Raw genomic sequence first — 72,089 nt, forward strand, 5'->3', positions numbered from 1 at the left:
TAGTGTAGAAATATTTGTTTCCAAAAAAAAAAAAAAAAACAGCGAAAGTTGTAATTTTGAATATAGTAGGAAAAATTATATAGTAAATTCCTTAAGATAAAAGAGAAAACTAGTTTAACCTATAGCTGGGTATCATTTGAAGATTTCAATAAGTTTTATCAAATTTTGAATTTATTATTGGAAATACACATTATTTTTCTGACTTGCTAAATTTAAAGATGGCTTGTTAAATTTAATTCCATATGAATATACAAGTACGGTATAATTACTATTAATTGGCTCAAAACCTCTGTCACCGTCACTATTACTACTACTGCTACAGGTGCTAATACTACTATTACTACTGCTAGTGCTAATGCAGCGATAGTCCGTCGTCACATCTGGTTGAGATATTTGATGTAAGGACAAACCTATGTAACCTACTTAAATATGTTTTTCCTATCATTTATAACTGTGCTTACCATATTTGTCAATAGGAAATAATAATCTGTTGTCGCCAAAGACATATAGGAAGTGTCTACCAAAAGATTCATTATCACCTCATTTGATCAAGATCTCTCTCTCTCTCTCTCTCTCTCTCTCTCTCTCTCTCTCTCTCTCCGATCACATCATTACAAATCACTTACAAACCCTTGCAAACACTCGATTAATAGACTTGGATCATCTTCGCAAGCGACAGGTGAATGTCGGTGACAAAAAGTGTAACGGATGCCCATGCCATGTGATGATGTCTCTGGATGTATGATAGTACAACTGGCAGTCAACCAGACCAGCTCTATCCACTAGTGCCTAGATCGATCACCTGTGCACTAATCAGTTGAAATAGACATCTATCTATAATTTTGTAAACAGTCGATAAATAAATCCATTTTATTAAAATGTATTGTTTCTGTACATGCTTAACAGTAATTTGTTTGAGGTGGAATTACTGGGCCTAATGTGGAAATCACAGACATTGCATAATTTGGTGCTTGATCGACTTCTGTGAATGATAGAGTTTAAATGCCAGGAAAGCAACCAAATGGCATTAAATTGCAAGATAATCAAAGCTTAGCCTCGGGACAAGCTGTGGGAGCTCAAAGCGATCCCCTAACCCCTAGCTGGTAGGTGGGGGCGCTAGACCGCTCTAAAGAACCTTCTCCAGTTTTAGGAATTTCGGTTTCGTATTTTTTTTTCTTTTGCCATATCGAAGCCCTCGGCATCATTGACGCCACTGGCCCATGGCGCCATATACCCTTAGTACGCCAGAGAGAGAGAGAGAGAGAGAGAGAGAGAGAGAGATTTTATAGTAAATTATGTTTCTCAGAAAATATTTACATCACCAAACTAATGTCCTGAATCCAGCCCTCCCATAGTTTTGAAAACAGTCTAGCAGACTATACTTTGTATAGATAAATGGAAGTACCTCCTTTACCCCGCTAGGTGGCAGTTAGTATAACTTTAGCAATGTCTGAGGTGGAATATTGCCGTGAGGGTTTGTAACGGTTTTGTATTGGTGTAATTGGATAATTATTTTCGGAGAAACATAATTTACTATAAAATGTCCTTTGTCCATCAAATACATTATCCAATCGCATTGACAATTGGAGAATATGTAAGAGGAGGAGGAAGTACTAAGCATCCAACGTCTGCCTAAAAGAACCTTGCAGGTTCAATAGAGCTCTCTTGTTTTAAGAATAAAACATAAATAACGATACCGTAAATACATGTAAAAGGAACTATCCTGCGGACTAAGCACTCGCTAAATAACCCCAAAAGATTTTTCTACAGCGAAAGTATTCAGGCCCTACTGAAGATGTGGTTATGTCCGGAGTGGCGTGGTCTGGTGATTGCTTTGGCAGCAACCACAGGACCAACTAGATTCAACTCCGAGTTTTCCGATGCCCTGTTAAGCAAATAGAAAGGGGAAAAAGTGGACTGGGCATGCCAATGCACTAAATTCCATTACATCTTGAACTGAGAAGTTGCATTGAAAGGAAAAGGTCGTATGAATAGCTTGTCGTTCATGACCAGAAATCAGCATCTGAAGTATACATATCTGCGAGAGATCAGCGTATGCTGACGGGATGCCCTGTTTCCCTGGTTTTAGTGGGAGGAAAGACCGGATGGACTTCCTGCGCTTCGGATAAATTCGGAGAGCACATACCTGGTCCTGTGGTCTTACCTTTCTCGAAGTATCGATCAACGACAGGAGCCGTAAAGTTATTTTTTGGTTGCTAATAGACGTGCTAGTTAACGGAAGCCTTTTCCTAACGATGAAACCTGGTAGTGTCATTGAACCTTTGAAACGAAAATGTAGGCAGTTTGGATCCGCGGAAAGAGCACGGACCTAGCGTACTTTTGATGACAAACTGTATAAATATGGCTGGACAGGCATTCGTATGTCATCTGCTGTTTCTATGTTTGATGAAGTTTTCTTTATATTAGATGCTTTCGTCATTATTACTATGGTCTCTGTATTGTATGGAGTAGTTTCGATTTTTGATGTCGATATTTTGTCAATATATACTGCAGTTTTATTGTGATATGCGATTTTCGTACAAGATATATATTTAGCAGTTAAATATTTAAATGAATATGTGGTGGCTGGATCTTATTTTGGTACTTAAATCATTAAAGTTAGTACTTAAAGCGCGCACCTTTACAGTCGAAAGTTGAAGAAATTTTTCTAGTCAGAGTTTTGAAAAATTAAACTTTTAAATGCTTTGGTCAAGAATAAGAGGTTTGAGTCGAGTGGCCCGTAATGAACTTTATGATGGAAAGTGATGTGTACATGACGTTACTTGGTAGCCATGTTACATGTATATGCAGCTGTGGCTACAATAGTATATTTCTGTTGTGTTTTTCTTACCATTGGTGAAAATGCTCGAGCGTGTTGAAAAACCTTCATTCACTAAGACGTTGAATTGATTTCGTTCTTCCTCAATTAGTCAAATCTAACTTTTAAGATGAAAGAATATGTTTTCTCGTACGGAAGGGGTCCTTGCGACGTTCATGGAATCTAGGGATTTTACTCCTATTGAACAGATGAAAGGTCGGTACTCAGAACCTGTCTCTAGACAGCTGAACACGTCAGTACAGAGGAGTCGGAAACAAGCGCAAAAGAGCTGAATATCAAGCCAGCGTTGAGAGTCAATGGATATAAAGAAATTACTTCAAAGATAAAATGTGGAAGTTCAAAACTGCAGCAAAATGCATACTAATGCAGATGTTTTAAAATACATGCCCCAAAGTGAAGATTGTAATATTAGAAAGGCAAACAAACCTCACCCACAAAAAACCAATAGAGCAAAGGGGAACAAATTAATCTATGTACCCATACTTATACCAGACGATTGACAAAATACGTTTAAAAGGAACCATAATAGAATCGAGTCCAAATGTATCAGATCCGTAACATCATCTGACCAGAGTATGCCATGAACTCAAGTGAAAACAACAATAATGCTTTGGGCGTCAGAGTGAAAGGGGATCTAAGCACCATGGAGTACTACTAGTACGTCACTTTTAGCAGAACCAAATTATTAAAATATAGAACATTTATTCTAGTTGGGTGACACTTTGGGGGAGGGGGTACATTTTAGACAGTTAGAATTAAAAGATTCATGTTCGTTTGCGTATGTTACGTAATCTATTTCTAATCTGTGTTGTATTATTTTAGTACAGGCAGTATGTTCGATGCAAGGGAACCCTAGCAGACCAATGACCAGTATACGTGGAGTGGTGCTATTTACACAGAGAATAGTAAGTTTTTGTTGTTGTTATCATCATGGACAAATTGATTTGATACATGTCATATCCCTCTTTTGTGCCGGATTTTTCAGTAATTCTGATACACTTCCCTCATTCCTGCTGTGTAGAAAATGTATGCCTCATTTTGTTCAAATTGTAGAAAAAAATGATTTATTGAAAATCTAATTTTATACATTAATAAAGTTGTTATATCTAAGAAACGAAAGATTTGGTTGATCATTTGTACACTTCAGAAACATCAAATCTATATCTGGTGTAACAACGTTATAAACAATACCAGTTCGCTTCCCTCAATGGATCAGCTCAGTTTAAGGCATTCAAACAATGCCTGTGGCAAGCTACAGGTTTCTCTGCTGCAGCTATCTTCAACCTACATAACTTTCATTTATTCCTTTTTAGTTAAGTTGCTTCTCTCCGTAAAATATATGAAAGAGCTAAAGAAATATAATAGACTTTCTTGACGTCGCCAATGCTACTACTACTACTACTGCTACTGATACTTCTATCAAATTGCTGCTTTGGACAAATAAAATCGCACGTCAACTTCCGCTTTCATTCTCCGGTGAAGAAATTTTAAATTGGAGTTATTACAATTTTAAAAAATACTATTCTACTTCTTAATGCAGCCATCCATTCGTTTGGTCTTTTCTTGTCTCGCTACATTTGAATTATATTAGTGTTAGATACAAAATCCTATTCCATTCTTCCATCATTAATTGAGTCTGTAAATGATACTCTCAGCGAAAAACAAAATCAATCTACCATTCATTCTATCATTACCCAACTATCTCACGTCTGAACAAAGTCATCTTTGAAAAGGAAAATTAAATCTGACGCTTTGAGGAGCACACGTCGCAATTACAAAGCGAAATGCAACAATTTCGGACATTACTCTCAAAACAGAACTCTACGATAAGCATGTCGGATGAAACACATTTACAATGCACCTCTCATGGATCCAAGATAAATAGAAGATGTCAATTTAAACACTGTAAACACAACATTCGGTTTGGGCTTGACTCTAAATTACATCTGTAGATCCAATGGACTTGGCAATATACCCTACATTGAACAGGACCATTGCGATAGGCACAGGGTTAGTGTTAAATTCCCATCTTATCAGACTAGCACCAAAGTGATGGAAGAAGTAAAAGCTAAAGAGAAACCAAATGTTTGTAGATGAAGACCTAATCTGACTAAACCATGAACTAATAAAGGAGCTCAGAGTCAAACGGAGCAGCAAGAACATTTCTCGGTTCAGGACAATGGATGGTCGTGTGATTGCGAAGAAGCAATGTGACATCAAAAAACTATAAATCAGGCCTAAATTTGACATCAATAAACTCTGCGTTGCCACCCCTCCCTGACTATTAGCATACATAAATTAAATCATCAATGGCAAAGGTCATTTTTATAACATCATCAGGGTTGCTATATCTTCTATTCAATGGCTGTTTATGGTTTAATCTATATACATTACAAAACATTATTACATATTCAGATTATTGTAAAATAATGTTTAACTTTGGAAAATAATACTGTTTGCTGCATTTCCTCACACTGTGTATGCATACATTCGTCTGTTTACTTCAAGTATATGTAAGACTCTAAATATATCAGAACCTCATTCATCATAATATGGTACATGTGTGCATTCATATGTGTGCATGTGTGTGTTCATGTATGTTTATATGCATATATGTGTGTATCTGTTTATATCGTGTATATGTGTCTTTTTATACATATTTAATTCGCATTGTTTGTAAGTTTTTTCATATATGGTATCAATAATTACATTTTGGACTTTGTCTTTTCGAAATTCAAGTTCATTTTCATTCTGACCTGAATCACTGATTTTGGTTTGGAAAACAACATGTATCACAATCTGTGTCCAGAACTTTGGAACTTCCTCATGAAATATCGTATCTACCCGTTTTTTTTTTAACCACATTCCTTATTATAATTTAGTAACATAATTCTAATAATATCTAAGACTTTATCTTGTAAATATTTGAAACCTTCCACAATGAAAGTTTCCATTAGGTAATTTGATTTTTAGAAAATGCTAATTGTGACCTGAGTTCAAGCAGAACTATATAATTTTGTTTATCAAGAAATTGTTAATTTGTACTGTAAAATCTGAGCAGAATCAATATTATTATTAATGTTTTCCAGTATTTCATCTGGGCTATAATTTATTTATTCAAATAATTCAAGTTAGTCTTGTCTGGAAATATAAAGTGTTCAAAAATATTCTTGGAAATAAAGACTTGGATTTATAGTGAAATTCAAATAAAGATATATTCTTGGAATGTAATATTATGATTAAACAAAAAGACTATTGACAAATAACTATGACACAATCCATCACAGGCACAATAACACTTATAGCGATAGATTTAGTTTGGAATGCCACTAAACGTTTAAGAAACTATAGGATTATTTGGGATTAAACACCCAATATTGCAAGTTCTTTTTTATTTTTCACGTTTGCATTCAGAAGAAATAAAGCATTTGTTGAATTCAACACAACGTGTTGGATTTCGCGAAATATGTGTGTGCATATGGTATATTTGTGTGTGTATAAGAATGTATATTTATGCCTCTCTCTCTCTCTCTCTCTCTCTCTCTCTCTCTCTCTATATATATATATATATATATATATATATATATATATATATATATATATATATATATATATATATATATATATATATATATATATGCTGCAACTAATTACCAACGGAGGCTATGTGAGAAATATTATTATTATTATTATTATTATTATTATTATTTCTCCCTATTTAAAATTACTTTTCTACATGAAGCGAATTACCAACTTACTCATGCCGATTAATTTAGTTCCTTTTGCGCTTTACGCATATATTTATATTTCATTTCTTTTTCCCTCCATTTGATTATTCGACTTGTCTTCTATCTCTTGTTTGGTCGGCCAGTCCTAATCTGTTTACAATGTTGTGTTCTTGGACAAGGCATTTCACTCTATGTTCCCTGCACCAAAGAACCTACTTACTTTGCTGAGCCGTAAAGCACCAAACAAAACAAATCAGACACTAATTAAATATATCTACTGAAGCCTTCTATTTGTGATAATATTAGAGTTTGAGGGTTTTACGAACATTTCGGAAAGATTGAACCAATTTGTGGCGGTTCGGAAATTTTAGACAATGAAGTATGCATCGTAAAAGAAGACAATATACTGAGTTTATTGGCTATGCGATGATTTAGTTGCATCTATTTCTTGGAACCAACTATTTACCCTATACATGCCGCGAAATCCAACAGCTGATTTGTAAGATACCATTTCGTCCAGTATTGATGCTGCGAGCAAATCATCTCCGTGATAATTATGATGGGCAATCTAAATGTCGTCCTTGTAAGACAAATGAACGATAAATTGCACGATATTTTAGAGCAATGCCATTTGAATAATGCAATAAATGAACCAACGCACTTATACACGCACCATGCTTGATGAAATTGTCATAACAGCAGGCTACCATACTGCTGAATCTGATACATGGCAGCGACATCAACACCGTATTTGTCATCATAAAACAAGACTACCCCAAATATAACTCACTCAAAGGAAATGTCAAGCTCATCCAAAAGGCATTAATAAACGATTCAAACGTTAATTGCTGATTACACATGGGATGAACCTTTTATTTGATGTAAAGTGTTAAAGAGATTAGCGAATTATAATAAAATGTTATAAATCTGTTTTCTCTACAGGGCACTAGTTATAATTAAATCCGGGGATAAAATATGGTTTATCTCACATTAAAGACGATACATCATATTAAACGACACACTGAAAAAAGAATTAAAGTGTAAATTATTATCAAAAGCAATGAAACAGAGAGAACCACTTGAAAAAGTAATCAAGAACATTATTGTCGAACCCTGGACATTAATCTGTCCGGAAACAATAGAGTCAATCAAACATACTACTTGAATATAATATATTTTATTGTTGGATGGTTACAATTTTCACCGCTCCTTTTTAATGATTCAGAACTAGTCTATTACTAATTTTTAAAAGCAAACGTACTTAATATTTATTTTTACAAGACCGTCTCTTCTAATGATCACAAAAGAGAGTTGCCTTTCTTGGAGACGAAAACCCTACAGACATTGAACCAAATCAACCAAACTGAAAGAAATATGAGCATAATTACCACACTACAAAACAACAAATTTATAATACCGATGGCATCGGCAGCGTTTGCATAAAAAATCGATACAAAACAACAGAGTTTCCGATACCGATCGCATCGACAGCGTTTGCATAAAACCAGTATAACTTCAATGAGACCAGTTCTGAAATATGTATCTAAAATATACCATTCCGGTATTAACACGGTTTCATAAAAACACGAACTACTACATATGGAAGCTCACATTTCTGTTTCTTGACAGCAAACATTGGATGGCAGAAAAGCGCTTTGTTTTGAAACTGGATGGCATATTCGTGAAGAAAGCGCAACAAAAAATATCCTCATCTTTATAAAATTGTCAAGAACCATTATCTGGATCATGGAATTGATGTACTCTTATCATGTTCATGAAGCATAGTGCCTTGTAATTTAAGATTCATTATCAGTCTAACCATTTTCAAACATTGTGTAGACCAAAATGTATCGACTCGTGGAAATACCTACCGCTATCCACACAAAAATGTTAACAGATAATACTGGGCGGAACGAGCAAGTTTGATATGGTATATAAACGGCCAAAATAATCGGAACAAAATACTTACGTGGTTTTGTATTTATAACATGTATTTCCTTTTTATTCATACATTCTTTTAACGATTTTTAATGTTTACTTGAAAAAATGAAATAGGCATTTGGCTTTTTATGGGTCATTTTGTCCAAACCTTATGCACGTAATCGGGGCTTGCCACGTGCAGTGGCGTCATTTGTCTATCTGCATTGCATTTTTGGATTTACTATTCTCTTTGAATTTTGCTTAATGTTGTATGGTACGTATTATTGGACCTAATCTGCAGTCACAGGTAAGTATATTTTTCCTTGCTTTTCAAATGGACAATATGTTTTGAACCAGTGTTTAGCCCTTTCTCTTATATTATGTTTACTGAACAGACACTACTTCCAAGGAAATTTCGGGGCAAATTTGTAATTACCTGCATTCGATGTTATACGTAAAGCTCATTACAGTTCATTTAAAATCAAATTTTTATGTTTTCATTTAAAGTAATGATGCACTTAACTTAAAATGATAATTTTGTAACTTCTTTTAAGAAATCGAAGATTCTGTCTGTTTCTAACAGGCATGACTACATTTGTAATATTCATTTGGATATATTATAACAAAAATTCTAAACAATATTGCAATGTTATTCTGTTTGTTTTTTACTGTTGTTTTCTTTAGTTTCGCTTATACTTGAACAGTTGCATGAATTTAAATGAAGAAATTTTGTTCCCGTCACGTGCGCCATTTGTGAAAATGCATCAACAATTGTAAGAAAATGGCGCACGTAATTAATATTAATATTGATTCTGATACACTTTATTTCAGCGTACTTTACACTGCAGAAAATAACGTTATGATACTACAAGAAATGCAGAAATTTATTATAAACACAAGCATATAACTACGTTCCGTTTCATTATGGCTGCATTACATATTTTACGTACCGGAACACAACAACACCATCGCTACGCTCCTATCCTTCATCATCACACTCATTTCATTATACCTATTTATGTCATCTATCTTGACTTTTCCCAGAACTCTTGCCTGCATGCTGGTCGTTTGATTATATATGTTTACAATAAAGAGGAACTTGCTGAAACTTTTTCCAGTTCGTTTACCCTGTATACATACTTGTGAGCTATCAGGGAATAAAATGTTTACACAAAGGCCAGTCATTTTGTACCAAAATTAAGAATTTATGACAATCATTAAAAGCTAATTAAAATGTTATTAATGTCGTGCATTATGACATAGCCACAAGGTGTAGATATCATAAATAACAAAACGTGAAGGGAAATATAACTCTGCAGTTACGTGCCTATTCTCTATTTATAATGTTGTTTTTTAAATGCCATCGAAAGGTATAATCAATCAGACGTAATAAATCGGCCATGTATACATTCACCTTTCACGTTTAGAGGTAAACTCGTCCAACTATATATATATATATATATATATATATATATATATATATATATATATATATATATATATATATATATATATATATATATATATATATATATATATATATATATATATATATATATATATATAAGTAGTTAAGTGGGGCACATTAGGGACAATGGGACTTAGCATTAAAAAGACCCCTGGGTCAGATTAGGGACAATGGAAATTTAACATGGAGAGAAATCGTGGGTCACTTTAGGGACAATGGGAATTTAACATAGAGTTTGGGTCTGTCTAGGGACAAGGGAAATTAACATGGGGAATAGAGTTTGGGCTTTTGGGATTTTTTTTTTTTTTTAAATTTTTTTAAATTTAAATTTAAATTTAAAATTAAATTTTAAAAAAGGGGTAGGCAATGGAAAGGCTATCTCTTTTCGAGAAATATGGCTGGCCCTGAAAAGGGCCTTTGGGTTTATGTTAATGTATTCATTAACATAAATGGCACCGCATTGGTCTTCTTCTTGTCCTTAGGCTACGTCTCACTGTTGGTCCGTAAATCAGCACTCTTTTCAGGCATCCTTGTCTTTCTACGTAGATCCTACGTATCCACAGGCTGGTGTTTGTCCTGTGGACAACGGTCCACTTGGATCGGACATACATGGGTATGTCCGTCCGGAACATCATGGAAGACACAAGCGTAGAAGATTGCACATCGGTCCACATCTTGAAGCAACGAGAACAAGTGAATCAATGCACTGAACTGCGCTTATTTATAGGTAGAGGCAGGATTGAAACGGATTGAGTTCATTCACCAATCCAAACACGCGTTACAAAATTCAGTCAGCCCGCATCCAATCCGAAGAGAGTAGTCTGTGACGTCAGTTGGTCTATATAGATTCGCTAGCGCTTGTGTGCAGTCAATCTATGCGACAGTGATTCAACATGACGGAAACTCAGAAAACGATCCATTGGGGTGCACCAGCAGGGGAGACTGCCCAAGGGAAACCGGACTTACTTTCAGAAGAGGTACATTGGGATTTTGTGGATTTTCTTACCTCGCAAGAATTTGTTCCGGAACCTTCGTTACCTTCTTCATTACCGCAAGTGGAGAATTTTAGACAGAGACAGAAAGAAGAATTGGAGAAATTTATGCAACGACAAAAGGAAGCGGAACAAGCTTTTCTCCTACAGCAACAGCAACAGCAACAAGAAGAGGTAAGAAAAAAACAACAGCAACAACAGCAAGAAGAAGTAGCAGCAAAGAAACAAGAGGGTGAAAATCAAACGGCTACGGTACTGTTGGACATTTTAGCGGAGTTAAGAAGTCTGAAACAAATGTATCAGACTTCTTTATCACGACCGAAGAGAATACGACCTTCCCGAGCTAAACACGCCAACCCTGTGACTAAGCCTGTCGTACCACCCTTGGTGATTTCAACCCAATCATCAGAAGTAGGCCTTGGCCGTGGCAAAGGTTTAAGGCAGTTAAAGTTGATTGGTTAAACTCACCCCTACACCAAAATAAAAAGGTCCTTTTCAGGGCCACCCACATTTCTCGAAAAGAAATACAATTTCAATTTGCCAATAACTCAAAAATAAACCCCACCCATTTTACCCTTATAGTACGTGTCTGTGTATGAGTGCGTGAGTGTAGCTTCTTATTTTAAAATCAAAACTCAAAGACACTTACCTTATATCATTCATGTATTCTTTTATCCATTTTTTACAATCCAATTCACAATTCACCACAGAACACTTTAATTAAAAGTTCATTGACTTCTTCTTTCTCCTTGTTTAGTCTCTCTGTTTTTTGAATTTCTTCACCGTTGTTTCCTCATTTTCTTCCCTTCTTCTTTTCTTCTCCTGTTTCTTTGCTTCTTTTAAATAGAATTGTCTTCTTTCTTCCTCTTCTTCCTCTGAAGAATCCCTCTCTTCTTTCGAAGAATCCCTCTCTTCTTCCGAAGAATCCCTCTCTTCTTCTGAAGAATCCTTCTTTTCTTCTGACTCCTCTTGTTTCTTTTTTGGGCAATCTGGAGACCAATGTCCTTTTTCTTTACAATAATAACAGGTATCTTGACTTTTGTCTTTTTAGCCCCTGTTTTTTTTCTTTTTTGACGGTCTGGACACTCTGAAGACCAATGCCCTTTCTTCTGACAGATATAGCAAGTATCCTGACTCTTATCTCGAAAGGAAGGAGAGTAGTCCGTCGGCTGGTCTGAAGAGAATTTTCTAATGACCCCTCGCAAAGCTCTGACGAAACGTTCCATCTGGGTAGTCTCTTCCATCGTTCTCCTCGGTTTGAGAGTGAAATGAATAGTGAAAGGACAAGACACAAACTTTTTATATACGCTGGTTTGCCATGACTATAAATTAGTCTATGGTGTTTGAACTTGAGTCATTTGACGTTTTGCACTCAAGATGAAACGATCCCATTCATTCGAGAAGAAAGAAAGAAAGTAAGAGGCAGAAACGTGATCTATCGCCTCGTACCAGGGCCGAAATCTTGGCACAAATTCATGCCAGTGATTTTGAAGAGGACATGAGTGAACCAGAATCCTAACCCTCTAAACCAAGTTCACCACCCTTAGTCAACCCTGAAAAGTACTATTCCATTCGAGAGACGGAAAAGCGCTCCTCTAGAAAATTTAGAACCACGGCTTACACCTACACGGTGAAGTTTAAAGATTTCAAGGTCGACGTACCCTTGGAGAAAGCAGAAGTGTTTATCACCGAGATGTGGGATTCTTTGCTCACCGCACTCAAGCGACAATGTCAACCCAAAGAAGACGATCACTTGACACTATCCATAGATCACGACGGTTTGAAATCCCCTGTTTGGATCGAGTTTAGCAGACCCGCAGAACTAACCCCTTCCAAAGTCATGGACAAGATTCAACACGTACAACAATCTAATGACCAGTTTGACATCACCGATGGTAAAGCCACACTGAAAATGGCTCACGTCTCTCTTCCTCAAGGGACAGGACGCAAAAAGGTCCTACTGGTGAACGACCTTCGCAACACCAAAAAGAGTCTCGTCCGAATTAACAACCCTCAAGACCAGATGTGCTTAGCCCGTGCCATCGTGGTGGGACGAACCTATGCCAACAAGAACGGCACGGTAGAATGGAAAAGAACCTGGGAGAACATTCGAAAATCGAACCGAACCAAACAACGAAACGAAGCAGAACTCCTGCTGCAACAAGCTGGCCTGTCCAAAGACACACCCTGTGGCATTCCTGAGATGCAAAAATTGCAAGATGCCCTAGCTCCACGCTACACCTTGAAAGTGCACCCTCAAGAAATGCGCGGGTCACTGTTGTTTCGAGGCCAGGATTTTAAGGACGGAAAATACATTCACCTTTGTTATCACGATGACCATTTCGATACCATTACCAGTATCACCGGATTCCTGGGATACAGTTATTATTGTGAGAAATGTGATTATGGTTATAACAATCGAGAGCAACACAAGAATTGTGGATTGAAATGCCCAGGACGTTTGGCCTCTCCACCCTGTCTGAGCGAAGAACCAGTGCCTTGTTCGACTTGTCTGCGCACGTTTGTCAGCCCTGCCTGTTACCAGCAACATTTGAAAACACAAGGTTCACAGAAGAAATGTGCTTGTCAACTCCTGAGATTGTGCCCTACGTGTGGACAAGGCATACTTACCAACAATGCCAAGGCACACGTATGTCGAGGAAAGAAAAAATGTCACATTTGTCACCACATCGTGGACTTGGAACACGAATGTTACGTGCAAAAATACCAACCCCCACCAGAGAAAGAGGACGGTCACAAGAAGAAAGGCAATTTCATCTTTTTCGATTTCGAATGCATGCAAGAGACTGGCATTCACATCCCTAATTTCTGCGTGGCTCATCGAGCGTGCGAGAAGTGCATTCAAGAACATATCTTCAGTCATTGCCCTCACTGCAGCAAGATTCCTGGAGGGCGTGAAAAAATCTTTCGGGGACCGAACACGTTAGCCGATTTTGCCCAATGGGTCTTAAACCCCATCGACAAGACGTGGAGCCAAGAGGACATCGAACGTTACGGAGATTGTCATCGTCATGCCACGGTGATGGCTCACAATTTCTCCGGATACGATGGACAGTTTCTTTTGAGGTACTATACGGAACATGGCACCGAACGTCCTAAAGTGATTTTGAACGGAGCCAAAATCATTTTCATGCAAGTGGGACAAGTGCAGTTTAAAGATTCAATGAGTTACTTGACCATGCCTTTGAGTCGAATGCCTAAAACGTTTGGAATGACAGAAATGGCTAAAGGGTACTTTCCACACTTTTTCAATACGGAAGCCAATCAACACGCCGTTCTACCCCATTTGCCTGAGGCTCACTATTACGACCCCGACAACATGCGTACCGAACAACGAGAAGCTTTCTACGCTTGGTACCAGGCTCATGCCTCTGACCCCTTCGACTTTCAGGAAGAAATGTTAAAGTATTGTCGTTCCGACGTGGACATTTTACGACGTTGCTGTGGAAAATTTCGAGAACTGTTCATGGAACACGGAGGGGTCGATCCTTTGAAAGAAGCTTGCACCATTGCCAAAGCGTGTTCCTTAGTGTATCGACAACGATTCATGCCTGAAAACACCGTGGCTGTCATCAGTCCTCAAACGACCCACTATGTCAAGCGTCAATACTCGGTCAAAGCCCTACGTTGGTTACATTACTTGTGCGACAAGGAAGACAAATGGATTCAGCATGCCCGCAACGGAGGAGGCGAAAAGACCATCGGAACGTATTCGGTAGATGGCTGGGACTTAGAAAACCCCAAGATCGTGTACGAGTTTAACGGTTGCTTATTTCACGGATGTCCCGTCTGTTACCCTGACCGTGACACTAAAAATCAGTTTTTGCAACGAACCATGGAAGACTTGTACCAGGACACTTGTCAGCGACGCCTAAAGTTAGAACAGCAAGGATACCAAGTGGTGGAAATGTGGGAACACGAGTACGATCACCGTTTGAAAACCGATCCCGAGTTTAAACGCCTCGTGGAAAGTTACCAGTTCATGGACCCGCTGAACCCGAGGGATAGTTTGTACGGAGGAAGGACCAATGCCACCTGTTTGCTGTACCAAGCCGACGAAGAGAAAGGAGAAGAAATCAAATACTTGGACGTGTGTTCGCTGTATCCCTACGTGTGCAAATATTGTCGCTTTCCTGTAGGGCACCCGCAATTGTTCACGGAACACATCGACCTGAAAACATTCGACAATACGAAGGCTTGATCAAGTGTAAAGTTTTGCCTCCCACGAACCTATACCATCCCGTCTTACCTCACCATTGTCAAGGCAAACTGATGTTTCCCTTGTGCCGTACTTGTGCCGAAACGTGCAACCAGAACCAACCTTGCCATCACAGCAAGGAAGAACGTGCCTTGACGGGAACCTGGGTCAGCGTGGAATTGTTCAAAGCTCTGGACATGGGATACCAACTGTTAGAAGTGTACGAAATTTGCCACTTTCCCAAGACACAACAGTACCACAAGGGTGACCCTACTCAGAAAGGCATTTTCGCCGACTACGTGGATGCCTTTTTGAAACTGAAACAAGAAGCCAGCGGCTATCCTTCCTGGTGTCACACTCCCGAAGACCAAATACAATTCAAGGAGAAATACTACGCACAAGAAGGCATCTCTTTAGACCACATCGAAAAAAACGAAGGCAGGCGATCGTTTGCCAAAGTGATGTTAAATTGCTTGTGGGGTAAAATGGCACAACGACCGTGTTTACCCAAGACGGAATATTTGACAGAACCTTCCCGCTACTTCCAGATGATTCACGACAAAACCAAATACATGAAACACGTGGACGTCGTTCGAGAGGATTTGATCTTGGTCAATTACGAAGAAGATCTGGACTTTGTACAAGACGACCCTTTTGGAAATGTCATCATTGCGGCTTACGTGACAGCTCATGCTCGCTTAAAATTGTACGAAGCTTTAGAACTGTTAGAAGAACGCGTCCTGTACTTTGACACGGACAGTTGCATTTACATCCATCACCCGATTCAACAGCACCCTGACATCGAAGGAGACCGTTTAGGAGCCTGGACAGACGAGCATCCCGACGACAAGATTCTAAGTTTCGTCAGTGGTGGTCCCAAAAATTACGGCTACGAATACCGGGACAAACAAGGAGAAGTGCACACGACGTGCAAAGTGAAAGGACTGACTCTGAATCATCGTACCAGTCGAGTGGTCAACTTTGGGGTATTGAAAGAAGCCTTGCAATCGGGAGAGGATGGAAACTTTAAAGTGACCACCTATCAACCGAACAAGATTGTACGTTTACCCACTCACCACATCGTCAGTCGACCCTTGGAAAAAGTCTATCAAATTGTATACCAGAAGCGAGTGCGACTTCCCAATCACTTCACCTTACCGTACGGTCACGTCGGTATTGGTCTGTATATGAAAATTAACCCTAGGCAAGATCGATAGTTCATTGTTCATTGAAGTAACTTACCATGTCGTTGACGAAGAAGAAACCAGATTGGTTAGGAGTCAAATGTTGGACATCACCGAGACCAGGGTTTTGAGGCTTGGACACAAGAGGTGGCCCAGTATGCACGAGAGTTATTCAAGGAAAAAAGTTACTTTTCAACCTGTGTTAGTGACGGTGCCAGAAGAACCCGTCACCCAGGACAGGACTGTCGTGGACAGGCCTGAAAGACCCTTTCGGGAGGACACTTGTGTGACCTTACCCCTACTATAGAACTGGTTAGAACTTTACCCAAAACATGTTGTACAGACACTTGTGTTTATTCCACGTTCATGGTTATCATGTGCCTTTTATTCTTGTACTTAAGCCTTTGGCTTTTATGCATTTTTGTCTTTCGTATTCATGTTTGAAACATTCAATAAACGTGTTCTGAAAAAGTATATAAACTCTTGTCTTGTTTGTTTTTCGTGTCACAAGTGACATTTCTCACACCATGGCTACCTCTGCTGTCTCTGCTCCCTCTTCCTCTACTGTCAAAGTCATCGACGAACACTTAGATCGTGCCAGTTGGGAGGCTTTGTATCTTCGCCATCCCTTTAACATGCTCATTGCTGGACCTAGCGGTTCAGGCAAAACCGAATTCGTCAAACGTTTGATCGAACATAAACATCATTTGATCGATCGACCCCCTCAACGAATCGTGTGGTGTTACAAAGAGTGGCAATCGGCGTACAGCCTCTTGCGAGAAAGTCAAGGCGATTCCATCGTGTTTGTGGAAGGCATTCCTAAAGAAGACGACGGCATCGTCTCTGACTCCCGTCTAACCCATTTGGTCATTTTGGACGACATGTTAGGAGAAGACGAAGAAGAAATTAAACTGTGGTTCACGCGCAAAGGGCATCACCGTAATGCCAGGGTCGTTTACATCACCCAAAATTTGTTTCAACAAAGTAAAGCCCATCGCACCATCAGTCTCAATGCGCATTACGTGGTCTTGTTTAAAAGCCCTCGAGATAAATCGCAAGTGCAAGTCTTAGCCAAACAGTTAGGAACGCCTTGGCTGACTCAGGCGTACGACGATGCCACTCAAACTCCACACGCCTATTTACTCGTCGATTTGAAACCTACGACTCCCGAGGATTTGCGATTTCGTACCCACTTGTTTCACCACTGGTGCCAAGACGGAGGGCCTGTCCTGTACACGTCTCCGTCCTCGACTTCATTTCACTCCCCATAAAAAAATCTATAAAAACCTCAGACCCTTTTTCGTCTGTCTCACTCTCAGTGCGAAAATGACGTCCCTTCAGTCGCATCTTCCCGTCAAATTGATTCGTGCCTTGTATGGCATCAGTCGAGAAAAAGATCCACAAACACGAGCTCGTGTCTTAGAAGCTAGTCTCAAAGAAGTCTTACGATGGTTCACGGTGACGGCACGTCAATTACTCCAAGGAATCATTCAGATTCCTCATCAAACCAAACGCTTTTTCGATCGAAACAAAGTCGCTTTGGTCCAACTGGCCGATCCCCGCATCGACACTCAAACCAAAAAACAAATCATTTTGAAACCTGGAGGGAGCGGGACTCTAGGAGGGGTCATCATTCGCTCACTCTTAAGATGGGATCCTAATGCCCCCAAAGTTATACCCAAAGACAAAAGTCCAACGAATCCCCAAGAAGAAAAAGACCAGGTCCCCAAGGAGAACTTCTCCAGTGGCAGGACCCTCCTCTGACCAGACACCACCACCACCCCGGAAAAAGAAAAGAAGCCCCCAGAAAAAGAAAAGTCCACAGAAAACTAGCCGCAAGAGAGGCACTTCGGCCAGGACGCAACCTTACACTCGCAAACCACGACCTGCCACGGCAGTGACTGCGTCTCCGGCAGCTTCACGTTTGTCCACTTCTCCGTTAATGACACCCAGAACTGAAGAGTACTTGGAGACGTTGATCACACCAAGAACTTCTCCGTTGATGACCCCCAAAAGAACTTCCCCAGTGGCAGGACCTTCCAATTTAGTGGCAGTGGCTGCTGCTCACAAAGTACCTTCTCCCAAAATCAAAGTTCAAGAAAGATCGGGCATGTTACAAAGTTTACTGGATTTGTCCAAGCAAGAACTGGCTCGATTTAGTCCGTTACGTACCCCTGCACGACGTGTCATGCCTGTCCTCAAACTAATACGACGTCAAGACAATCAGTGGCGACGCGTTCCAGTATAAAAAAGGCCTGTGACCAAGTCGGGTATCAGTGTTTTTTGGTGCTCCTGAAGACTCAAAGATGTCACCCTCCAGAAAACCCCAAGGAAAGAAAAGGAAAGGACTGCCACCACGTTTAGCCAAACATGGGGACATGTTATCTGTCCTGTCCAAAGCTTCTCCACCCCTACGAAAAAAACTCATTCAAACAGCCTCCAAAGAGGTCATCGATACCGTGTGCGAATGTTGTTTGAACGTTTTGAAAGACACGATCCCTTTGTCCAAACACCAGAAACAATGCTTAGGCAAACATCGTCACGTTCTTCGCCAAATGGTTCAAAAGAAAATTCCCATTCGTCAAAAAAAGAAGATGTTAGTGCAACGTGGAGGTATTTTACCTCTCTTGTTAGGCCCCATACTGAAAGGAGTCTTGGGAACCATGTTGGGAGGACTGGTGGGAGCAAGATAAAAAGGCCTCGGAAGTTCCAACATCTCAGAATCGACCCCTGACAACCCCATGGAAGGACGAAAACTAGCTTTAGTGCCTTACAAACGATGGATGGAATACCATCGGTGGCAAGAACAACACACCCCGCATTTACCTCCCAATCCCCATTTGAGCGAGATGTCCCAGTTACAACACGAATTGCAGTCCTTGATGGATCGCCAAGATTTGTCCGAAACAGAAAAATCACAAAAGTACGGTCAACTCTTGCAACGACTGCAACTCTTTCACCAGAAAGCTTTAGACGAAACAGCTCTACCCACTCTGAAAGATTTTAAGACCTTGATGAAAGGTCCAGCACTAGTACCAGTACCAGTACCAGTACCAGTACCACCAGTACCCGTGACCAAGACAGAAAAAGGAGAAGAAGAGGAAGGGTTTCAAACTCCACCAGAAAAAGTACGCAAGTTAACAACACCACCTACCTCCAGAATTGGATGGATTAAAAAGATGATGGCCACCCCTTCTTCCTCACAAGAGAAAAAGAAAGTGAAGACAGAAGTGAAGACAGAAGTGAAACAAGAACCGATATCCCCCGCTCAGACATTATTCTCCTCTTCGACACCTATTGCTGGCCGCACACGCAAAGCATTACAATCCAAGAAAGTACCCCAAGAGAAAAAGAGTAGCATCCTCCAAGAGTGGGTGTCTTATTAACACACCAACCAACACAAAAAAAATGGAAAAAGTCTTAGCCAGCATTTACTACGATCCCTCCCATCCTGCAGGTTACGCAGGAGTTCAAAAATTGTATCGTGCTGCCAAAACGCGACTGAAAAGTCTCCGTTTACCTCAAGTGCAACGATGGTTACAAGAACAAGCTACCTACACTTTACACAAACCCATTCGACGCAAGTTTGCCAGAAGTCGCACCCGAGTGGAAGGCATCGATCATCAATGGCAAGCCGATTTAGCCGATGTCTCTCATTTGGTCAGCTACAATCGTGGCTACAAATATTTGTTTTGTGTCATCGACGTCTTTTCCAAATTTGCTTGGGTCGTACCCTTGACTTCCAAATCGAGCAGCGAGTTAGTGCGAGCCCTGCAACGGGTGTTGAAACAAAGCGGCCGTCACCCTCTTCGATGGCAAACGGACAAAGGCACCGAATTTCTGAACCAAGCTTTCCAAAAAGAATTAAAGAAACGTGACATTCATTTTTTTACCACCGAGAATCCCGAAACCAAAGCCAGCATCGTGGAACGTTTTCAACGCACTTTGAAAGAACGCATGTGGAAATATTTTACACATCACCACACTCTGAAGTACATCGACATCTTACCGCACCTGGTGCAAGCGTACAACCAATCTTACCATCGAAGCATCGGACGTGCCCCGCAAGACGTGACTCCCGACAACGAAGTGCTGGTGTTTGAGCGCCTGTTTGGTACGTCCCCGACGAGGGCTGTCCCCAAGAAAAGTGGAGTGTTGGCCATAGGAGATTGGGTGCGCATTGGCAAAACCAAACGCACTTTCGACAAAGGTTACTTACCTAACTGGACGACCGAATTGTTTCATGTCACTGGACGAGTGCATGGCCGTCATCCTGCCGTCTATAAATTGGAAGACATGAACGGAGAAGTGCTCAAAGGAACGTTTTATTTGCCCGAGTTACAACGTGTCACCAAAAAAGAAGACGACGTATACGACATCGAAAGCATTCTCGAACGGAGAACCCGTAAAGTGGGCAAACGACGTATCAAAGAAGTCAAAGTACGTTGGAAAGGATATCCACCCAGTTTTGATTCTTGGATCGACGCTTCGCAAGTCATCGACTATAAAAAGAAGTGACCATCATGCCCTTTCACATAGCAGACGCAGCTACGTCGACCACTCCTCCTTCACCTAGTTCTTCTGTGCAAGATTTACAAAAACAACCCTTGTGGGTGTGGTGTGGAGAACGTGTGCCTAAAACGCAAATCGTCTTTTTCTGCCAAATCTTCGTGGTGTATTGTGTCATCGGGGCAGCCATCGCCAATTTGAGTTTGCAACAAGGAGACAAACAATTGTGGACCATTTTATTGAGCAGTTGCATCGGTTACCTGCTTCCTAATCCCTCCCTGAAATTCACCTCGAACGGGAACCCCGGGAACCTTGTGTCCAGTGCCAGTGCCAGTCACCACTTCAATCACAACCAGAACCCCATTTTAGACGGAGACACGCCTCTGACGTCCAGTAACCCCTCGGACAGCCACAGAACTCTGGAATTATGAGTCACCAAAACCAATTTTACTTAACCTTACCCAGTGACAGTTCCATGGAGGTGTTTCCCAAGAACACGTTGTGCTGTTACACCGCCAAATTACCTCAAGCCATCCAGTTAGATCACGAAGCCCATTGGGAAGTGGCTTTAGTAGAAATGATTCACCCGACCCAAGTCCTCAATGTCCTTCCCAATCAAAATTTTTTTGATGTGGAAGTTCATGACGAGCAAATGCAACAGTGGATGGATAGCAATGTCAAATATGACAAGAAAACCCGTACACAAAAGTACACCACCTATCACTTGTTCATTCCCCCAGGCTATTATTTTAGTGGTCAACATTTGGTCAGCACCATAACCTCCAGGTTTAATGTCGTGTTTCTGAAAGCTTTGGAGCATGTCAACAAATATGTCACCATGGAGTACCACAAAGCAGCTCGTCGCTTCTTGATGAAATTTGAACGGAGTAAAATCCTGTCCATTTTATTTTGTCCTGAATTGTTTGACATGTTGGGCGGAGACATGGACATGAGAAAGACCATGATCAAGAAAAACGAATTACCCATCGTTTACGACAACGAGTCTTTTAGCAAGTTATTTCGTGCCCCGGTAGAACTGAACCAAGGACTGAATTTGATGTTCGTGTATTCCGATGTGTTGGAGTATAACGTGGTGGGACACACCTCCGTACCGTTACTGCGTGTCATTCCTTTCAAAGTGGATTCTGCCACGAACACTGACGAGGAAGGTGGAAACACTTACCACGTCCACCGCGAATTTGTCCATCCTCACTATTTGCCTGTCAGTAAGTCGTATTTGGACACGGTCAACATTGCTATAAAAGGAGATCTGGGACAAAATATTCCATTCACCAAAGGAAAAGTCACGGCGAAACTCCATTTTCGAAAACGGTTCTCTCACGACTCTTAAGTCATGTATCCAGTGTACCGAGGGGTTGCTCGACAGCGAGGACACGGCTTAGGAGATATGTTAAAATCGGCCTTTCGTTCGGTGGCCCCGGTGTTGAAACCGATGGTGACACGCGGATTGCACGCCTTGAAAGATGCGGCACTGACGCAAGGCAAAGAATTTCTCCAAAATGTCATCATCGACAAACAAAACCCTAAAGAAGCCTTCATGAGGGCAGGCAAAAATATCTTGCTGCAAACGGGCAAAGACATTTTAGGCCAACGAGAAACACCTATAAATGCCCTGCACGCTACCGAGTCAGGCATTCAGCAAGGACAAGGCAGAAAGAGACGACGAAGAAAACACCCTTTCACCAGACTTCAAGCGAGAAAGGCCAAGAAAAGAAGAACCGTTCGAGACTTAGACGTTTTCGATTATTGAGAAAAGAGACAAAAAAATGATGCACCGAGAATCTTGCGCTTGTTCCAAGACGGAACTGGATCTGTTTGCCATGCCCCCCACGATGATGACGATGCAAGAATCCCAGTGGGTGGAATTTCACCCCGTCTCCTCACTGACCGATTCCGCTCCCATCGAGTTTGAAATCAAAGGACAGCCCGAAGATTACATCGATCTGAATAGCAGTTACTTGTACCTGAAAGTCAAAATTCTAGATAAGACTGGAGGTGCTATAGACGATGAAGCAGTAGCTCCCGTCAACAATTTCATGCATTCCTTGTTCAGTGGAGTGGACTTGTATTTGAATAACAAACTGGTCAGTAGCAGCATGGATACTTACCCTTATCGTGCCTACCTGGAAAATCTCTTGACGTACGGAATAGATGCCAAGAACACTCATCTCAATGCCTGTGTGGTATGGGAAGCTGACGAACCTACCAAGTTTGAAATATTGGAAACTGATGAAAAGAAAGACAACAATGATGGATTTCTAGAACGAAGAAAGAGAATCACGGGAGCCGACACAAGTTTAGAACTGATGGATCGTTTGCATTTGGACATGTGGTTGCAAGAAAAGTATTTGCTGAACGGGGTGGATGTCCGCCTGAGACTGAATCGTAGCAGTGCCGCTTTCCATTTGATGGCTGATAGTGACGGTTACAAAACCAAAATCCTAGAAGCCAGACTCTACGTACGCCGTGTGGAAGTGTTACCTAAAGTGGGAAACGACATCAGTCAGACGTTGAGCAGAACGACCGCCAAGTATCCCATACGACGCGTGGAAGTGAAAACCTTCACCATTCCCAAGGGACAGCGATCCATGATCGAAGATCATCTGTTCCAAGGACAGTTACCCAAACGTTTGATCGTTGGTATCGTCGAGAATACAGCCTTCAACGGAGCTGCCGAAAAAAATCCTTTCTACTTTCAACACTTTGGCGTGTCCAAAATCGAAGTCAGTCGCGATGGCATGACCTTGTGTACCCGACATTTCGAACCTGACTTTAAAAAGAAGAATTACTTGAGATCGTACTTGTCCTTGTACGAAGCCACCGGACAGTTAGGAACCAATACCAGTCACGGTATTACGTACGAGGATTATGCAGGAGGCTACGCTTTGTGGGCTTTCGATTTCACTCCAGACCAAGGCAGCGACGAGGGACATTTCCACCCTATAAAATCCGGCCAGATTCGTGTGGAAATTCAGTTTAAAGACCGAGACCCTGATGAAACGGTGAACGTCATCCTGTATGCAGAATTCGATAATACCATAGAAATCAACAGTTTGAGAGAAGTCATCCTAGATTACTAGAAACCATGGAAGACTGTTATCCCTCTTTACCTAGTGGAGAAACTTTTAGTGTTGCATTGTTGTTAAAAAATGTTAGAGTTGTTGTTGTTTAGTGTTAAGTGATTTTTGAATAAAAAATGTTGTGTTTTGAAAAAATTGTTTGATGATATATTGTTGGATTATTGTTAAAAATGTTAGAGTTGTTGTTTAGTGTTAAGTGATTTTTGAATAAAAAATGTTGTGTTTGGAAAAAAATTGTTTGATGTTATATTGTTGGATTATTGTTAAAAATGTTAGAGTTGTTGTTTAGTGTTAAGTGATTTTTGAATAAAAAATGTTGTGTTGTGAAAAAAATTCCTTTGTCTTTTGTTTAGCTATAAGAATGTTGGATTGATGCTCTTTCATTTCTTACTATCCCTCTCATGACACTCACTAAACGTTGCGACTCAAAAACCGTGTGGGGGATGTTTTCCTTCACGTCCGCGCTTTAACTTTAAGAACCGGGTTGTTTCCAGTCTAACCATCCATTGTCGACTCATCCTCCTAAGAAGATGTGCTCCAAACTAGCTAAACTCAACGAAGCCTACGTGAATTTGCATAGGGTCAGACACAGTCTGATACCGAAGCCAGAAGAAATAGAGAATGTGAGAATGTTGAAAATCACTGAAGACCTGATAGAAGAGCTCTTCAGAGAAGAAATGAACAGGGAAAAAGAAGAATGGACAGAGAAGTACAGACTTCAGAGACAGCAGTAACAACAACAACAAGAGCAGCAGCAGCAGCAACCTGAACCTGACAGAGGCTTTGTCGATTGCCGTATCGACACCAAAGAGTTCTTCTTTTCTTTCCGAAGAAGCAGACCTATCGCTAGAAAGTCTATCCTCAGAGTACATCGCATTCTTAGAAACTAAAAAAAGAATGCCATAGCAAACAAAAAAACAGCCCTTTTCAGGGCTACCCCAATACTCTAGAAAAGAAATAACGATCGATTTGCCAATGTGTGTAGGTAGAGTAGTGTGAAAATAAACACTAACTCTTTTTTAAAAAATGTGAGGGTATGTGTTTGTGTGTTAGTAAGTGCTTAAGTAAGTTGGTATGAATAGTAGATTAAAATTATGTTTTTTTGGTGTTTGAGGTGTATATTTGGAGTTAGATTGGATTGCTTTGCGTATGTGGATAGTCTAATGAAGTGATTTATAAAAAATTTTAAAATAGTGATGGGTAGCATAAAAAGTGAGTGAGTGTTTCTTTTAGGTCCGCGCGTTGTTGTTTTTGGTCATGATGTAGGTAACATCAATTTTATGTTTTTTTAGGGGGATGTTTTCCTTCACGTCCGCGCTTTCACTATAAATTGAAACTCGCTGGGCAGTCTAGCTACCCTTGTTGATTGATCAACACCAAAAATGAACACGAGACTGTCTAAACTGTTGGAACTTCATGTGCATCTGGAATATGCCAGGCGCCTGTTGAATGAACTGGCCGCGGAAGCCATTGTGGAGGAGGGAAGGATAAGAGAGGAGGAGGAAAGAAGAAAAAAAGAAGAGGGGGAGAGAAGATATAAAGAAGAAGAGGAAAGAAGATACAAAGAGGAGGAGAGAAGAAACAAAGAAGAGGAGGAGGAGAAGGAAAAGAAGAGAAGAAGAATAAATTTCAGAATCCCAGAGAGCGAAAATTGGGATTCTGAAGCGACATATCCTGCCTCTGCTCTCTCCCCCAAAAAAGTAAAAAGTAACTGGGGGATAAGATGTGTATGTGGCGCCAGGCCTGGAAGGTGCCACCATTAACCAGGTGTCCATGAAGTTCCAAAAAACAGCCCTTTTCAGGGCTACCCAATACTCTAGAAAAGAAATAACCATCAATTTGCCAATGTGTAGGTAGAGTAGTGTGAATATAAACACTAACTCTTTTTTAAGATAGTGTGAGGGTATGTGTTTGTGTGTTTGTGTTTGTGTGTTTGTGTTTGTACCCGCTCACGTACGATTGTGTGGATAGTAGATTATGGATTTGTTTATTGTTTCTTAGCGTATGTGTTTGTGTTTGTGTGTTTGTGTTTGTACCCGCTCACGTACGATTGTGTGAATAGTAGATTATGGATTTGTTTATTGTTTCTTAGCGTATGTGTTTGTGTTTGTGTGTTTGTGTTTGTACCCGCTCACGTACGATTGTGTGGATAGTAGATTATGGATTTGTTTATTGTTTCTTAGCGTATGTGTTTGTGTGTTTGTGTTTGTGTGTTTGTGTTTGTGTGTTTGTGTTTGTGTGTTTGTGTTTGTACCCGCTCACGTACGATTGTGTGAATAGTAGATTATGGATTTGTTTATTGTTCTTAGCGTATGTGAAGAGTATAGTTTGGGTTTTGTAAGCGCTCACGTAAGATTGTGTGGATAGTAGATTATGGATTTTGTTTATTGTTTCTTAGCGTATGTGGAGAGTATAGTTTGGGTTTTTATTATATGAAATGAGAAAGTATAGTTTGGGTTTTATTATATGAAAAGAAAAAGTAGGGGGATGTTTTCCTTCACGTTCGCGCGTTGTTTGGTCATGATCTAGGTAAGATCAATTTTACGTTTTAGGGGGATGTTTTCCTTCACGTACGCGCTTTAAGTATAAGAACCCACAGTATTCGTCGTTCAAACCATTCTGCAAAGAATAAAAAAAGAAGATGGCTTCTAACCAAATGGACAAAATACAAACATTACAAGACGTTTTAGACAACTTAGGAATGATGGAGCAGATGTTAATAAGACTGGTTGAAAACCATTATTCCTATAGTCCCCATCGTGTCAAGATGGAAATTAATAACTTAAAAAAGGAAAAGGACAAGATTAGTGGTGTCATGAAAGAGATAAAGGAGGAGAAGGAGGATGAAGAGGAAAGAATAAGAATAAGCAAATGGAACGAAAAGATTGAAAAAGAAGAAGAAAATGAGAAGAGGAAGAAAGAAGAGGAGGAAGAGAAGAAGAAGAAAGAAGAGCAGGAGAAAAAGAAAGAGAAGAAGAGAAAGAGTGTTGGAGATAAAATAAGAACTTGGTGGAGAAAAAGAAGAAATTAGAAGCAGAAGAAGAAGAAAACCCAAAGGCCCTTTTCAGGGCCAGCCATATTTCTCGAAAAGAGATAGCCTTTCCATTGCCTACCCCTTTTTTAAAATTTAAATTTAAATTTAAATTTAAATTTAAAAAAATTTAAAAAAAAAAAAAAATCCCAAAAGCCCAAACTCTATTCCCCATGTTAATTTCCCTTGTCCCTAGACAGACCCAAACTCTATGTTAAATTCCCATTGTCCCTAAAGTGACCCACGATTTCTCTCCATGTTAAATTTCCATTGTCCCTAATCTGACCCAGGGGTCTTTTTAATGCTAAGTCCCATTGTCCCTAATGTGCCCCACTTAACTACTTATATATATATATATATATATATATATATATATATATATATATATATATATATATATATATATATATATATATATATATATATATATATATATATAATTATAATAATAATACTAAGCAAATAGCGAATAACAACCCTTTTAAGTGCACTGGATCCAGCAAGCAACCACGTGTGTCAGGGATTGATTAAAATAAATGCAATAAACTGACAACGAACAGTGCAAAACTAGTATCTAACTGGCTTGAGCGCTTTCGACACTTAATCAGTATTTTTCAAAGGCGAATACAAAACAAAGACAAGAGAAACAAATAAACAGAAAAACCGTTGTGTTTGCAAAACTTTACATGATAATTTCGACAAGAAATAAACCTTAACATTTTTTTAAATGTTTGAACAAGTTTATTTCAACTTTTTGCGGTTCCTAGAAAATATTTTGTTATTGACCTAGAAATCGATGAGCCATAGCGACATCTGTTTCTTTATATAAATTTATATAAGTGCAAATCATATCCCGGATATTTCATTGCTATTATTGTAATTATAGGGTGACTAATAAGCAAATTTAAAGAATTATTTAAAAGAAAATCTGTTGGTTGCAAAAAGATCATTTTCTTTTGTGTGCATGGCTGTAATTTTCGAGCCTTCTAGTTTAAACCACTTGGCTTGAATGTTCTAAGGCGGCGTATCTAGTAAGATTTCTTTTCTTTCCTAATTTCGGAACCCCAGTTTGGGTAGTGAGCAGTTGCCATAAGTGTTATATCACTCAAAGTAGCCAGGGGAGGAGAAGTGTTCTGCGACCGGGCTTCTGTACAGCTTCTTTGCCTCCAATCAGATCTATGAAGGTTGGTCCTTTTGTGTAGCTTTTCAGTTTCTCCTACGTACTGAAGGCTAAAGATCTTACATGTGATGAGATAAATCACATTCTACGTTTTGCACGTCCTATTTGGACTATGTGTGTTTAGATTTTTTCTCTAGTCACTGTGCTAGAAAATTTCCTTGTTTCTATCATATGTTGACAGGTTTTGCACCTTTTATCGCCACAGAGGCAACATTGACTAAGGTAGTCTTTATTCGTGATTGGCGTTAGCTTCGCCCTGACTAGGATGTCCTTGAGGTTTTTGATCTCCGTTAGGCTACTACAGGTTTGTTCGGGAGGATTAACTTTAGTACGTCAGACGATTCCATGATGGGCCAGTGTTTCCCGACGATTTTACCTACTTTAGGATTGTCTGCATGGTAGGCCAGGATAAATGGTATCTTATCAGCCTTTTCCTTCTCTCCATATTTTAATAGGTCATCGCGGTTTGTTTCTTTCGCCCTTTGGGTTGCCTCGGCAATCAGACCTTTGTCGTAGCCTTGGTAAATTAAATGTTTAGATAACTCTTCAGACCTTTTTAGGAATGTTTCAGCAAATTCTGAGTATCCTCATTGCCTGGCTATCTGGAATGTTCCTAATGCAGTGGTCTGGATGACAGCAGCTTGGGATGAGATACTGGTGTTTGTCGGTTGGGTTCGAGTAGATGTCATATGGAGTTTGTATTTTACCTGTCAGGTTGTTGTGTCCAGGAAAACGTGGTTTAAGTTGGAGACTTCTGCCGTGAATTTTATCGAAGGAAGGAAGTTGTTTCCTTTGATATGAAATCATCAAGATTTTCTCTTCCATGTCGCCGCTTCATTTCTATATCATCGATAAAATTAGCAACAGGGGACAAGATTAACGATTTCTCAAAATGTCAACCTCATTACACCAGGTACTTTCTCCGCTTTAATATGTAAAAAAGCCGACATTATTACATCCGAATGTATTCATGGCTGAAAAGTCAAATGTCTATATTTTGCATATATGACACTGGGCCATTTCTACAACTTATTCAGCGGAAAAAAAAAAAACGAAAACCGAATATTTCCAAACGCTGAAAAACTAAATAAACGAACATATACGCTCACGTACGCCTACTTTTTTTTATATACTTTGGAGTTCTTTTTACGAGAATAATTGTAAAATGTGTGCGAATATTTGCGTAAAACCCACGAATTACGTCTTTTTCTAAAGTCACCCATGCCAGCAAGAACGGTAACTCTTCCCTGCACATTGGTACGTACAAAATGTAAACAATGACAACAATACGACATAATTTGGGTTCAAAAACACACGAAAACTGGATTGTATGAAAAGGCAGACGTTTATAGCAAGGAATCAGATTATACAGACGTACTTTCATTCATTATATCAAACGTATTACAAAATATTTGTACAACTTTTGTTGTGTAATAAATTTTCGAGGTTAGAGACTCGACGAGAGTATCACTCACTGACTCAGTGATACTAGACGTATTGATAATATGTATGTGATTGTGGTCATTGAAATATTATCAATGTCAGGTCATCTGTTCTACGTACGGTTCTTATCTAGAGACACTGGTATTAAAATTAAAATGTTCATGTTTAGTAGGGATGGAAAAGAGGTAAAAAGTTCAACTATTTTTCAGAATTTTGAAGAATGAAAACAAAAATTCATTTAAAATTGTCATGCCATTTTTTGTGAATATCAATATGAATATTGTCATCATAAGCCAAGGAATAGAGAATCGATCTGTAGTATTTCTCCATTTAAACAAATACATAATCATAAATATTTCTTGAGAACCAACTCAGTGCCAGTTTCTTCTCTATGTCTATTACCACAATTGACTTTACTTCATGAACTATGTAATATTGCTCAAAACAATGGTCAGAATTATTATGAAAATATTGCAAATTTATGACATCCAAAATTTAATGTTGCACCATCCTAAGCTGACACTATAGAAATCCTGACTTACTGTAATGAAAACTTAGTGGAAAACCTTTTGTCATTGATTTTATTTTATAGATATGAAAACTGACCAAATATATTTTATGATAACTAAATTCCAAAACAGCAATTGTTATTTACTAAATTGTGATTTCAGATAAATGTATACATGTACAAGAACACTGTAATGAATATGCACTATTGGTTTTAAGAGTAACATACAATTTCAACTTGGTATGACTCATGATTATGCTATTTCATGCAAAAATGTTAGGGGGCGTGTGATAAAAAGGCACAGAAAGTCTTCAGAAGTACAGGGAACATAGAAAAGGTGAATTTATTCTTGAAGCTGAATGTTCACAACACATTTATATATAACCATATGTAAAAAATATGCAACTTTTAGCATGAAGTAACATGAGGTCAAGAATTTTCAAAAAGTGACCAAAGACAAATATTAAAAATGGTGGATGGTACATGTGTTTGAATGCTTCCTGTGAATTTATTTGAAGAGATATCATAAAGATGGGCTCATTTTTTAAATCTGCACACTCAAATTAAGCAGAAAATATTCCATTTTAAAAGCAACATATAATTTCAACTTGTGTATGACTAAAAAATATAGTATTTCTTGCAAAAAGGTTGGGGGGTGGGGTGATAAAAAGGCACAGGTGGGCTCCTGAATTACCTGGAACATAAAAAGTCAATTTATTCTTAAAGCTGAATGTTCACAAAACATTTCTATATAAAATATATGTAAGAAACATGAAAATTGCAGCTTGAAATAACATGATGTCAAAAATTTTCAAAAATTAGTGACAGAGGTGAGATGGCCGTGGTATGTAATGGTGAGAGCTTTAGACCACTGGGCCCCTCGCGGCCCCTCGCAGTAGCCATACGAGGCGAACTAATTTGTATTGATATAGATAAATAACACAATTACACAGATCAGTCATAGCAGATTTGCCTTGTCTTCTTATCTCATTCGTCTTAGGTTGAACTTTGCATTTTGCATATATATATATATATATATATATATATATATATATATATATATATATATATATATATATATATATATATATACGAGTTTCTCCTCTTAAAATAAGTAACAGAAAATAGTGAAAAGCAACTAGCTTTATAAAATTCTACAAATAATTTATTTCTCTAGAATAGTAAGTGAATGTGGAAAAAAGAAACTGTAATAAGAATAAAAACCCCAAACAATCCTGGAATTACAAACACAAGTCCTACTAATTTAAATTTCTGAATAAATTTTAGTAGAAATCCAAATGAAGCCAAACATTTGAGGAGATGATGTGCCTGTATTGTGTTGTTGCACTAACCGTCTTTTGTTGAAACACAGTAATATAATTCCATTTTTGAATTAACATAATTCCCAGTTAATGTCTCTATCAATAATGTTATGTTTTAATGAGCACTATGTATTTCCAGAGAAAATCCACTTGAACTGAACAATGTGAAGAAATAAATTCCAGCCCAAACGGTTTACTGGACAAAAATTTAATACAAATATATTCTGCTAGATCATAAGCACGAATGAATAATTTTTCCAGTGACAATATTGTGCAGTCCTTTACTTGACTTGGGTCACAATTAACATTTTCTAAAGAAAAGTATTACCTAATGGAAAATAACCTTTTAATATGTTCTTAATGGTTACAAAATAAAATGTTAGTTAAGGTGGGAAAATCTTTTACTAAAATTATAATATAATCTGGACAATCTCAGATACATTTAGAATGTCTGTTGCGCATGGGCAATATGATGTCATTCTCTCAAGCGAGGACTACAATAAATGGAACAACGTCCTAAAATGGTCTGTACATGGTATTGTTTACTCGGGCCCTGTAGTCTCGAAGCTATGTGATCGCTAAACTCATGCTGGTGTTTATACTCCGTAATTTGCGACATTCTCTAAATGAAATTTTGAAAAAGGTAAAATAATACACGTTTACTTTACGATTTTGAGGTGTTTGAGTCTGAGCTTCAGTTTTGTCATCAGAATAGTTAAATGATACGAGGCCAGACCTATGGGCCTATGCAGGGTCAGATAGGGGCCCATCCTTCCACATATCCGTGAACTTATATGTCCTTCATTAGAACGACCCCATCTCAACTGAGATACTCAATCACCTACCAAGAACATTAATTAGATAGAGTCTATCAATTACAATTATTTTGATTTGCATTTAATAATGGGAATTCCAACAATGACTCTTCTTTTCATAGGATGAATGCTCCGGGGCCGTGGGGCCTTTGCTGATCAAGGTGGACGTGGCAGGGTTTCCGCATAACGGTCAATTAGCTTATCATGGTTTTCATGTTCACGAGAATTCAGATTTTTCCAATGGCTGTGAATCTTTCGGACCGCATTATAACCCTTTCCAGACTGTCCACGGTGGCCCAAAGGATCCCCTTGGGTAAATGCACCAATCATTGCCATTATACAAACCTAAAACATTTTTGGACATAATTTAAGTGTATCATCCATGTCATTTTCCAGTAACTACATTATTGATGGAATCTCAGATAGTTTGATCTGTTATCACAGTTGATGAAACTACATGCATTTTAAACATATTTCAATCTTTCCTATTCGTTTACTTTACTCATCTACGGATAAATAATTTTAAATGATAGAAATGAAGACTCCTCAAGGAATGACCATTTTACTAAAATTTTGCATTTAGGAAATAGAAAATATGTCAAGTTTACAATAGAAGAACCACTGATACACAGTTACGTACACAACTCATAGGCCATAAATGTCAATGCCTAAAATTGAATTACTCAACTGGTTCCTTTACAATTTTTGTTTACAGCCAGTCAATTCAACTGAGTCGCTTTGCTCTTGTTCCAATCACAAATGGTCAAAGCCTTTCAACAGGGTAAAAAAACACAACAGAAACAGTAATGGATCGTTATATATATTTTTGCAGAAGGAAGCATCTTGGTGATCTGGGTAAAGTAGTGAAGGACCCATTTGGATTTGTGAAGGTTGTCACAAAAGATCTCTTTATGTCCCTTGTTGGTCCTTTCTCCATCCTTGGAAGAGGCCTAATTGTAAGGATGCTCTCTACATTCCATTCTTTCCTCTTTTATCTTTGTCGTATTAATAATGTCGAATACTAGCAACTGTTTATAGTATAATACAACTTGCAGGTATCTTTTATGGCAGGTAAGACACTGTGTTGTAATAAGTACAGTTGCCGCACTGTATTGAAACGTTCATAAAGTAAGACCTAAGTCATAAATTTTCAAAAACTTAAATCAAACTTAAAAAGTGTGGTCTCTCGACCATGATTGATATTTTACAATAGCGCATTAATTTCTGTATATACGAATCACAAACGATTTGTGAAATTAAGTCATAAACGACCTTACAATTTATATTTTCCGCACATATTACAACAACTACGCCAGACCATACTTTAACCATGTAGTTGTTAACGCACTTGCCTTCTACTCACTTAATAGACGATACAAGTCCAGCATTTGTTATTATTGGGTTTTATTGTGCATTGAGGTTGATAAGTGGAGATTGATACATTTATCCTGCTTTGTTACACCCTTGTCATATGTGACAAAGGTCAAGTCACATTTTCCTTCAAGCAAAAGAATCATCAGGCACTTTTCTTAATGCAATGCCATGGCCAGCACCTTTCAGAAATTCAAATGGAATGACCAGCACTAATATGCTATTCATGCTATGTTGTTTATACAGACAAGTAGCAAACTAACCAATCAGAAAGTTACTTACCACTTGTCATACAATCGAACAACCCAGCATGAACAGTAATCAGGGTAGCTTCATTGCTCAGTGAACAAAACTCGAACAGGTAATTCTGTTTCAAGGTTGTCTAAATGGCTAAATATGTGTAAAATGAGAATAGCACAATAATTGCAACTGATGACTTTATTTCACTAATTAATAAACATTAACTACATAAAATAATAAAATACCTACTTCAGCCTAATTAAAACATGAATATACAAAATAAAATATATGCTCCTGCTACATAGTAATCTGGGTAAGAGAAGTAAATTTTTCACGGTAACCATAAGAGACGTATTTCTCATAAATAATAATACTCAATTTCGTTGCAGAGAATTTGTGTATAAAGTAGAACGCAAACTCGAAATTATTTTTTCTTCCTCTCCATATATTGTAAGAGCCAAAAGCGCAGAGTTCATGAAGAATTCACAAGTGTAAATAACGTAGTCTCCTAAATTGTTGAATATGAAAATCGATTTAAATTCCATGAACCCAAAGCAAACCCGAAATTATCAGAACGTTTGTGTACAAACTATCTATCAAAGATTTCAGAAAGATTTAACTTTTTAAAGATAAATTGGAAATAATTATAATTTAGAAGTTAGTGAAAAACAAGGGTCATTGGATGTTGGAAGTTTTGCTTGAGAAAAGTTTCACAAAAGTGGATCCAGCTATAGCATAGCAGGAAATCCGTGTCATTTACGTTTAACACACAAACAGAACAAATGAAGTTGGGAGAGTATTAGAAGTTACATGATTTCAAGCTAATCTTAAACGATACAGAGTGTCCAAAGGTTTTAGACTTTATTTTATGTTTGCTGTTCAAACTTTATGTAAATTTATTTTTTGTGTGTGGTTATATTACTGTATACTGCGATTTACTGCGAAAACGCAATACATAGCCATACAATCACAACACCAGCAAACCAAAGACAGTCGTTCACACGGCATTACAAAAGCTAAACCCTTTTTGTAAATGTACCCTTGAGTAATTCGTAATATCGAAAATGACAATTAAACTCACATCCCTGCAGGTTTTGAAGAGAGCAAATAACTTTAGGACTAAAAGCGACACCTATATCATCTCAGTTGATATATTCAAGAGAAGTTTTAAAAAATAATGTTAATAAAATAAAACTACGAATGAGATTCCTTTGAATGACGGACATAAAGTTATATATATTTTCAGACGTCTTGTATCAGGCCAGCTCTAAAAGAATGGATCGCGATGAGCAACAAATATCTAGATACTTGAATAACTTATCGCGGGTTTGCAGTAAATCGTCGTTCATTGTATCACTCTTTTCAGGCTTAACATTTGCATACAAATTTGAATACAGTTACAATGTATGGCTCTGCGACTTTTTAATTACGCGAAATAGTTCAAAGAAACAAGAGTAGACAAATAAACACACAGTCTTTTTAGAGCTTTCATGGTTCTGATCTCTGTCAATAATTTGTTTGTAAAATTTGTCTACCTGAAGCTGTCTTTAAAGGAAGAACCGTTATGGAAAGGACAACCAAATTCTTGACAGAATGTTTAAAACATATATGGTCACCAATTTTAAACTCGTGGATAATGCAGGTTCATGATCTACCATAGGTAAACGTGTACAAATGAAAATGCATCCATACGGAAACAAAATCATTTCCTCTCTGAGGACATAATGTTCCTTTAGGACTGCAAGTTCTGGCAGAAAAAGTTATAAAATGTATAAAAATAGTAACTTACTGTTAGACGCTACCAGGTCAGAAGAGATGGTCGATGGATGTTTTCTCTTCATTATGATAGAGATGGATAAATATTAATTTTAAGGAAAATGGTTTGATTCAATGTTGAGGATATTTTGCAGAGTAAGTACTCTGAGCTTTTACTTATCAGTTATAACATTCAGTTAGCTTTAATATGATCCAAACTTTTATTGAATATTAATCGACTTAACCCAATTAATGCTTACTAACGTCATGTATTCATAACCGAAAACTACTTTATAGGCAAACTTATGTACTGAGTCAAGCTTTAATATCTAATCATTATTTCCTACAAATCCAATATGTATGAAGTTTGATAAAGTAGTGAAATTAATTTAATTATCCACCGATCGCCTTGAAAGAAAAGAAAAAGAAATAAAATTACACAAATAAAGGCCATTCCAAAGAATGACAGAGATCAATTCATGTCCGAAAAACAAAAACAAATTCTTGTATGTATATATGCATGTATGGATGTATGTATGTAATTATGTATGTACTTATGTATGTATATATGTTGGTAGGTTGGTAGGTATGCATTTTTTATAATACTGTATATCTGTTTTAAGTTATATTATTCACGTACACGAATACCGTTATTTATGCATGTCTATTAAAATAGTTTATTCTTATTAATTAGATCCACGAAAACCCTGACGATTTTGGCAGAGGAGGAAACGATGAGAGCCTAATGACTGGTAATTCGGGTGGACGCGTGGCTTGTTGCAAAATTGTGCCAATTCACTGAGGAATGAGCCCCAGGTGGGCTTGCATACTCTTGTTTAAGCACATTTACGTCATTAGCATCGCGTTTAGCTGCGTAGAAATGTATTGTGGCATTATCTGCATAACTTTGTAAAATAAAATATGTTACATAATTGTTTTTGTCATACTAACATTATTATATCATTTAGAAAAGTAAATTGATAACAGTAGTATATAATGCAATCTTTTACATAATAATTCATTATTCGCACGTGCTTATTATTCAGAAATATTATTTCTTTGGTTGATGCATCATACAGTTCTTAGTAGAAAAGATCGATAAGTGTATCTTTCTAATAATGGACTTTCCTTGTGGACACTCTTTTTGAGATTTGTTGTATTTTTAAAATCTAGTTTGGAAGAAAATCTCAGAATCTAAATTAAAATATAACCGTGCGTGTGCGCGTGCGTGCGTGCATATATGTTTGTTGAGCCACAGAAAATAATATTGCAGTGTTTGAATTTTGTAAGTTTCGATAACTGTCCTTGTCCAAGAATTAATTTAGAGCACATGTATTTCAAGGAGAAAAAAATCGATTGGAATCCAGATAATTTGAAGAAAACAAAATAATTAGCCGTATAACTGGTCACAACTTAAAACACTTTAACGTAAGGCAAGTAATGACTATTATTTCGCAAAGCATCAATAATAAATCTAGCTACGAGGTAAAAAAGATGCCCGGATGTGGGCGAATCCTCTGGAAAAACCTAATTGATATATGTTTTTTATCAAGTACTCCAAGTATGGCATCTATTTCACTTTATGAATCTTACTCCGAGAAAGAATAAAAAAAATATGAAAGTTGTTTTCTCCAACTAATAATGATTCTGAATCAAGGCCAGGATCTTGGTCAACATTAGATACAATGTTTCTAAAAAATCGTTTAGGTCAAATATGAAGAAAAAAATCAGCCAGAACTGAAAACTATTCCAGCAAATAAAATTACATTACAATAGCATGTAATGAAATAATAAAAAAATTAAAACTAACAAACAAGTAAATTAAATCAAATGAAAATTGAATCAAATATGCATAACACATACTTACATATATACATACATGCATGCATGCATGCATACATACATACATACATACATGGGGCCCCGAGTGGCCTAGTGGTCTAAAGCGCTCTCCGTTACGGATCACTGCCATCTCACCTCTGTCTGCGTAGGTTCGAGTCTCGGATTCGGCCAATGTGGGTATGAGAGAAAGCTTGCCAGTAGCTTTTCGTGGGTCGGTGGTTCTTCCCGGGTTTTCCCGGTTTCTTCCTCCATCATTAATACTGGCCGCCATGTATAGCCTATTTTGTGCTGAAAAATGGCGTTAAACCCTACAACAATAACAACATACATACATACATACATACACACATACATACATACATACATACATACATACATACATACATACATACATACATACATACATACATACATAAACTGCTCCGGTGGCCTAAGCGGAAGGTCATGGGTTCGAACCTCGGCTGATTCGTACCAAAGACTTACACAAATGGTGATACCAGCAGCCTCGCTAGTTGCTTAGCATTAAGAGGTTAGTGTTAGGACTGCTTGGCCTGGTGTCAGGATAATTTGACTACACGTCTGCAGCACGATGCCCCAGCGCTATACATCACTACAAACTGCCACACTGCAGACATCGTAGAGATATGACTGAAAAATTGTCGAAGCTACGTTAAAAATCCTAATCACACAGACACACATACACACACACACACACACACACACACACAAACATACGTACATACTCATGAATTCATTCACAAATAATTAAGAGGTCAGTTTTATTTATTTTTATAGTTCAAAAGATAGAAATCCTTTCATAGACTCATAAAGTTAGGTATAACGTTTACTTGTCAGAAGGGCATTATATGATATATCTGCAAGACAAAAATGGCTCTTAGAATTTTGTTTGCTTCAGATAAACTAACTTTCACAAGAAGCATATAAATGGTACAGGTTTGTACAATGTATATATATATACCTATCGGTACATCAATACATGATTTTAACACTGGTATATCATGGTGATGAATTAAAAAATTAACCATTTCAATAGAAACACTGTGGTTTGCAAAGAAAGAACTTCCAAACCCATACACGTAAATCATGGACGATACTGATGCAGATTCCTGTCTTGTTACATTATTCGATTTTCTGCTGGCTGGATAATTAATATAACTATATACATTACAAAAAATATATATATGTTGGACTTAAAGGTGGCTTTTACATCTTAGACCTTGATGAAACGTTACTAATGAAAGCAGTACATATCATTAATGCGCATAATGTCTTTCATCTACATCTAACTAGCAGAAAACCTGCGATACTCGTATCTACGAGGATATTGGTGCTCCGATTATCATAGGGAGCACATTTACAACAACAAGTCTTGTGCTTTTGACTGGCTGAAAACAAAACTTTAAATCCAGTTTTAATATGAACAGTGGAATGGCCATGTCATTTATGATGTATGTTAAACGTAATTTGGTACGCAAGTACTTGGCTCAGAAGCAACTGATATGGTGAGATTGTAAAACATGGGGAAGCGTCACGATAAAATGACTCATGAGATGTTCTCACTTTCTTACTTTAATAATGTGTTGTTATTTTGCTTTCGTAAATTTAAAACATCTAAATATAACAGTCATTGTGGTCTCATATACAACTATGAAGTGACGATGGCTGCAAATGGCAGGAGAGATTTCTGCATTCCATCTAAATTTATGTCACTCCATGAGATGTGTTAAAAACGATGATAATATATGAAAGTTGGAGATGAACTCCAACAATTATTTTCCGGCAGAACACAGTTAAGCAGTTAAATATGGTGAATTAAGTTTATTCTGAGCCAGATATTCAAAGAGCATTCATTAAACCAAACGCCACTATGACGAAGTTTTATAATTTTACAACAATAGTAAGTAAAGTGCGATCATCTAGGCTCACACAGAACTCCCATGCTAAACGGGGTAAAAATGTTTCTGGACTCAAAAGGAAATTTCATATGTGAATTTCACTCTGGGGCAAAAGGGATATTTAACATTGGAATGATAGTACGGGGCTAAGGATGGAAAGATACGGAATGCTCTCACTAAACATTGCTAGGTGAGTTACAGACAGTAAGTTAACAAAAATCGGTTTTATCTGTTCTCTAACTAAAATGACAAAGAGATAGTTTTCACATGATGAATATGTCCTAGTTTGAAATTTATCAGTGTATGGATCTTTTTTGGCTTTGTGTGCTTGTCTGCCCTGTAACCGAAGATCATGCGTGAGGTTTTCTGGCACATAGCAATAAATTATTGTTTAACGGCATATACTATTTAAAATGTCTTCTGGTATGACCATCACTCAATCATGTATTGACAACAAAACGCATGATGTAAAAGAAGGAACATAAAATGATAAGATAATTCAAATCCCTTATATACAAAACTAACTTCTCTATCTTGCATATCAACCTGTGATCCTCTTATAAACTAAGTATGACCATTACCCATTCATCTACTGACCACGCAGGGTAGGATATAAAAGAAAGAGCATAAAATATCATTCAAATCCCTTCTAAGTACAACAAACTTCTCCATCTTCATATGACGTTCATATCATCTCATACTAAACAAAGTAAAAGTCATATCCCTGATCACTTCATTACATCCGTTTGGAGCGACCAACATTCACTTATAAATTGTCCAAACAAGGTAGGACGTAAAAGGAGGTAAAATAGAATTGAAATTTCCTCCAAACAAAAATAACTTCTCTATCTCCTCTATAACTAAAGTAAAATATGTAATCCATTTATAAGTAGCTGTACCTCATATTTTGAACACAAGCGCCATCCCATTCACACGGGGTAGTATGTAAAACAGGGGGTATAAAAACAGGATTTGCATCTCTTATAAGTAAAAAATGCTTTACAAGCCCTTACAGTCCCCGTGATGTCCATGATAAGCAATATTTACTCCCTTCTACTTTGCATAATATTCGCAAGACTTTCCAGTCGCATGGATTGGTTTGCAAAATGGATATTTCCTAAGCAGTTAATATAATTCATTGACGCGATTTTTTCTTGTTCAAGCGTTGGTCATGTGAGCTAGGAATACGTATATGTATGAGACTTTTTGGTTTTGTTTTGTGATACGTGGCATAAAATGCCGATCTGCAACTTATAAAAGCATACTGATAAATAATATCGACTTGAAGCAAGAAAACGATGAAAGTGTGAAATGTGTGTTTCGTGATTGTAAGATTAAAGGAATTTATTTGTGCTATCAACGCGTTTAAGAGTCCCTAAGTTAAAAAAAATCGTTGTCTTGGAGTCCTTGTCAATAGGAGTAACATCGACCTCACATCAACCTTACACAACGTTCTGGCATTGATTGTTCTGCTTTTTGTCGTGAAGACCTGTCAGACACCTTGAGTGTTACAGTATTAATTTTGGCAATCTTTGTCAGCATCGCCGATAACAATTATTTATGATAATTTGTGCCAGCTGCTCCACGAGTCTTTATTCTTTTAGCTGTATATTGTCTTGTATTGGTTTGAAATTAGTAACGTTATACACATGGACACAGTGACAAACACAAACACAACGAATTGTGTCATTATCTTATTTGTGCCACACTACTTCGATATGTCGTAAATAATGGACAGTATTATCACATTACTTATCATCATAAAATAATTTTCACTACATCCGCATTGATACAGGTTGGAGTAAAATTTAGGCTTAAAAATACTGTGAAACACTGATTCATTAGCAAGATGTAACTGACATTAACTGCATGCAGAATTTTGAAAAAAGCCCCCACATCCTTTGCTCTTTCCCCTGATTTTAAAAGATGCCACGTTTATAAGTTTGATTGGTTGATTAAAGTACGTCTAGAGCGATTAGATCTTCTTGTACATTTGTTTACATACTTTTGTCAGACATGCATTTGCAGGTGCTCGTAATCAAATTTAAATTAACCTAGAGGTCATCTCATTTATAGAAATGTAGTTTTACAATAGAAAACAGGTAAACAAACGTGCATGACATGAAATAAATAAAAACAAGGGAACGAAAGGAAGAGAAGGAAATGAAGAAACTAATTTTCAAATTAAAGACTAGGTGGGCAGCAACATTTTCAGACTGATAATCGCATAATTATATGTATAAAAGTAGATTTAAAGGACAATCATAAGCAATGGGCAGTTTATGACACCTTGACATTCATCTTTTATCCCGAAAAGGAACTTACGACAAAACAATGCTCTCAAATAAATAATTGTCGTCTCTTTTGATCCAAAGCTTATCTGATAGTTATGTGCCTCACAAACCCCTAACAACCGGAATAACTGCACACACAGACACACGCACGCACACACACACATACATAAGCACACACATACATCTATAACTATATCAATATATATTGGAATGGTGCAATGGTTTATCAAGATAATTTCTCCGTACATTCTTTCGTGGACAGCGTGACAAGTAACCATTCAGCTTGACTATGGGCTAGTCTCGCAATAAACTGCTGACTGTGAGCGATGGGATCTGCTCTTTTTGGGTCATGAATTGAATTTTAATTAGGGTCCGTTCGACATCGGCTGACATATATGTCAGTGTAAGGTCTTATATACAGAATTAAGACAAACCAAATCAAACATTTTGGGAAATAAAATAGATGTCATAAAACGATATTTTCCAGAATAGTTATTAGCAATGGCACTCTAGAGAGGATTATTCTCACTCTGATGGGCTCGTTAAAAGTTTTGGCGGTTAGATAAAGTAATCCTGATTGGCTAAATTAACCGAAGAGGTGTTTTCCATACGGATTTCATGGTGTTGAAGTAAATCTTCCTCGCGAAATGAGACCGTCTTAGTTTCTGAGGAAAGCACGTATTTAGCTCCGGGAAATAACAAGCGTGTCTCGTTAGAATGTCCAATGGACGTGTGTCGGAAATTTTTGGACACAAAACAGAGTTTAGCTGCATAGTATGAGTGAGTTTCAGTAAGGCACACGGTTAGACTCAATTGCATATAACATGTTCGTTGATGTAAGTTTGTAATTATTTGTTGAATTATACATTTCGAAGTTATACTAAACATTTACTTGAGATCAGAAGTTAATTGTTTACATGCGTTATATAATATGACTCATGCATTATATGAAGGAGTTCTGACTGAGTGGTTTTGTATGCAATATAAATCATGCAGTACATAAATTTCATTCATTATTCTGATACTCATTGTGATTATTCATTTGTCTTGACGGTGATATAAATCATGGATCCGAAAGCTTTCATGCATCTCTTTTGATACTAATTTTGTGATGTAGATTATATATTTTAAGTAATTTGCATCATGTATGCTGAAAATTGCTTCTTCTATGACAATTCAGCTAGTAATGTATAGCCACAGAAGGGTGTGCTGTTTATCTACGATGTCTAATTATGTCATGTTCCAGTAGGAAGCGAGTAATCGCTTCAAAAGACAATAATTTTCTGATAATTGGATGAGTGTGTATTATGTGGCGATCTGACCATATTAGCTTAGTTCTGTTGAAATGGTGTAAGACAGTCTCTGTCGTGAAAAGGTGGGAATAGTGGTTGATCGCAAGAGACTAAAAATCTTGCACGTATTTAGGTTGGATATGATATTTTTACATGAACCGAAAATTAGTTCCATACCTGCACTGCATAGTGCTCAAGAGCACAGTCAACATCCTAGACGGTTGATGACCCGAAGAAGAAGAAAGAAGAAGAAAGAAGGAGAGAGAGAGAGAGTAGTACGAAAAACACCGACTTCTCACTATCGTTGATTTGGAAAAGATCGGATGCATAAAGGTGATGCTAACATGTCGGCAATCTGAGTTCAATCGATTATATGAAATTATGTTATATCGATAAAACAGAACGTCTAATTGAATTCAGCATAAATGTTGTAACTATTTCTAAGAGAAAGTGAATCATGCAAATAACATGCTCAATATCATTTCATTTTTGTACCTGATTAAACATCTCCAAGATGGCCGCTATCGCTTAACCGGCTTGAAGCAGCTGTTCCGTGTTTTAGTGCAGTTTTCATGATATTTGTGCTTGTTGCATGTTTTCATCTTCGTTATTGTGTTCATTATGTATTGGCTGTTAAGTTCGTTTGTGTTTCTTCATCTCGTTGTTTTCGAAACGAGAATAATTAGACTTATTCTCAGCTGTCTTGCTTCAATGTTTCTGAACAAACCGCCATCACGTGATACTCTCCAGTCAACCCGTTTATGCTACGATGGACCCTCATTAATTGCTTTAAATGTTCACTGCTTGGCTCTCCACACTACATTGTGCTCTAGACTAAACGAACTGGGACTACATTCATCATTACCTAAATGTAAACAGAAGCGAAAAAAGAAACGTTGTTTCAAAGCTGGCCGTCGTAGAACAGGAAGAATTCCAGTTATCTCCCTTTCTTCGGTACAACCATTTAAGATATTTTCGACCGTTAATTTAGATAACCTAATTCAAATACCAATTAATTCGTCAACCTTTGTGTCAACTTTCCAATAAATACCTCTGCGCACTGCATTATTCAATGCCCAGTCAGTAGGACCACCGGAAAAGCGCACAGAAATAGTTAATTTTATCAACGACCAAAATTTTGACATATTTTTCGTGACAGAAGCATGGCTAAAAACATCAGGCGATGAGCCCAAGTGTGCGGGACTAACATCCACTGGTTACTCCATCAAGTCGTTTCCTCGTAATTCTCGCGGAGGTGGAATTGCTGTCATCACAAAGAACTCCATGATAAAACATCTTAACTATCCCACAACATTCAATTTCGACCATACATCGTTTGAACTAGTCCAAACCACACTGGAGGAAAGGTCAGTCCATTTCTTCTGCCTATACCGCCCTCCTCCTAGTAGAAAAAACAAGCTGGCTGACTCTCTCTTTTTGGAGCAGTTTCCGAATCTCCTGGACTATGGAAATTCAATAGATGGCAACCTGATTATTCTTGGAGATTTCAACTTTCACTTTGACTGTCCCGGAAACTCAAATACATCAAAACTCATAGATTCCATTAACATTTTCAACTTCAATCAGTCAGTTAACCAACCCACCCATAAACATGGTCACATTTTAGACTGGATTTTTCATAGACCTGATGATAACATTCTACGGTCCTCCCTGGTATTCCATGACCTTGCATCAGATCACCTCTCCATTATATGCCATCTTGACGTATCAGTCCCTAACCCTCCACCTTTATTTGCTACTAAGAGAAACCTCCGTATGATAAATAGAACCAAACTAATGCACGACATCCAACCTAACCTAACAACTTGCTTACCTCCTACCGCAGAACAACTCGATAACTGTCTGCGTTCATTACTTGACAGACATGCCCCAGCTACCAAGTGCAGAGTATCAATTCAAAAGTGTTCTCCATGGTATGGCAGTGTTAGGGACCAGCTTCGCACTGCTAAAAGAGACAGCCGTAAAGCTGAGAGGCTCTGGCTTTCCAACAGACTCACTATTTATAAGCAAATCTATGAAGTCGCTAAGAAGAATTTCACAAATATAGTCCATGCAGCGAAATCAGCCCATTACATTACTAAGATCATGGAAAGTTTCAGCTGCAAAGAGCTCTTCGAGATTACTAACAAGCTAATGTCAAGGAACAAATCAACACCACTTCCAACTACCTTCTCTCCAGTTGATCTTCCGGACATGTTTGCAAATTTCTTCCGTGACAAAGTACAAACCATTAGAGATAAGCTTGACACCACAATTTCAACTGACTCGTCGTCAACATACAGTTAGGATACAGAATTTGAGCGGCAACTATTAGCAAGGTTTGAACCTGTCTCTATGGATTTCGTATGTACAGTCGTGATGAAGAGTCATGTGAACTTGATCCAATTCCAACATCATTGCTGCTTGAGTGCTTAGATCCAGTATTTCCTTCACTAACTGATGTTATTAATACCTCTCTCTCATCTGGGGAATTCCCATCATTTTTCAAAACTGCCATTGTAAAGCCTCTGCTGAAGAAACCAACACTAGACCATAACGATTTAAAGAACTACCGCCCAGTTTCTAATCTCCCATTCATTTAAAAAATCTTAGAAAAGGTTGTTCTATCCAAGCTTGTATCTCATCTAAATTCAAATAGTCTTTTTAGCAATGTACAATCTGCATATCGCCCTTGCCACAGTACTGAAACAACTCTTCTAAAAGTAGTTAATGACATTCTCTCTGCGTTGGATAGTGGAAAGATTACAGTCTTCACACTCCTTGATTTGTCTGCAGCGTTTCACACAATAGACCATGATATATTACTTCACCGTCTCCAGCATGTATTTGGCATTCATGATACAGCATTACTGTGGTTCAAGTCCTACTTGGTCAACATGACATAAATTGTATCTGCAAATGGAATACACTCCAGCCCAGTTGATCTATGTTGTGGTGTTCCACAGGGGTCTGTTCTTGGACCTGTTCTCTTCATTATGTACACTCAGTCGCTCTCAAGTGTCATAGATCATCATGCAGTGTCTGCCCAATTGTACGCTGATGACACCCAAATATACAAATCTAGCCACCCAACTGAAGCTGATGCTACCATCCAAGGTGTAGAGAGGTGAATTTCTGATGTGAAATCATGGATGACTTGTAACAAGCTGCAGATGAATGATGATAAAACTAAGGCCATCCTGATCACAACACAAAGACTTTCTCATTCACATCCTTTACCTCAAACAATAAATATCAGCAACACCAACATTGAATTCACACAATCAGTACGAAACCTAGGTGTTGCTCTGAACAGTACTGTCACATTGCACCAACATGTCATGAACATATGCAAGGCTGCATATTTTGATCTTAGACGCATCAGCTCAATTCGCAAATATCTTTCAGTTGATGCCACTAAAACACTTGTGTGTTCATTAGTACTTTCAAGACTGGACTATTGTAACTCAATTATGTCTGGTTCATCTCAATATCTACTCCAGAAACTTCAAAAAGTTCAAAACACAGCTGCTCGGATCATACTTAGAGTACCACGATCAGAGTACACCTCTCCGCTGCTCTGTACCCTACACTGGCTATCCATTCGATCCAGAATCAAACATAAAATTTGTTCTATGTGCTACATTTCACTGTCGGACTCTAGTCCAACATACCTATCGGACCTCACCCATGTGTACACACCAGCAAGATACTTACGCTCCTCTTCTGACAATCGTATACTCATTATTCCCACTATGAAAACAAAATCATATGGAAGTAGTTAAGTGGGGCACTATACGTACAATGGAAATTAGCATTACGGAGACCCCTGGGTGAATATACGTACAATGGAAATTTAACATGGCGAAAAATCGTGGGTTAATATACGTACAAGGGGAATTAACATGGGAAAAAATTGTGGGCCGATATACGTACAAGGGGAATTTAACATGGGAATAGAGTTTGGGGGTTGTTTAGGGACAAAGGGGAATTGAATATGGGATTTTTTTTTAACAATTTTTTTTTTAAAAAAGGGGTAGGCAATGGAAAGGCTATCTCTTTTCGAGAAATATGGCTGGCCCTGAAAAGGGCCTTTGGGTTTTCTTCTTCTGCTTCTAATTTCTTCTTTTTCTCCACCAAGTTCTTATTTTATCTCCAACACTCTTTCTCTTCTTCTCTTTCTTTTTCTCCTGCTCTTCTTTCTTCTTCTTTTCTTCCTCCTCTTCTTTCCTCCTCTTCTCATTTTCTTCTTCTTTTTCAATCTTTTCGTTCCATTTGCTTATTCTTATTCTTTCCTCTTCATCCTCCTTCTCCTCCTTTATCTCTTTCATGACACCACTAATCTTGTCTTTTACCTTTTTTAAGTTATTAATTTCCATCTTTACACGATGGGGACTATAGGAATAATGGTCTTCAACCAGTCTTATTAACATCTGCTCCATCATTCCTAAGTTGTTTAAACGTCTTGTAATGTTTGTATTTTGTCCATTTGGTTAGAAGCCATCTTCTTTTTTTATTCTTTGCAGAATGGTTTGAACGACGAATACTGTGGGTTCTTATACTTAAAGCGCGTACGTGAAGGAAAACATCCCTCTAAAACGTAAAATTGATCTTACCTAGATCATGACCAAACAACGCGCGAACGTGAAGGAAAACATCCCCCTACTTTTTCATTTCATATAATAAAACCCAAACTATACTTTCTCATTTCATATAATAAAAACCCAAACTATACTCTTCACATACGCTAAGAAACAATAAACAAAATCCATAATCTACTATCCACACAATCTTACGTGAGCGCTTACAAAACCCAAACTATACTCTTCACATACGCTAAGAAACAATAAACAAAATCCATAATCTACTATCCACACAATCGTACGTGAGCGCTTACAAAACCCAAACTATACTCTTCACATACGCTAAGAAACAATAAAGAAACCTATAATCTACCATTCACACAAACTTACGTGAGCAGTTACAAACACAAACACACAAACACATATCCTCGCACTATGAAAAAAGAGTTAGTGTTTATAATCACACTACTCTGCCTAAACACACACACACACACACACACACACACACACATTAGCAAATCGATAGTTATTTCTTTTCTAGAGTATTGGGTAGCCCTTAAAAGGGCTGTTTTTTTTTTGAACTCCAGATGCACCTATCTAATGGTTGCACCTTCCTGGCCTGGCGCCACACACGCATCTTCTTCCCCAGTCTCCTTTCACCTTTCTTCTGGGGAGCGCAGAGGGAGGATGATTCGCTTCAATCCTCTGTCTCGGGAATATTGTACGACATCCTCTCTTCTAGTTTCTTTTCCTCCTCTTCCCTCTGTCTTCTCTCCTCCTCTTTGTTCTTCATTCTTTCCTCTTCTACTATAGCCTCCGCGGCCAGTTCATTTAACAGGCGCCTGACATATTCCAGATGTATCTGGAGTTCAAGAAGTTTGCTTATTCTGCTATTCATTCTTGTGTTGATCAATCAACAAGGGTAGCTAGACTGCCCAGCGAGTTTCAATTTATAGTGAAAGCGCGGACGTGATGGAAAACATCCCCCTAAAAACATAAAATTGATCTTACCTAGATCATAACCAATAAAAACAACAACGCGCGGACCTAAAAGAAACACTCACTCACTTTTTATGCTACCCATCACTAAAATTTTTTGTAAATCATTTCAATAGACTATCCACATACGCAAAGCAATCCAATCTAACCCAAAATTTACACCTCAAACACCAAAAAAAGACATCATTTTAATCTACTATCCATACCAACTTACTTAATCACTTACAAACACAAACACACAAACACATACCCTCACATTTTTTAAAAAAGAGTTAGTGTTTATTTTCACACTACTCTGCCTACACACATTGGCAAATCGATTGTTATTTCTTTTCTAGAGTATTGGGTAGCCCTGAAAAGGGCTGTTTTATTTTTTTGCTATGGCATTCTTTTTAGTTTCTAAGAATGCGATGTCCTCTGAGGATAGACTTTCTGGCGATAGGTCTGCTTCTTCGGAAAGAGAAGAAGAACTCTTTGGTGTCGATACGACAATCGACAAAGCCTCTGTCAGCTTCAGGTTGCTGCTGCCGCTCTTGTTGTTGTTGTTGCTGCTGTCTCTGAAGTCTGTACTTCTCTGTCCATTCTTCTCTTTCCCTGTTCATTTCTTCTCTGAAGAGCTCTTCTATCAGGTCTTCAGTGATTTTTAACATTCTCACATTCTCTATTTCTTCTGGCTATGGTATCAGACTGTGTCTGACCCTATGCAAATTCACGTAGGCTTCGTTGAGTTTAGCTAGTTTGGAGCACATCTTCTTAGGAGGCTGAGTCGACAATGGATGGTTAGACTGGAAACAACCCGGTTCTTAAAGTCAAAGCGCGGACGTGAAGGAAAACATCCCCCACACGGTTTTTGAGTCGCAACGTTTAGTGAGTGTCATGAGAGGGATAGTAAGAAATGAAAGAGCATCAATCCAACATTCTTATAGCTAAACAAAAGACAAAGGCATTTTTTTTCAAAACACAACATTTTTTATTCAAAAATCACTTAACACTAAACAACAACTCTAACATTTTTAACAATAATCCAACAATATAACATCAAACAATTTTTTCAAAACACAACATTTCTTATTCAAAAATCACTTAACACTAAACAACAACTCTAACATTTTTTAACAACAATGCAGCACTAAACGTTTCTCCACTAGGTAAAGAGGGATAACAGTCTTCCATGGTTTCTAGTAATCTAGGATGACTTCTCTCAAACTGTTGATTTCTATGGTATTATCGAATTCTGCATACAGGATGACGTTCACCGTTTCATCAGGGTCTCGGTCTTTAAACTGAATTTCCACACGAATCTGGCCGGATTTTATAGGGTGGAAATGTCCCTCGTCGCTGCCTTGGTCTGGAGTGAAATCGAAAGCCCACAAAGCGTAGCCTCCTGCATAATCCTCGTACGTAATACCGTGACTGGTATTGGTTCCTAACTGTCCGGTGGCTTCGTACAAGGACAAGTACGATCTCAAGTAATTCTTCTTGGTAAAGTCAGGTTCGAAAGGTCGGGTACACAAGGTCTTGCCATCGCGACTGACTTCGATTTTGGACACGCCAAAGTGTTGAAAGTAGAAAGGATTTTTTTCGGCAGCTCCGTTGAAGGCTGTATTCTCGACGATACCAACGATCAACCGTTTGGGTAACTGTCCTTGGAACAGATGATCATCGATCATGGATCGCTGTCCCTTGGGAATGGTGAAGGTTTTCACTTCCACGCGTCGTATGGGATACTTGGCAGTCGTTCTGCTCAACGTCTGACTGATGTCGTTTCCCACTTTAGGTAACACTTCCACACGGCGTACGTAGAGTCTGGCTTCTAGGATTTTGGTTTTGTAACCGTCACTATCAGCCATCAAATGGAAAGCGGCACTGCTACGATTCAGTCTCAGGCGGACATCCACCCCGTTCAGCAAATACTTTTCTTGCAACCACATGTCCAAATGCAAACAATCCATCAATTCTAAACTTGTGTCGGCTCCCGTGATTCTCTTTCTTCGTTCTAGAAATCCATCATTGTTGTCTTTCTTTTCATCAGTTTCCAATATTTCAAACTTGGTAGGTTCGTCAGCTTCCCATACCACACAGGCATTGAGATGAGTGTTCTTGGCATCTATTCCGTACGTCAAGAGATTTTCCAGGTAGGCACGATAAGGGTAAGTATCCATGCTGCTACTGACCAGTTTGTTATTCAAGTACAAGTCCACTCCACTGAACAAGGAATGCATGAAATTATTGACGGGAGCTACTGCTTCATCGTCTATAGCACCTCCAGTCTTATCTAGAATTTTGACTTTCAGGTACAAGTAACTGCTATTCAGATCGATGTAATCTTCGGGCTGTCCTTTGATTTCAAACTCGATGGGAGCGGAATCGGTCAGTGAGGAGACGGGGTGAAATTCCACCCACTGGGATTCTTGCATCGTCATCTTCGTGGGGGGCATGGCAAACAGATCCAGTTCCGTCTTGGAACAAGCGCAAGATTCTCGGTGCATCATTTTTTTGTCTCTTTTCTCAATAATCGAAAACGTCTAAGTCTCGAACGGTTCTTCTTTTCTTGGCCTTTCTCGCTTGAAGTCTGGTGAAAGGGTGTTTTCTTCGTCGTCTCTTTCTGCCTTGTCATTGCTGAATGCCTGACTCGGTAGCGTGCAGGGCATTTATAGGTGTTTCTCGTTGGCCTAAAATGTCTTTGCCTGTTTGCAGCAAGACATTTTTGCCTGCCCTCATGAAGGCTTCTTTAGGGTTTTGTTTGTCGATGATGACATTTTGGAGAAATTCTTTGCCTTGCATCAGTGCCGCATCTTTCAAGGCGTGCAATCCGCGTGTCACCATCGGTTTCAACACCGGGGCCACCGAACGAAAGGCCGATTTTAACATATCTCCTAAGCCGTGTCCTCGCTGTCGAGCAACCCCTCGGTACACTGGATACCTGACTTAAGAGTCGTGAGAGAACCGTTTTCGAAAATGGAGTTTCACCGTGACTTTTCCTTTGGTGAATGGAATATTTTGTCCCAGATCTCCTTTTATAGCAATGTTGACCGTGTCCAAATACGACTTACTGAAAGGCAAATAGTGAAGATGTACAAATTCGCGGTGGACGTGGTAAGTGTTTCCACCTTCCTCGTCAGTGTTCGTGGCAGAATCCACTTTGAAAGGAATGACACGCAGTAACGGTACGGAGGTGTGTCCCACCACGTTGTACTCCAACACATCGGAATACACGAACATCAAATTCAGTCCTTGGTTCAGTTCTACCGGGGCACGAAATAACTTGCTAAAAGACTCGTTGTCGTAAACGATGGGTAATTCGTTTTTCTTGAGCATGGCCTTTCTCATGTCCATGTCTCCGCCCAACATGTCAAACAATTCAGGACAAAATAAAATGGACACGATTTTACTTCGTTCAAATTTCATCAAGAAGCGACGAGCTGCTTTGTGGTACTCCATGGTGACATTTTTGTTGACATGCTCCAAAGCTTTCAGAAACACGACATTAAACCTGGAGGCTATGGTGCTGACCAAATGTTGACCACTAAAATAATAGCCTGAGGGAATGAACAAGTGATAGGTGGTGTACTTTTGTGTACGGGTTTTCTTGTCATATTTGACATTGCTATCCATCCACTGTTGCATTTGCTCGTCATGAACTTCCACATCAAAAAAATTTTGATTGGGAAGGACATTGAGGACTTGGGTCGGGTGAATCATTTCTACTAAAGCCACTTCCCAATGGGCTTCGTGATCTAACTGGATGGCTTGAGGTAATTTGGCCGTGTAACAGCACAACGTGTTCTTGGGAAACACCTCCATGGAACTGTCACTGGGTAAAGTTAAGTAAAATTGGTTTTGGTGACTCATAATTCCAGAGTTCTGTGGCTGTCCGAGGGGATATTACTGGACGTCAGAGGCGTGTCTCCGCCCAAAATGGGGTTCTGATTGTGGTTGAAGTGGTGACTGGCACTGGCACTGGACACAAGGTTCCCGGGGTTCCCGTTCGAGGAGAATTTCAAGGAGGGATTAGGAAGCAGGTAACCGATGCAACTGCTCAATAAAATGGTCCACAATTGTTTGTCTCCTTGTTGCAAACTCAAATTGGCAATGGCTGCCCCGATGACACAATACACCACGAAGATTTGGCAGAAAAAGACGATTTGCGTTTTTAGCACACGTTCACCACACCACACCCACAAGGGTTGTTTTTGTAAATCTTGCACAGAAGAACTAGGTGAAGGAGGAGTGGTCAACGTAGCTGCGTCTGCTGTATGAAAGGGCATGATGGTCACTTCTTTTTATAGTCGATGACTTGCGAAGCGTCGATCCAAGAATCAAAACTGGGTGGATATCCTTTCCAACGTACTTTGACTTCTTTGACACGTCGTTTGCCCACTTTACGGGTTCTGCGTTCGAGAATGCTTTCGATGTCGTACACGTCGTCTTCTTTTTTGGTGACACGTTGTAACTCGGGTGAATAAAACGTTCCTTTGAGCACTTCTCCGTTCATGTCTTCCAATTTATAGACGGCAGGATGACGGCCATGCACTCGTCCAGTGATGCGAAACAATTCGGTCGTCCAGTTAGGTAAGTAACCTTTGTCGAAAGTGCGTTTGGTTTTGCCAATGCGCACCCAATCTCCTACAGCCAACATTCCACTTTTCTCGGGGATAGCCCTCGTCGGGGACGTACCAAACAGGCGCTCAAACACCAACACTTCGTTGTCGGGAGTCACGTCTTGCGGGGCACGTCCGATGCTTCGATGGTAAGATTGGTTGTACGCTTGCACCAGGTGCGGTAAGATGTCGATGTACTTCAGAGTGTGGTGATGCGTAAAATATTTCCACATGCGTTCTTTCAAAGTGCGTTGAAAACGTTCCACGATGCTGGCTTTGGTTTCTGGATTCTCGGTGGTAAAAAAATGAATGTCACGTTTCTTTAATTCTTTTTGGAAAGCTTGGTTCAGAAATTCGGTGCCTTTGTCCGTTTGCCATCGAAGAGGGTGACGACCGCTTTGTTTCAACACCCGTTGCAGGGCTCGCACTAACTCGCTGCTCGATTTGGAAGTCAAGGGCACGACCCAGGCAAATTTGGAAAAGACGTCGATGACACAAAACAAATATTTGTAGCCACGATTGTAGCTGGCCAAACGAGAAACATCGGCTATATCGGCTTGCCATTGATGATCGATGCCTTCCACTCGGGTGCGACTTCTGGCAAACTTGCGTCGAATGGGTTTGTGTAAAGTGTAGGTAGCTTGTTCTTGTAACCATCGTTGCACTTGAGGTAAACGGAGACTTTTCAGTCGCGTTTTGGCAGCACGATACAATTTTTGAACTCCTGCGTAACCTGCAGGATGGGAGGGATCGTAGTAAATGCTGGCTAAGACTTTTTCCATTTTTTTTGTGTTGGTAGGTGTGTTAATAAGACACCCACTCTTGGAGGATGCTACTCTTTTTCTCTTGGGGTATTTTCTTGGATTGCAATGCTTTGCGTGTGCGGCCAGCAATAGGTGTCGAAGAGGAGAAGGATGTCTGAGCGGGGGATATCCGTTCTTGTTTCACTTCTGTCTTCACTTCTGTCTTCACTTTCTTTTTCTCTTGTGAGGAAGAAGGGGTGACCATCATCTTTTTAATCCATCCAATTCTGGAGGTAGGTGGTGTTGTTAACTTGCGTACTTTTTCTGGTGGAGTTTGAAACCCTTCCTCTTCTTCTCCTTTTTCTGTCTTGGTCACGGGTACTGGTGGTACTGGTACTGGTACTGGTACTGGTGATGGTGCTGGACTTTTCATCAAGGTCTTAAAATCTTTCAGAGTGGGTAGAGCTGTTTCGTCTAAAGCTTTCTGGTGAAAGAGTTGCAGTCGTTGCAAGAGTTGACCGTACTTTTGCGATTTTTCTGTTTCGGACAAATCTTGGCGATCCATCAAGGACTGCAATTCGTGTTGTAACTGGGACATCTCGCTCAAATTGGGATTGGGAGGTAAATGCGGGGTGTGTTGTTCTTGCCACCGATGGTATTCCATCCATCGTTTGTAAGGCACTAAAGCTAGTTTTCGTCCTTCCATGGGGTTGTCAGGGGTCGATTCTGAGATCGTGGAACTTCCGAGGCCTTTTTATCTTGCTCCCACCAGGCCTCCCAACATGGTTCCCAAGACTCCTTTCAGTATGGGGCCTAACAAGAGAGGTAAAATACCTCCACGTTGCACTAACATCTTCCTTTTTTGACGAATGGGAATTTTCTTTTGAACCATTTGGCGAAGAACGTGACGATGTTTGCCTAAGCATTGTTTCTGGTGTTTGGACAAAGGGATCGTGCCTTTCAAGACGTTCAAACAACATTCGCACACGGTATCGATGACCTCTTTGGAGGCTGTTTGAATGAGTTTTTTTCGTAGGGGTGGAGAAGCTTTGGACAGGACAGATAACATGTCCCCATGTTTGGCTAAACGTGGTGGCAGTCCTTTCCTTTTCTTTCCTTGGGGTTTTCTGGAGGGTGACATCTTTGAGTCTTCAGGAACACCAAAAAACACTGATACCCGACTTGGTCACAGGCCTTTTTTATACTGGAACGCGTCGCCACTGATTGTCTTTACGTCGTATTAGTTTGAGGACAGGCATGACACGTCGTGCAGGGGTACGTAACGGACTAAACCGAGCCAGTTCTTGCTTGGACAAATCCAGTAAACTTTGTAACATGCCCGATCTTTCTTGAACTTTGATTTTGGGAGAAGGTACTTTGTGAGCAGCAGCCACTGCCACTAAATTGGAAGCTCTTGCCACTGGGGAAGTTCTTTTGGGGGTCATCAACGGAGAAGTTCTTGGTGTGATCAACGTCTCCAAGTACTCTTCAGTTCTGGGTGTCATTAACAGAGAAGTGGACAAACGTGAAGCTGCCGGAGACGCAGTCACCGCCGTGGCAGGTCGTGGTTTGCGAGTGTAAGGTTGCGTCCTGGCCGAAGTGCCTCTCTTGCGACTAGCTTTCTATGGACTTTTCTTTTTCTGGGGGCTTCTTTTCTTTTTCCGGGGTGGTGGTGGTGTCTGGTCAGAGGAGGGTCCTGCCACTGGAGAAGTTCTCCTTGGGGACCTGGTCTTTTTCTTCTTGGGGCTTCGTTGGACTTTTGTCTTGGGGATAACTTTGGAGGCATTAGGATCCCATCTTAAGAGTGAGCGAATGATGACCCCTCCTAGAGTACCGCTCCCTCCAGGTTTCAAAATGATTTGTTTTTTGGTTTGAGTGTCGATGCGGGGATCGGCCAGTTGGACCAAAGCGACTTTGTTTCGATCGAAAATGCGTTTGGTTTGATGAGGAATCTGAATGATTCCTTGGAGTAATTGACGTGCCGTCACCGTGAACCATCGTAAGACTTCTTTGAGACTAGCTTCTAAGACACGAGCTCGTGTTTGTGGATCTTTTTCTCGACTGATGCCATACAAGGCACGAATCAATTTGACGGGAAGATGCGACTGAAGGGACGTCATGTTCGCACTGAGAGTGAGACAGACGAAAAAGGGTCTGAGGTTTTTATAGATTTTTTTATGGGGAGTGAAATGAAGTCGAGGACGGAGACGTGTACAGGACAGGCCCTCCGTCTTGGCACCAGTGGTGAAACAAGTGGGTACAAAATCGCAAATCCTCGGGAGTCGTAGGTTTCAAATCGACGAGTAAATAGGCATGTGGAGTTTGAGTGGCATCGTCGTACGCCTGAGTCAACCAAGGCGTTCCTAACTGTTTGGCTAAGACTTGCACTTGCGATTTATCTCGAGGGCTTTTAAACAAGACCACGTAATGCGCATTGAGACTGATGGTGCGATAGGCTTTACTTTGTTGAAACAAATTTTGGGTGATGTAAACGACACTGGCATTACGGTGATGCCCTTTGCGCGTGAACCACAGTGTAATTTCTTCTTCGTCTTCTCCTAACATGTCGTCCAAAATGACCAAATGGGTTAGACGGGAGTCAGAGACGATGCCATCGTCTTCTTTAGGAATGCCTTCCACAAACACGATGGAATCGCCTTGACTTTCTCGCAAGAGGCTGTACGCCGATTGCCACTCTTTGTAACACCACACGATTCGTTGAGGGGGTCGATCGATCAAATGATGTTTATGTTCGATCAAACGTTTGACGAATTCGGTTTTGCCTGAACCGCTAGGTCCAGCAATGAGCATGTTAAAGGGATGGCGAAGATACAAAGCCTCCCAACTGGCACGATCTAAGTGTTCGTCGATGACTTTGACAGTAGAGGAAGAGGGAGCAGAGACAGCAGAGGTAGCCATGGTGTGAGAAATGTCACTTGTGACACGAAAAACAAACAAGACAAGAGTTTATATACTTTTTCAGAACACGTTTATTGAATATTGTTTTCAAACATGAATACGAAAGACAAAAATACATAAAAGCCAAAGGCTTAAGTACAAGAATAAAAGGCACATGATAACCATGAACGTGGAATAAACACAAGTGTCTGTACAGCATGTTTTGGGTAAAGTTCTAACCATTTCTATAGTAGGGGTAAGGTCACACAAGTGTCCTCTCGAAAGGGTCTTTCAGGCCTGTCCACGACAGTCCTGTCCTGGGTGACGGGTTCTTCTGGCACCGTCACTAACACAGGTTGAAAAGTAACGTTTTTCCTTGAATAACTCTCGTGCATACTGGGCCACCTCTTGTGTCCAAGCCTCAAAACCCTGGTCTCGGTGATGTCCAACATTTGACTTCTAACCAATCTGGTTTCTTCTTCGTCAACGACATGGTAAGTTACTTCAATGAACAATGAACTATCGATCTTGCCTAGGGTTCCTTTTCATATACAGACCAATACCGACGTGACCGTACGGTAAGGTGAAGTGATTGGGAAGTCGCACTCGCTTCTGGTATACAATTTGATAGACTTTTTCCAAGGGTCGACTGACGATGTGGTGAGTGGGTAAACGTACAATCTTGTTCGGTTGATAGGTGGTCACTTTAAAGTTTCCATCCTCTCCCGATTGCAAGGCTTCTTTCAATACCCCAAAGTTGACCACTCGACTGGTACGATGATTCAGAGTCAGTCCTTTCACTTTGCACGTCGTGTGCACTTCTCCTTGTTTGTCCCGGTATTCGTAGCCGTAATTTTTGGGACCACCACTGACGAAACTTAGAATCTTGTCGTCGGGATGCTCGTCTGTCCAGGCTCCTAAACGGTCTCCTTCGATGTCAGGGTGCTGTTGAATCGGGTAATGGATGTAAATGCAACTGTCCGTGTCAAAGTACAGGACGCGTTCTTCTAACAGTTCTAAAGCTTCGTACAATTTTAAGCGAGCATGAGCTGTCACGTAAGCCGCAATGATGACATTTCCAAAAGGGTCGTCTTGTACAAAGTCCAGATCTTCTTCGTAATTGACCAAGATCAAATCCTCTCGAACGACGTCCACGTGTTTCATGTATTTGGTTTTGTCGTGAATCATCTGGAAGTAGCGGGAAGGTTCTGTCAAATATTCCGTCTTGGGTAAACACGGTCGTTGTGCCATTTTACCCCACAAGCAATTTAACATCACTTTGGCAAACGATCGCCTGCCTTCGTTTTTTTCGATGTGGTCTAAAGAGATGCCTTCTTGTGCGTAGTATTTCTCTTTGAATTGTATTTGGTCTTCGGGAGTGTGACACCAGGAAGGATAGCCGCTGGCTTCTTGTTTCAGTTTCAAAAAGGCATCCACGTAGTCGGCGAAAATGCCTTTCTGAGTAGGGTCACCCTTGTGGTACTGTTGTGTCTTGGGAAAGTGGCAAATTTCGTACACTTCTAACAGTTGGTATCCCATGTCCAGAGCTTTGAACAATTCCACACTGACCCAGGTTCCGGTCAAGGCACCTTCTTCCTGGCTGTGATGGCAAGGTTGGTTCTGGTTGCACGTTTCGGCACAAGTACGGCACAAGGGAAACATCAGTTTGCCTTGACAATGGTGAGGTAAGACGGGATGGTATAGGTTCGTGGGAGGCAAAACTTTACACTTGATCAAGCCTTCGTATTGTCGAATGTTTTTCAGGTCGATGTGTTCCGTGAACAATTGCGGGTGCCCTACAGGAAAGCGACAATATTTGCACACGTAGGGATACAGCGAACACACGTCCAAGTATTTGATTTCTTCTCCTTTCTCTTCGTCGGCTTGGTACAGCAAACAGGTGGCATTGGTCCTTCCTCCGTACAAACTATCCCTCGGGTTCAGCGGGTCCATGAACTGGTAACTTTCCACGAGGCGTTTAAACTCGGGATCGGTTTTCAAACGGTGATCGTACTCGTGTTCCCACATTTCCACCACTTGGTATCCTTGCTGTTCTAACTTTAGGCGTCGCTGACAAGTGTCCTGGTACAAGTCTTCCATGGTTCGTTGCAAAAACTGATTTTTAGTGTCACGGTCAGGGTAACAGATGGGACATCCGTGAAATAAGCAACCGTTAAACTCGTACACGATCTTGGGGTTTTCTAAGTCCCAGCCATCTACCGAATACGTTCCGATGGTCTTTTCGCCTCCTCCGTTGCGGGCATGCTGAATCCACTTGTCTTCCTTGTCGCACAAGTAATGTAACCAACGTAGGGCTTTGACCGAGTATTGACGTTTGACATAGTGGGTCGTTTGAGGACTGATGACAGCCACGGTGTTTTCAGGCATGAATCGTTGTCGATACACTAAGGAACACGCTTTGGCAATGGTGCAAGCTTCTTTCAAAGGATCGACCCCTCCGTGTTCCATGAACAGTTCTCGAAATTTTCCACAGCAACGCCGTAAAATGTCCACGTCGGAACGACAATACTTTAGCATTTCTTCCTGAAAGTCGAAAGGGTCCGAGGCGTGAGCCTGGTACCAAGCGTAGAAAGCTTCTCGTTGTTCGGTACGCATGTTGTCGGGGTCGTAATAGTGAGCCTCAGGCAAATGGGGTAGAAGGGTGTGTTGATTGGCTTCCGTATTGAAAAAGTGTGGAAAGTACCCTTTAGCCATTTCTGTCATTCCAAACGTTTTAGGCATTCGACTCAAAGGCATGGCCAAGTAACTCATTGAATCTTTAAACTGCACTTGTCCCACTTGCATGAAAATGATTTTGGCTCCGTTCAAAATCACTTTAGGACGTTCGGTGCCATGTTCCGTATAGTACCTCAAAAGAAACTGTCCATCGTATCCGGAGAAATTGTGAGCCATCACCGTGACATGACGATGACAATCTCCGTAACGTTCGATGTCCTCTTGGCTCCACGTCTTGTCGATGGGGTTTAAGACCCATCGGGCAAAATCGGCTAACATGTTTGGTCCCCGAAAGATTTTTTCACGCCCTCCGGGAATCTTGCTGCAGTGAGGGCAATGACTGAAGATAGGTTCTTGAATGCACTTCTCGCACGCTCGATGAGCCACGCAGAAATTAGGAATGTGAATGCCGGTCTCTTGCATGCATTCGAAATCGAAAAAGATGAAATTGCCTTTCTTCTTGTGACCGTCCTCTTTTTCTGGTGGGGGTTGGTATTTTTGCACGTAACATTCGTGTTCCAAGTCCACGATGTGGTGACAAATGTGACATTTTTTCTTTCCTCGACATACGTGTGCCTTGGCATTGTTGGTAAGTATGCCTTGTCCACACGTAGGGCACAATCTCAGGAGTTGACAAGCACATTTCTTCTGTGAACCTTGTGTTTTCAAATGTTGCTGGTAACAGGCAGAGCTGACAAACGTGCGCAGACAAGTTGAACAAGGCACTGGTTCTTCGCTCAGACAGGGTGGAGAGGCCAAACATCCTGGGCATTTCAATCCACAATGCTTGTGTTGCTCTCGATTGTTATAACCATAATCACATTTCTCACAATAATAACTATATCCCAGGAATGCGGTGATACTGGTAATGGTATCGAAATGGTCATCGTGATAATAAAGGTGAATGTATTTTCCGTCCTTAAAATCCTGGCCTCGAAACAACAGAGACCCGCGCATTTCTTGAGGGTGCACTTTCAAGGTGTAGCGTGGAGCTAGGGCATCTTGCAATTTTTGCATCTCAGGAATGCCACAGGGTGTGTCTTTGGACAGGCCAGCTTGTTGCAATAGGAGTTCTGCTTCGTTTCGTTGTTTGGCTCGATCGGATCGTTGAATAGTGTTCCAGGTTCTTTTCCATTCTGTCGTGTCGTTCTTGTTGGCATAGGTTCGTCCCACCACGATGGCACGGGCTAAACACATCTGGTCATGAGGATTGTGAATTTGGACAAGACTACGCTTAATGCTGCGAAACTCGTTCACCAATAACATCTTTTTGCGTCCTGTCCCTTGAGGAAGAGAGACGTGGGCCATTTTCAGTGTGGCTTTACCATCGGTGATGTCAAACTGGTCATTAGATTGTTGTACGTGTTGAATCTTGTCCATTATTTTGGAAGGGGTTAGTTCTGCGGGTCTGCTAAACTCGATCCAAACAGGGGATTTCAAACCGTCGTGATCTATGGATAGTGTCAAGCGATCGTCTTCTTTGGGTTGACATTGTCGCTTGAGTGCGGTGAGCAAAGAATCCCACATCTCGGTGATAAACCCTTCTGCTTTCTCCAATGGTACGTCGGACTTGAAATCTTTAAACTTCACTGTGTAGGTGTAAGCCGTGGTTCTAAATTTTCTAGAGGAGCGCTTTTCCGTCTCTCGAATGGAATAGTACTTTTCAGGGTTGACTAAGGGTGGTGAACTTGGTTTAGAGGGTTCGGATTCTGGTTCACTCATGTCCTCTTCAAAATCACTGGCATGAATTTGTGCCAAGATTTCAGCCCTGGTACGAGGCGATAGATCACGTTTCTGCCTCTTACTTTCTTCTTCTTCTTCTTTCTTCTCGAATGAATGGGATCGTTTCATCTTGAGTGCAAAACGTCAAATGACTCAAGTTTAAACAACATAGACTAATTTATAGTCTTGGCAAACCAGCGTATATAAAAAGGATGTGTCTTGTCCTTTCACTATTCATTTCACTCTCAAACCGAGGAGAACGATGGAAGAGACTACCCAGATGGAACGTTTCGTCAGAGCTTTGCGAGGGGTCATTAGAAAATTCTCTTCAGACCAGCCGACGGACTACTCTCCTTCCTTTCGAGATAAGAGTCAGGATACTTGCTATATCTGTCAGAAGAAAGGGCATTGGTCTTCAGAGTGTCCAGACCGTCAAAAAAGAAAACAAAACAGGGGCTAAAAAAGACAAAAGTCAAGATACCTGTTATTATTGTAAAGAAAAAGCACATTGGTCTCCAGATTGCCCAAAAAAAGAAACAAGAGGAGTCAGAAGAAAAGAAGGATTCTTCAGAAGAAGAGAGGGATTCTTCGGAAGAAGAGAGGGATTCTTCAGAGGAAGAAAGAAGACAATTCTATTTAAAAGAAGCAAAGAAACAAGAGAAGAAAAGGAGGGAAGAAAATGAGGAAAAAAACGGTGAAGAAATTCAAAAAACAGAGAGACTAAACAAGGAGAAAGAAGAAGTCAATGAACTTTTAATTAAAGTGTTGTGTTGTGAATTGGATTGTAAAAAATGGATAAAAGAATACATGAATGATATAAGGTAAGTGTCTTTGAGTTTTGATTTTAAAATAAGAAGCTACACTCACGCACTCATACACAGACACGTACTATAAGGGTAAAATGGGTGGGGTTTATTTTTGAGTTATTGGCAAATTGAAATTGTATTTCTTTTCGAGAAATGTGGGTGGCCCTGAAAAGGGCCTTTTTATTTTGGTGTAGGGGTGAGTTTAACCAATCAACTTTAACTGCCTTAAGCCTTTGCCACGGCCAAGGCCTACTTCTGATGATTGGGTTGAAATCACTAAGGGTGTTACGACAGGCCTAGTCACAGGGTTGGCGTGTTTAGCTCGGGAAGGTCGTATTCTCTTCGGCCGTGATAAAGAAGTCTGATACATTTGTTTCAGACTTCTTAACTCCGCTAAAATGTCCAACAGTACCGTAGCCGTTTGATTTTCACCCTCTTGTTTCTTTGCTGCTACTTCTTCTTGCTGTTGTTGCTGTTGTTTTTTTCTTACCTCTTCTTGTTGCTGTTGCTGTTGCTGTAGGAGAAAAGCTTGTTCCGCTTCCTTTTGTCGTTGCATAAATTTCTCCAATTCTTCTTTCTGTCTCTGTCTAAAATTCTCCACTTGCGGTAATGAAGAAGGTAACGAAGGTTCCGGAACAAATTCTTGCGAGGTAAGAAAATCCACAAAATCCCAATGTACCTCTTCTGAAAGTAAGTCCGGGTTCCCTTGGGCAGTCTCCCCTGCTGGTGCACCCCAATGGATCGTTTTCTGAGTTTCCGTCATGTTGAATCACTGTCGCATAGATTGACTGCACACAAGCGCTAACGAATCTATATAGACCACGTGACGTCACAGACTGCTCTCTTCGGATTGGATGCGAGCTGACTGAATTTTGTAACGCGTGTTCGGATTGGTGAATGAATTCAATCCGTTTTAATCCTTCCTGTACCTATAAATAAGCGCAGTTCACTTCAATGATTCACTTGTTCTCGTCGCTTCAAGATGTGGACCGATGTGCAATCTTCTACGCTTGTGTCTTCCATGATGTTCCGGACGGACATGCTCATGTATGTCCGATCCAAGTGGACCGTTGTCCACAGGACAAACACCAGCCTGTGGATACGTAGGATCTACGTTGAAAGACAAGGATGCCTGAAAAGAGTGCTGATTTACGGACCAACAGTGAGACGTAGCCTAAGGACAAGAAGAAGACCAATGCGGTACCATTTATGTTAATGAATACATTAACATAAACCCAAAGGCCCTTTCAGGGCCAGCCATATTTCTCGAAAAGAGATAGCCTTTCCATTGCCTACCCCTTTTTAAAAAAATTTTTTTAAAAAAAAAAAATCGCATATTCAATTCCCCTTTGTCCCTAAACAACCCCCAAACTCTATTCCCATGTTAAATTCCCCTTGTACGTATATCGGCCCACAATTTTTTCCCATGTTAATTCCCCTTGTACGTATATTAACCCACGATTTTTCGCCATGTTAAATTTCCATTGTACGTATATTCACCCAGGGGTCTCCGTAATGCTAATTTCCATTGTACGTATAGTGCCCCACTTAACTACTTATGGACAGCGTTCTTTTGCATACCAGGGCCCAGCAACTTGGAATGAATTGCCCACTGAACTTAGACACAAAGACACAGTGATCACATTCAAGACGGCTCTACAACTCACTTATTTCGAATGCAAGAGCAAACTTAAAGACCTAATAATGTTTCCTACCTGAAATATTTTCAGCATGTTTTTTTATTTTTTAATGTTTTTATAATTTCGTGTTGTTTGCTTTTGTAATAATATTATTATGTTTCTTATCTTATAGGTGTTGTCTAATGTTGTAAAGCGCTTAGAGCTTCTAAAGATTAGGCGCTATACAAAGTCCTCATTATTATTATTATTATTATTATTATATTTTCATACATTAGCAGGTGTCTTTCTATTCAATATCTATGCTCAGAATGTCGCTATTACTGGTCTTGTTGATCTTATGGTGACTATGTACACCATGTACACAATTATGAGATAAATTGCAACATAAACAAAATTAAAGATGTTATTTTACCGCTCATGTACTCACTAGAATGAACTGTATACTAGTCCCTGCTCTAACAATAACTGCTGGAACAAGCGAATAACTTCCCATCTAATGGTCAAATTTTAATAGAATTTAAAAGATTATTAACAAAGAGGAAATGTTCACGTTAAGTTCTGCACTGTATATGTTACTTGTATGACAGCTCCAGGTGTATCGCTTAATCGCAAGAGCGAGCTTGTACTAACGACATTAAAATTCATTTAGGATCATCCTGGTGTACTCACTGACCACGTTTTTATAAACTGACCGTCTCTTATTCTTGCGTCACGTTTATTCTTAATATTTATATGATAAATAACGGTGTAATCATCGAATGCGCTGTAATTGGTCAAGGCAGATGTCAAGCAGGGTCAACCTGGTGTACTCAATAACCACGTTATTATAAAAAATTTCCAGAATGTTACTGTTGTATCTGTCATTTGTACAATAGAAAAACTGTACTTTGCATATTCAACACCATATAAGTATCCTGTAGACACATCTTGTACAATATAATTCACACAAATGACATGTATATAGTCTTCATCAAGCGCAGAAGTTGGAAGAAAGAGGAACCCATATGATTATTACACACACACCTGCACGCTGACAAATATAAACTGTCGTGAAGAAGACGTCATCACGTAAAGTACCTGTTCTGATAGAAGCCTTTTATACACGTGTAAGATGGGCAAAAACAGTGCGAAGTACGTTATACTATGAGGAGTACAATTTCCACGTGCGACGATAAGTCGATTATCTGAGTAAAGTATGTTAGTATACTTCGTGATAGTCCCATAGAACGGGAGTATATGCAAATGATGTATGCGTAATTATCCGGGTAATATGACCAGTCTTATATCTACATTAATATACAATGCAATGACAACTTCAAGCGCACACATTTGGTCAATTATGGACTGGCTTGTGACTTTTGGGATTAATTGGTGTAAATAAGCCGACTGTTATTTTTTTCCACATTACAATCTAAATAATGAAATGTTTAGAGGTATATATTGCAATAGATAATACTTTTTCTAAAAGTTGTAATTTTTAAATTGGTTTTAAGTTTGGGAAGTTGTGCTTAAGTACTGGAAGTTATAATTAAGTCTTGGAAGTTGTTTATAAGTCTTTTGAGTCGTGTAGATATCATGAAAGTCGTGCTCGATTCTTGGAAGTTGTGTTTAAATAATGGAAGTCTTGTTTAAATCTTGGAATTGTTATTACAACATATGATCACCAGGCCTGGATATCCTAAAACTGAGCTCTAAACAATTGTCTTAAGATATAAAAACGTCTGAAAAACAGAGTAATTTTAATTCATCTTCTCTGAGCATCTTTTGTCTATACCTTTCATACGCACCTCTCTCTCTCTCTGTGCTGCTGTTTCATCGTCCCTATCTATCTTGTTATGTCGGCTGTCTGACTGTGTCCTTTGAAGGGCATTTGGTTCCTATTTTGCAAATTCGGATTTATAGGAAACCCAGAGTGGTAGAAGTAGTGAATGGGGCCACATTAGGGACAATGGGACTTAGCATTAAAAACACCCCTGGGCCACTTTAGGGACAATGGAAATTTAACATGGAGAAAAACGCTGGGCCACTTTAGGGACAATGGGAATTTAACATAGAGTGTGGGTCTGTCTAGGGACAATGGGAATTTAACATGGGGAATAGATCGTGGGACTGTCTAGGGACAATGGGAAATTTAACATGGGGAATAGATCGTGGGACTGTCTAGGGACAATGGGAAATTTAACATTACGGAAACCCCTGGGGGATATAGCCTCAAGGGAATTTAACATATGGAAATTGAACATGGTGGATCTGTATAGCGTCAAGGGGAATTGAACATGGTGGGACTATCTAGGGACAATGATGGTAGAGGGTCAAACACAACAGAGACAGAAACATACAAACACTAGTACAAGCGTGGGATTTATATATAAAGCGTTACCAAGACCTGAAATCTTGCTGGGGTGTTCAAAAATTTGCATAATTGTAATGATGCTATAAATAGCTATAATCAAGGAAATGCTCAACGACAAAATGGATGTGACTAAAAGTAACGTTAAAATGACGAAATTGTCCCAGAATTTAAAGGAAAATAAACATATCCACGAAAATTAAGTTACAATGGTTTAGACTAAAATGGATAAAATTAGTAACTACTTACAATATCAACTTCTGTGATGATCGTGGATAAACACCTATGTATCTATAATCAGCTGAAATTCCTATGAAATCCCACTATCTATTTATAGCTCCAACTTGTGGGTTTTTCCTTTGGAAAATCCCACTATCTTTTTATAGCCTCAGCTTGAATGACGTTCCTGTTTATGAATTCTAGTATATATGTATAGCTACAAAATGTGGAAATCCCCAAGTCGATATTTATAGTCTCAAAATTTCCAGCGTCAGTGACGTCACTGTACTGAACACTAGGGGATAAATGGCAACAGTGTTGCAAGTGGCTGACCTGAATACGCGCTACTGTAGGTAGGTAGGTAGAGTGTATCTGATAGGGATAAAGTGAGTTTTATAGGGACAAACAGAGACCAATACACACACACACACACACACACACACACACACACACACACACACACACAGGGAAGAGGAAAAAAACAAACCCCAAATACACTATCAACACAGAGGGGAGATAATACAAACCCCAAATGAACTATCCACACAAACGTACGCGAACGCATACAAACCCCAAATATACTATCCACACAAGGTCGCTAACGCATACAAACCCCAAATATACTATCCACAATCGGGAGGAAGAAAAAAAAACAAAAAAACAACCAAATATACGATCTACACAACTTACGCTAACACACACACACACACACACACACACACACGCACACCACAGAGGGAAGAAGAAACCATTATACACTATCCACACGGAGGGAAGAAATAACCCTTTATATATATATATATATATATATATATATATATATATATATATATATATATATATATATATATATATATATATATATATATATACTATCAACAGAGAGTGAAGAAAATAACCCATTATATTCCATCAACACAGAGTGAAGAAGAAAAAGTTTTTTGAAAGCACCTAAGCCCTCACCTGCATTGACCAACTCTGCCAAACACCTACACCCCACCCCACCTCCACTCCCAACACTACAAAACCCATTTAACCCGTTATTTTATGGCATCAGTGTGTGCTTTAGGAAACATCAAGACACAAAATGATGGATGAATAGACTGACTATTTTTTACCGACTTGCATGCCTAAAGAGCGTGCGTGAAGGAAAACATCCTTCCATTTCAATTCTAACTAAAACATGATCCAGAGGGATAGAGAAAGGTGAAAGAGCACAATTTCATAAAGTGTGAGTAAAAACAAAACACGCCATCCTTATTATACAATGTCAAGACCAAGAGACACTTACGTTTTCTTTCTGGTTTATTCTCTTTTAGAAGGTAGTATGAAATTTCACATCAGGGCCAACGCATCGGCTCACATTGTTAATTTTTCCATTTCCATGTCTTTACTGGCGCAAGTTCTTCATCATCTTCAATTTCTTCTTCTTCTGAATCCCTCTTCTCTGTTTCGTCTTGTTTCTGTTTTTTCTCTTTTCTCGTAGGGCACTCTGAATTCCAGTGTCCTTTCTCCTGACAACGATATTAGGTATCTTGACTTTTGTCTCTCTTTCTTAGACGAAGCAGGTATTTTGGAGACAAATACCCATTTACCTTTGCAGATATAGCAAACTTCATTAGCACACACTTTCGTATGACTCTCATCAAATCAACGACCAAAAGAGTAAGTTTTGTTGCCACTTTCGCCTGTGAATTATGCTTTCGTATGACTTTTAGCAAATATTTGACCAGCAGGTCGATCTGTGCTGACTCTTCCATCTTCTTGATCGTTTGAGAGTGGGATGAATACACTGACGCTAAGACACTCTCCTTATATACAGGGACCTGCTGCGTATGAAACCTAGTCAAATGTAATTTTGCAATAAGATGAAAACGATTTCATTGAGGAAGTAAAAGGCAATGATGTACCGTATCGCCTCACACAAAACCTGAAGTGTTAGCTCAGATCCGTGTCAGCGATTTCGAAGACGACATAACTGAGCTTTCATCAATGCTCTCCATTTATGCAACAAAACCACGAGTCCTGATTCACGCCAAAAGAAATTTCGTTCGGTCCATAAAAAATAGTATCACATCCGAGAAACGCAAAAACGAACTTCCAGAAAACTGAGAACGACGGCTTACACCTACAATGTGAAATGTATGAGTTCAAGTAGTGCGTAAAACTTAGTCAAATTAAATTTTTTTATAGTCAAGACGAAACGATCTCTTTTCGAAGAAGAAAGCAGACACCAAGCGACAATGGCGATCTGTGTCACACAACACTTTTCAAAATGTATATGATCAGAGGTTTGTTCTAGCGATCTGCACGGTTAAATTAAATGTTGATGTATTTTGTAATAAGACGGACACAATTTCCATGGGATCGCCCATGGAACCATTGTTCGTGCATTAGTTTAATTTTTTAAAATATTTTTTTAATATAAATCGCCTATAGGATAGACCCAGTAAAGCATGGCCATTCTCGTCACTGTGTGAATAGCTACTCAAGTCAATTCGAAGTGAACGCGGTAAGAAAATAAGTATAGCCAATGAAATGGCTTACAACGGGTGATGCATTGTTTTGTTCTAGGACTGTGGCATAATAATCCCTATGTTCTTGCGTTGTTACCATTACAGTGCAGACAGACTGAAATGTGAACTTACAAGCCCTCTTTGTGTGTGTTGTACCATTTCTTCTTACCACATCAGAATACTGAGCGTCACAGTATTGGTTCGCGTTTTCAAGCTGACCATTTTTTTATATCTCACTTAAACATTTTAACATAAACACTCACACTCACATCGGTAGAGTCAGAACAGATGTGTTACAGTACTGAGGGGCATGTTATCTTTTTTTTTTGTTTGTTTGGTTTTTTTTAAACTAATAAATTTGGGGTTTGTATGAAGTAAAGAACCGAAAGTACAGTGAAACTCAAGGATGATGACCCAATCTGTCTGTCTATTGATGCGTGTATTTACTTAAGAAGAAATATGACCTCTAAAACACAAAGAGATACGGCAAGCATGATTAGAATGAACACAACGATGTTTTCCTTCACGCCCGTGTAATTTAGAGCTTCAATCCTCTTTGAAGACAAACTTGGTCTCCTTTTGTAGGGCTTGAAATAATAAAAAAACCTGAAAAAATCTTAAGCACTTTGCTATAGATAATTTCATCAACAGACTAAACAACATAAATACCGTTACAACACTAGAAAGCCTTAAATCTTCTATCAAAAAGAAATGCATGAAAAAATTAAAGATTAACGATAACTAACCAATGAAACCGAATTTAACAAATGCAATGACATGTGAAGAAATGGCTCTCACTTTGGAAAGGTAGGCGAATGTACTCTGTCATGCACCATCAACTTGAAAAAAAAATTATAAACAGAGAGAAACCTGAATTCAAAATTCATTTTTTTTTTTTTTTTCAAAATTATTTCGTTTCCTTTTTTCATTTTTTTTTTTTGAACAAATCTAAGCACTAATATAGAGTGGAAAAGTGAAAATGCACATACAAGCTTTGATATTTCTGAAAAAATGAGGGGATATTCCTAACGTTCATAACCACCTATGGACTTGTCTGTGACTTATCCACAAAACAAGATGTACATATTTCTGGTCCAGCTGCAAGTGTGTGCGTGTTTTTGAAAATGGTAAGAATTGGATATACAATTTTCTCGTGACACTTATAAAGTGCAGAGTCTGTGCAAGTGTCAGAAGCCAAAGTCATATAAGTTTTGTATTTTGTACGGCTTGTAAAGATTTCCACTTTAGAAAATGTGAAGTATCACAAGTTATTATCACAAACAGAAGTGGAACATAGGGGCTTGCAAGAAAGAAAATAACCCAGACAGTTGGTGTCATCAAGAGTGCCAGAGACGGTACCCGAACTTGCTTGCTTGCTTACTTGAATTAAAGTGATTTTCGCTCTAATGGAGCATATATCACTGGTTTAATAACGCACCGCGTGATTTTTAATTACTCCTGGGGAAGGAAATAGAGCCTCATCCCCCAGGCTTTTATGTACTCACAGACTACTTTTAAATTTAGCCACTCAGGTGTAGGACTAACTAGTCCTTAACAACCTGACTGAAAGGCTTTAAACATGAGTGGGAATAGCCTCACCACACACTCATTTTTCTGTCCGAGCGTGGTAAAGGAGGAAAAAGGTGCTCAAAAAGACAGCCATGGGTGTTAAGTACTCAACAAAACGCTAGCCCGTACTTATTTCAAATCAAGTCGTGTCACCAAAAAAAACGACGTGTACGACATCAAAGGCATTGTCAAACGCAGAAACCGTAAAGTGGGCAAACGACGTGTCAAAGAAGTCAAAGTACGTTGGAAAGGATATCCACCCAGTTTTGATTCTTGCATCGACGCTTCGCCCTATAAAAAGAAGTGACCATCATGCCCTTTCACACAGATTCAGCTACTGCGATCACTCCTTCACCCAATTCTTCTCTGCAAGATTTACAAACACAACCCTTGTGGGTGTGGTATGGAAAACGTGTGCCTAAAACGCAAATCGTCTTTTTCTGCCAAACCTTCGTGGTGTATTGTGTCATCGGTGCATCCATTGCCAATTTGAGTTTGCAACAAGGAGACAAACACGTGTGAACCATTGTATTGAGCAGTTACATCGGTTACCTCTTCCTAATCCCTCCCTGAAATTCTCCTCGAACGGGAACCACGGGAACCTAGTGTCCAGTGCCAGTGCCAGTCACCAGTCGAACAACAACAACCACAACAACAACAACAACCCCATTTTGGGCGGAGACACTCTTCTAACTTCCAGTATCGCCTCGGACAGCCACAAAACTCTGGAAGTATGAGCAATAACAACCAATTTGACTTAACCTTACCCAGTGACAGTTCCATGGAGGTGTTTCCCAACAACACGTTGTGCTGTTACACGGTCAAATTACCTCAGGCCATCCAGTTAGATCACGAAGCCCATTGGGAAGTGGCTTTAGTGGAAATCATTCACCCAACACAAATCAAAAACATCACCGAAAAGCAAAACACTTTCGAGGTGGAAATCCTGAATGCCCAATTGGAGGAAGAAATCAACAAAATCGGGTTTTTAGGGGACACAAGACCAGCCAGCAATCCAGCCTTCATTATCTACACCTTGAAAATTCCTTCAGGTTATTATTTTAGTGGTGAACATTTGGTGGACACTATTGCGGACAGGTTCAACTTAGCCTTTGGCAAAGCACTGAACAGAACCAAGAAAAGTGTGAAGATTGAGTACCATAGACTTCATCATGATGACTTTTTCGTCTTTGTCTTGGGGTTCTCCTTCCTCAGGATCTTCACATTCCATGTCCAAAGAATCCCTACTATACAAACATTGATAAAAGTCTTCCATGACTTCTAATAGTCTAGAATGACTTCTCTCAATCTGTTGGTTTATATCGTATTGTCCAATTCAGCATACAGGATGACGTTCACCGTATTATCTGCGCGTAGATTTTCTGCAAACTGAAATTCCACACGCATCTGGCCGGATTTTATAGGGTGAAAATGTCCCTCCTCGCTGTCTTGACTTACAATTCGTTAGAGAACCGTTTTCGAAAATGAAGTTTCACTGTAACTTTCCCTTTGGAGAAAATATTTTGTCCCAGATCTCCTTTTATAGCAATGTTGACAGTGTCTAAATACGACTTACTGACGGGCATATAGTGAGGATGTACAAATTCACGGTGTACGTGTTAGGTGTTTGCACTTTCCTTGTCATTGTTTGTGGTACTATCCACTTTGAAAGGAATGACACGCAGTAACGGAATAGAGTTGTGTCCCACCACGTTGTACTCCACCACATCGGAATACA

At 39.4% G+C, this 72,089-nt stretch overlaps 1 protein-coding gene across 1 annotated transcript; it reads left to right on the top strand.

Annotated features, from left to right (window-relative positions):
• Positions 1-3,666: 3,666 nt before the first annotated feature.
• Positions 3,667-36,521, top strand: LOC149801073 (uncharacterized). Its single transcript, XM_089954247.1, has 4 exons — positions 3,667-3,744; positions 32,382-32,572; positions 33,092-33,215; positions 36,320-36,521. The coding sequence occupies exons 1-4, from the start codon at positions 3,679-3,681 to the stop codon at positions 36,425-36,427; spliced, it is 489 nt and encodes a 162-aa protein (XP_089810373.1). The 5' UTR covers positions 3,667-3,678; the 3' UTR covers positions 36,428-36,521.
• The last annotated feature ends 35,568 nt before the right edge of the window (positions 36,522-72,089 follow it).

Source organism: Sinohyriopsis cumingii, chromosome 4 (genome assembly GCF_028554795.1).
Source record: "Sinohyriopsis cumingii isolate HCF-2022 chromosome 4, ASM2855479v2, whole genome shotgun sequence".
Classification (NCBI taxonomy): Eukaryota; Metazoa; Mollusca; class Bivalvia; order Unionida; family Unionidae; genus Sinohyriopsis; species Sinohyriopsis cumingii.

Bases quoted from the DNA above. Each gene is read 5' to 3' on its own strand.
- LOC149801073 (XM_089954247.1), top strand. From the start codon at position 3,679: ATGCAAGGGAACCCTAGCAGACCAATGACCAGTATACGTGGAGTGGTG. The intron at 3,745-32,381 runs GTAAGTTTTTGT...TTCTTTTCATAG, and splicing joins TGCTATTTACACAGAGAATA to GATGAATGCTCCGGGGCCGT. The intron at 32,573-33,091 runs GTAAATGCACCA...ATATTTTTGCAG, and splicing joins GGCCCAAAGGATCCCCTTGG to AAGGAAGCATCTTGGTGATC.